The sequence below is a fragment of the Ornithodoros turicata genome, unplaced genomic scaffold (genome assembly GCF_037126465.1).
Source record: "Ornithodoros turicata isolate Travis unplaced genomic scaffold, ASM3712646v1 Chromosome42, whole genome shotgun sequence".
In the NCBI taxonomy this organism is placed as follows: Eukaryota; Metazoa; Arthropoda; class Arachnida; order Ixodida; family Argasidae; genus Ornithodoros; species Ornithodoros turicata.
In genome coordinates, this window is record NW_026999372.1 from 527,315 (window position 1) to 594,653 (window position 67,339).

Genomic DNA, 67,339 nt, shown 5'->3' on the forward strand with positions numbered 1-67,339 from the left:
AATATGCAGGCCACATAAAAAAAAAAAAAACTCCCTTCCTCACAGGGCGCGGTAGCTCGCATCACAAATCATCAACAAACATACAGGTTGATATTCTGCTGGATAACCAGCCACGACGGGATATCGGGAAACAAGTGTGCTGACAGCGCAGCAGCCAAAGCAATGGACAACGACATCACACCGTTTGATATTCCTGCCCAGGACCTGATTCGGCTCCTGCGAAACTGTGTGAACTCCGAGCGGCAGGAGTTTTGCTATACACAGGAAAACAATAAGCTCCACCTTGTCGAAAGGAACATTGAATGGCACGGGTATCCTCTTAAAAAGCGGAATGCAGGAGATCCTGCGATGCAGACTGAGAATAGGGCAGACCTATGTCGCTCACAGGTTATTACTTGGAGGAGGTGAGCCTCTTAAGTGCACACACTGTGGTGAGCAGCCCTCTGTTGTCCATGTTCTCATCACATGTCCTGTTTTTGAAAGCCAATGTCAGTGTTATTTTAGCAGGATTTAGAAGCACTTCATACCCCCTCACCAAGCCCTCTTTCTGGGTGATGAGCCACTCGCTCAGTTCAAGACTGTTTTTAACTTCCTCCAGGACATTCGCTTCACTGATAAGTTGTAAATTTTGTACTTATTAGTATTTCATTTTACAGGATTCACAATGTTTTGTTCTTAATGTCATTATGTTACTTTTACTTTCCCGTGTGCCCAAACTTGATCAGCCCGAACCTTGTTTCAATCAGGCCTGATCAAGAGAAATCCGAGGTCGGCCTCTTCCAGTAGGTTCCGGGATGGATCAGCCATTATCCTGCCTGAACAAAACGGGAATTTCCTGGATCCCAAAACACATAGGTTTTGATCAGGCTAGTACAAGCTATAGTAAGGTTCAGTTCGCCCACCGAACGCGAACCTGGCATTAGTCGATGTGGATCAGGTTAACTCCAGGAGCGCCGGGCCCGGGTCGGGGTTTGAGCCTTTTTCTGTTCTTTTTCTTTTTTGTTTAACTCGTGTGGTACCCTTTAAAGGACTTCTGCAGAGGGAGAGGATTTTGTAATGTTGAGTCGATAATGCTTGCGTGACCTCAAAATTCATAGCATTAAATTTAATTTTACTCTCATATTGATTTATCGATATGCCCACTGTTTTTGGCGTTCTATGGCTTTTGTCACTTTTTCGCCAAAAGCCCCAATCAATCAATCAGTGCATTTGTTTAGTTACTCATGTTCTGATTAGACAGAGTTTATTTTGGCTCCCTTCTCATGTCATATCACTACAATGAGCTCAATTGCAGACAATAACCTCTTTAGGGCAAGGAGCCATCTACCGAGAGAAACATATCGTGCGAATCGAAAAATAAATATGAAAAACTGACGAGGCACCACCGTTCCGTGATTTAGTGAACTGTCGTTTCACCATAGACGATGATAAAGAACGACGCTTTTGCGGTATCTTGCGATCACCACACAACCGTTTTGGTACCAGCATAATGACCCCGAAAGTACTTATCATTATGCTTTTGGTGTGCATGATAGGAGCCTCTAACTGCAAATCTTTCGGGGTGCGAGAAGGCCCATCATGGCCCCGGCATAGGGTTGTGTATAAGTGGGTTCCGCTTGAGCGCAGTATGTCACTACTGTCACTCTCTGCGGTATTGCTCATCTTATGTAAGATGTGTTTGCATGATGCGTGGTCGCATGTCTTACCCCGGGGACCAATTATTTGTGTGTGATTTTCACATACAAATTGGTGGTGGTGGTGGTGGCGGTGGTGGTGGAGGCGGGAGGGAAAAACCACCACTTCAGTTACTAGATTTTCTGCTGTATTAACACATTATTTAGTTTTATTGCAGGGAACCAGTACTTCAGAAATGTATCGTTATATTAGTCATGTACTTTGATGTTATGAAGGTTCTTAAATGTACCTGCAGTATCACTTTTGAAAGATGCACCTGATGTCAATCTGACGGTGCACTCTGCTGGGAGTAAGCTTTTTTAAATATTATTTTAAGATGCCCTTTGAAAATGGTCGATATCACCCCTCGGTAGCACAAACAGATCATACGAGTACCGATATGCTCTTTTTCTAGAAGGATTTTTCCAGTGAACTGCGAGAGGTGATGTACCCCTACAAGAGCACCTCATGTACAGGTTGTCCAGAACACGCGTTATTGAATTAATAGTAATAATAATACGTCATAATATTATTATTATTATTTCATTCACTTCGTTCAAATGATTATATTGATGCATTTATATGATTGATGATATGATTATGATGATATATATGATTGATGGTATAATATGATGATATATATGATTATGTTGATGTATATTTGGGCCATGATCAGATTTATACTGTAAAGGTCGTTAAGACACTTGGTGTATATTTTCCCTAAGCCCTATCCTGGGAATGCCACATGTCCCATGTAAACGCAAAAATATCAAGGTCGATAGGACTTTTGAACCGTCTGCGTCATGTCTTGCCTTTGAGGGTGAAATTACTTGTATACAATTCACTAATTTCTTCTGTCTTTCGCTATTGCATTTTAGTCTGGGGTACTGGAAGAGAGAGATAACTAGTTTACTGACCCTACAGAAACGGGCGGTTCGTATAATAGCCGATATTCCTTACGATACACACACACAGCCTTTGTTTACCACTTTCAAGATAATGCAGATAACCAGTATGTACAACTATCATATGTTCAAGTCCTTTCTAGTTGCCACACGACAAAATAATAATGATTTGTTATCCGTGTTCACTTTACGACACTTGTCACAACGTAGTCGTCACTGTGACAAATGGATAATACCCAGGTTTAGGACTAACCACTGACATCAGTCTCTGTCTTACACCCTTCCGTACGGTTTGAACAGTTTTCACACCCAGGAGATATACATCAGTAACCTCTCCTTTTCTTCCTTAAGATCGTTGTTTATTTAATTTCATATTTCGGGATAGCAGTTCAATCTATTGTTATTTTATACACAATGCCATTGTAGTATTCTGTCATGGTTGTGTTAGTTTTAAAGGTCTATTATGTCAAATAGCGTTCCATATTTCGCACTACATAGCTGATTTTTGTACATTTGCTGCATGCCGTAGCGACGATCATGTTAAAGGAGTAATACCGTTGTCATGCAGCCTCGTACTTCTTTTTGGCTTCCCCCTGATTGTGTTTTTTTCTGTGGAAGCTGGCAATAAAGCATCATTCATCGTTATCGTTAACTGACCGCTTGAGACAAGTAGACTCTCCACCTGCTGTCAATGTGGTGCTCTTGAGGATCTGGAGCACATCCTTCTTCATTGCCCCCACTACCAACCTTCCCGAACCGTACTCTCCGAGTCTGTTAATCAGCTGGACTAGCCCCTTCTCCCTATCAAAATTGCTTGGTCCCATGCCCAATCCAGCCCAGCAACGATCTGCGCTCAAAGCTCTTTTGACATTTCTGGACACCATCGGACATCGATCGTTATTGTGGAGGGCTCATTATTTTATTCCCCACATCCCCACCAGCAATGGGGTAGAGTATCGCCTCTGGCGATGAACCTCCCCACTTTCCATTTCAAAATAAAGTTGCTGTTGCTGACCTGTTTCGTACCAATTTTGCCTCTACACTCTTAAAAATAAGGTTGATAAAAACGCAGTAAACTGCTCCTTTTACAACCTTCACAACTGTGTACTACCTTTGTATTGCAGTTACTAGCTTTTTACAACCCTATGCGTGCTTCCAAGTAGTAACTGCTGCAGCCATTAGTGGACGTAGTAAAACGGTGACGACTACAACCTATGTGTAGTATTTCATGAAGAAGCTTAGACTTTGATTGTTAATTAGTCATGCCGTAAATTTTAATCCTCATAGCAGTTATGACACAACTTGTGAAAAACAAATGTGACTAAATGAAGGTCGCATGTGCTTTTTATGCACAAAGGAAGGAGACCAGCTGTGTCTCTGCTTTATTTTACCACCACACGAGAAATGAAATTTTCATATTTGTAACATCGAACAAGATAAATTACGTTTGCGTTTTACTATTATGGCTGCAATACAACAAACAAACAACATAGTGATCCCCTTGATGATAAGGAAGTCACTTCAACCAAGCTTTGCACACATATATCTTGATGAACGAAAAAGCTATTTAGCGTGCACTATAATAATATTTTGCTAAAAGGCACAGGTATATATTTACATTCATTAATTTAAAATTCAAAAGACTGTAGAAAGATTGTTATTTTCAATCACTTAAAGGACAGATACCTGACTTTCTCATCTTTCTTACCAGTGCTGCAGCAATTTACACCGGGCAACATCATTCCCGGCTTCATCATGATCTCGCAGTCGATAAGCAAGCTCGCGTCATCGCACGACTTTCTCGCAAAACTTTTTCGTATATTTCGGGAGAGCGCGTGTGTCTACGAATTTGTCACTGAATAAGCTGTTGCTCTTACAATTCGTTACTTCCAAGTCATGCGCATCGCCTACGTTAATATCCTGTTTCAAGGACGATCCAATCCAAGCTATTCTACTGTTTGCGCGTTCTTGTGTAGTGCTACCGTTTGTGTACCACAGTGCTGTAGTACTTCGCTCCACGTGTAGTGCTGCCGTTTTACTTTCTCGACGTTTATCATTTATATAAGGTCCCCCGCATTGCACTTCCGAAGCACCGAAATGAGTGACGAGGGTCACACTCTCCGAGGTGGTGGTGTGCAGTGTCCTGTGGCTTACGGGAGTAGGAACAAAGTTGTCACTGTCGCCGAAAAGCGTGGGGAAGATGACGTGTCGAATGCGCTGAAGCTGACAGACATCAAAGAGGGCAGTCGGCAACGCACGACTAGAGGTGAGCATGGTATTTTCCGCATTATAGACTCTAAGTATATCCGTTGTATCGTGACGAGTCATTTCTTGTCACATTATCTGTATCAGCTGTGGTTTGTCCTTATTCCGGCTACTTGCAATTTCGGACTGCATTATTATGACGCTGCATTTTTTTTTCATATAATGCAGGGTGCCTACCCGTGCTTGCTGTACCATGGGGAGAAGATACATGAAGCTGGAAGCATCAAGGTCCCATTTGAAGACTTCGAAATGAAGTTCTCGACATCGTCAGCGGCGTGATAGCATTGATAGAAGTGTATTGGGTATCTGATGTGCAATACTCCCCAGACAGACAATAAAAGGACGTTAGGGGTGCTTGAGTACCATTTTGAACTCAAGCACACAACTTTAGGTGCCATAGCACAAAAAGAATTGTAACTGCCTCTCTAAAAATAAACTATGAGTCCATACATTCCTGAGCAGTGTATTGGCTAGTTTTCGGTTGTAAGTTTACTCTTGAGGGTAGTAACACCATAAGGCCAAGGTAGTAACAGCACAACGTGCAGGTAGTAACAAAACGACAACATGGGTGGTAACACTACAACATGCGTTGGTAACCTACAACCTAGGTAGCAACAGTCAGACCCAACCCAACCCTCTTCATTGCTTTAAGTGCAACTGCTTTGGACACGCTGCAGGCGCATGTACAGGCCGCCCTTGCTGCGCACGTTGTGGGCAGGAGGGATACGAAACCAAGGAATGTGATCGGGCCAAACATTGTGTCAATTGTTCTGAGAACCACCCCTCTTATTCTCGGTCTTGTCCGAAATGGAAAGCCGAAAAAAAGGTTCTACATCTTAAAGTGGCACTTAATATAAGTTACATTGAGGCAATAAAAAGGGTATCACCATTTTTGTTGGGAAACAAATCTTATGCAGGACAAGGCTAAGGAGAATCCAAGAATGATAACACGCCCAACACAAACACAGGTACAATCCACCAAAACGCAAACTGACATCACACCCACTGCCTTACCAACTACATCCATGACGCCACCAGAAGCCGTGGTGTCACAACTGTCATCGTCCTCCGTGGAGAAAATCTTCTTCTAAACGTTCTTGTGACGATGAGTCGAGCTCGGAAACCTCATTCGTCAGCACGAGCTCACAATCACAGAAAAAGACTGTCAAGAGTTTGTCTGCGAGTGGTTCGCTCCCAGACATCTCTGACAAGGAACTGGCAGAAGTCAGGAAGAAATCCCCTCGACAGAAAATAACTGCGCAAAAAAGTAGGAAAAGAAAGCACAGTCCTCTGCTTTGAGGTATTTAGACTTAATCTTTTTTATATTTCTTTCGTATATTATGGGCCAAACAATACTTCACTGGAACTGTCGGGGTCTTATTGCAAATGTCGATGACATAAAAGGCCTCTTCGAGGAACATAGGGCGGTTTGTTTTTGCTTGCAGGAGACAAATTTACACCCACAAGCATAAACCCCTTTCAAAGATACACCGTGTTCAGATAGGATCGTTTAGGGTGCGCGCGCATCGGGAGGTGTGGCTGTCGTTGTCCCGCAGTCTGTACCTGCAAGGGCCGTACCCCTAGGTGACGAACCTAGAGGCTGTTGCCGCTCAAGTATGTCTCGAACGGGTAATTACTGTCTGCTCTCTGTACTTACCGCCAGCAGAAAACGTAGACCAAGCAGAGCTTGAACAGTTATGTGATCAGCTTCCTCAGCCCTTCATGATTCTCGGGGACCTTAACGCCCATAATCCGCTGTGGGGTAGCTCAAGGCTCGACAGTCGTGGCAAGCTAATTGAAAGGGTTTTACTTTCAAAGCAGCTCTGCCTTCTGAACACTGGTCTCACTGGTCCCAACGTACATAAATTCTGCCACTCAGACATTTTCACCCCTAGAATATTTCTTTGTGCAGCCCCTCTCTGTATTATAATGTCCATAGGGATGTGCAAGCAAACCCTCGCGGTAGCGACCATTATTCCAGTTGTAATTAGATTTCTTTGGCCAACAAGTAGCTTAGGAACACGACCGTCTCGAGGGCACCTTTCCCACGCGGATCGGAGTAATTTTAAGAAAACAGTCGATTTGTCATCTCTGTCCCTTCAGAGGGGGATATTGAAGAAGCAAACAGTGTGGTGACTGATGCGATCATAATGCAGCTGTTCTATCCCTTCCCCAAACGTCTGGGAACCTGCCAAAGCGCTCCAAGCCTTGGTGGAACACCGACTGCAAGGATACGCGGAAGGAGCAAAATCGGGCATGGAGTATCTTTCGCAAATATCCAACCACAACAAACCTAATCCGGTTTAAAAAAGCTAGGGCTAAAGCCCGTTGGACACGGCGTCAAGCCAAAACAGCGTTGTGGAAGGATTTTGTCTCAAGCCTAAATAACAACACACCTTTAAGTTAATTTGGGACAGACTCCGAAAAGTAAAGGGGATTATGCTAGTTTTTCTGTTCCTCTACTACAAGTAAATGGCGTTGTGTGCCAAAACGTGCAAGAACAGGCAGACACCCTTGGAGAATACTTTCAGAGCATATCGAGCTCTTCACATTATAGCGCTGACTTCATTAAAATCAAGGAACAGTCAGAGAAGCAGACCATCCCCCTGGATCTGGCAATGGGTACGCTTACAACTCCTTATTTACAATGACAGAACTGCTTAGGGCCCTATCACGCAGAAAGGTTACTGCACCAGGTCCAGATCGTGTGACATACAGCATGCTAGAAAACCTATCCGATTCCTCGTTAGAATGTGTTTTAGATTTCTTCAACAGCGTATGGCGAGAAGGATCACTTCCTTCTGGTTGGAAAGTAGCGACCATAATCCCGCTGTTGAAGCCAGGAAATGATTCATCAGATCCATCTAGCTATAGGCCCATAGCGCTCACAAGTTGTTTGGGAAAAACTGTTGAACGCATGGTCAACAACCGCCTCATATATTTTTTAGAGGATAATAACTGCTTGGATCGATACCAATGTGGCTTTAGTGCTGCACGGTCGACAAGGGACCAGCTTTTGCGCCCTGAAACAACAATTAGGGAGGCTTCTGTAGAAGTTGGCATTGTGTCAGCGTATTTTTTTTACCTGCAACAAGGCCTATGACACCACATGGCGGTACGGCTTTGTTCGAGACTTGTATGCAATGGGACTTCGCGGTCGCATACTGCGCTGTATTTTGAACTTCCTCGAAGGGAGAACCTTTGAGAGTCTAGGTGGGAACAACACTGTCCTGACCATTTGTACAGTAGAATGGTGTCCCCACAGGGGTCAGTTCTAAGTGTCACGCACTCGAAACGATCGTGAAAATGAACTCAGTAGCAAAAGTAATTCCTCCTTCAATTAAGTACTCCTTGTACGTTGATGACGTGCAGATTTCTTATAGCTTCTTGAAATGTGTCTGCATGCGAGCGCAGGCTCAGCTGGCAATCAACAGGTTAATGAAGTGGTCAAATGAAAATGGCTTTCAGTTTCTCCTGAAAAGACTGTCTGTGCCAACTTTTCGAGGCGTCGTGGAGCTTTCCTGAGCCCGCTTTGAGGTTGCGCAGCCACCCAATTAATGTACTGCACTGAGCACAAATTTCTCGGGCTCATCTTTGACAAAAACTGACATTTCTGCCTCACATGAAACAACTCAAGGATAAGTGCATTAACTCCCTTAGCATTCTAAAGGTACTTTCACATCTGGTCATGGGGAGCAGATCGCGAGTACTGAACAGCATATACCATGTCCACTGTCCTTTTCTAGATTGGACTATTGATGCGCTGTTTATGGGTCGGCTCGACCAACTGCTTTGAAGATACTCGATCCGATAGATCACCAAGCGACTACGCTTAGTCCTTGGTGCATTCAGAACATCTCCAGTGGAGAGTTTGTATATTGAGTCGAACACTTGTCTCTCGCAAGACGGAGTTTTTTTCTTAGCGCCACATACGCGTATGTGCGCCCGAATGTGTGCAGGACACTCAATACAAGCAATATTTTTGGAATAAACCGTCACAATCACTTCCTTTTTGTATTGCGCATCTCTCAGGACGTTAAACGATGCCAACTTTGCTGAATACGATTACAAGGTCATGGAATTTAATCAAAGGCTGCCTCCATGGCAACCACCTCCAAGTTTTAACAAGTCACTAACAAAATTGAAGAAATCTGACACTTCACAGGCTGTTTTGTACAAGATTTCCTTCATCTTAGAGAAAGCTTCAGCAAGCACACAGAGTTTTTACACTGACGGTTCAAAAACAGCACAGGGGTTTCGCGCCGCCATGGTTACGGGTTCACACACGAGCTCACACAGTCTAGAACAAGCATGTCCATTTATACCGCAGAAATGTATGCGATAATTTTAGCACTCAAGTACATATTGCACAATGAAATTACATCATCTGTAGTATATACAGATTCTCTGAGCTAACTGCAAGCTATTTGCAACTTGCACCCAACTAAGGACTTGCTTGTTCACATGCGAGGTGTTTGGCGAGTATGATCCCAGAGAGGTCTTACAACCTGATGTTCTGCTAGGTACCCAGCCATGTCGGGATACCTGGTAAATGAGAGAGCTGATAGTGTTGCCACAAAGTGCACTAACAGAAGATATAACCCCTCCTGAGGCCCCGATCCAGGATATTAGACGGACATTAAGAAACGTCATCAATGATCAGTGGCAGATATTTTGGGACACGCATGATAAAAATATGTTATATAAATAATATAGTTATATATAAAAATAAGCCTTATCTCGGGAGAAACTCATCTCTACTTCCAAACAGTCTGCATGAGTGGTACATTGTCGGCTAACGTGGGTCATTAATTCCTTACTCACGGGTACTTGTTGCGGGGTGAGGACACCCTCGGAGTGTGACCGCTGCGGGGGAGGGAGCGCTTTCTGTTATGCGCATCCTCGACATCTCCATCCTATGAAGATGTTCGTCGACGTCACTTCTATCGATTTTACAGGTATTGTTTACGTTTCACCAGGCCCTTTTGCTGGGTGATGAGGCTGAAGTACTTTTACAGCTGTGTATGAATATTTCAATGACATCCAGTTAATTGGTCTCTTGTGATCTCATACTGGTATTTTAGTCATTTTATCATATGTGGTAACTGTCTCCGGTAGTTCTTAAATAATCATCTCTGATTTTACTTTGCCATCGTACATACCATTGCTTAGTGCTCTGTGGCCTTGGTAGCTTTTGTGCCAATAACCCATTTTATCTATCTCTCTATCTATTAGCACATTTGAGGGCTTTATGTAATTCTGCACACCTGAGCTCCATTTCTCGCTTGTCTGTTTGTTGTTCCTTCCTTGTTTTTTGTTTCTTCTCTTTTTCTATATTGCACGAGTGAGTGTTCTTGGCGTATGCAGGAACTGCAGGTTTTGTTTTAGACTTTATTCAGCTTGAATTGTACTTACTGTACTTAATAGCTACCGTGGTTAATATGTGCGAATTGTGTCTCCCCTGTTATGGCCCGTGAATTAAGGGCCAACAATATTTAGAATTAAATATTTTTTTTTGCAGATGTTCACCAAATTTGAAATAGCCACGTAGAAGCAGTGACTCCGGAAAAGCATAGCAAACGTATCGCAAAGAATGTGTATTTCTAGGCCTACTGTACGGCAGGAAAAGCTCAGTAGCATGAGATCTTCACACGAAATGAAGGATCTAACCTTTACGAACGTCCCAGGAGAATGATTCAAATGACCACCTTCTTGATTCGGTACATTGGGTTTAGCGAAACTGGAAACTGGCGAAGCTGGCGAAATTCCAACAGATTTCTGAAAATTTCAGCACATGCATCGTATAAACCTCCTGATGCCGTACATTCTGGGTGGAAAACGATAAACCCTTTCCAACACTTCACATCAAAGCGCATACGAATAGAAGACCTCAGGAAACAAAGACGGACAACTGCTGCAGCGATCTGCCAGCTTTGGCGACAATCGATACAGCATTGATTTGTTCTGGCTCGTCATGGATTGTCAAAATGGCGGCTCTTCTCCGACAACAACGCCAGGCAAAGTAAGTTCATTATTAGGCAATTCAGCAATGTCTTCAAATGCACAACTGTATGTAATTAGGCGAGGGAAAGGAAAAATAGGTACCATCAGTGCTACATTTCGTTAATTGGCAATGTTGTGACATAAGTTTTTCCTCGGCCAATCATGCGAAGAGCTGATATTTCGCACTTTACGCGTGGGCAGCTTATCCAGGCAAGCTGAAAGAGGTATTTTACCCTCAAAGCGCACACAGTACAGTGGTGAGTGGGGTACAGAGTGTGGTACAGTGGGATACAAAATGTTCCTTCTCACAAAAAATGGTGGTGGCCAATTCAGTAACGCTTGGGGGTCAGGTACCATGAGAAGAGGATCAGCACCGATGTAGACTGACACTTGGGATTCATACAAACATGTGTGGCAGTTTGCAAAGGATGGCGCGTCTTACATGCGCGACAATGCGCGTACATGCGCGACACATTCTCTGCAATTCCTTTTTTGGTGGAAATCTGAAAGGGCCAGGTTTCCTGCTATTTTACCAAGGCCCCCATTTGACGGCTTGCCTTACAGAGCTCATGGCTTTGTTGAAAGCACACTGCTGTGTACTGAAATGTGTCCCATCATATTTATTACGTAAATGGGGCCTGATGCGATATGCAGGGTAAACTGCTATAGGAGAGCCACTGGACCGGGTTGTCAGGGTTCTGGTACGTCCTCCTGTCTCTGAGGACACCTAAAAGAGGGACAATAACCAGGGAGTTACTTTTCAGTTTTTGTCCATTAATCTTTCATCAAACCGACTCATCGAATCATTGGCAAATAAACGACTAAATTAAGAGAGAGTAATGCAATACTTCTATGATCTCGCAGCTTTTGACAGAAAAGATTTTCAACGATTGAAATCGCACGCTGATTGGCGCTACCAGAAGCAAATGGCCCTCAACTTCTCAGTGTCATGCCGACTTCCCCGCATATGGGCCATCCAGCTGAGAAATCACTCCATTAGGGCACATACATAATAGCCCGGTATTTTAACGCGTCAAAGCGTTTGCGACCAGGGAAGAACGTTTCTCGTCCCTTGACGGACGGCAGATCGCGGGCGCAGAAATGCATGAACGAACTCCACGCAATTATCTAAGAGTGCTGCTTTCGAATCCGCGGGCTTCAGTATAAGCGCGAAGTGTGTTAGAAAACATAAATGAGGAGAGCAGCGTGCCTGCCTCGCCTGAGAAAATACCTTAATGCTGCAAGGACGAGCTCAAGTGGTTGATCATGTCCTCCAGGAGATGCATGAAATTGGTCCATCATGTGAGGCCATCTTTGTAAGAGTCCATCTTTGTTTGCTACGCACGAAATCACACAGTAACACCTCGCACAAGTACGGTCTAAATCGCGCAGCCTGTTGGGGTAGGCCAAGCGACGCACAGTCATTCAGAGGGTCTCATCCGCAAGGATACCCATCATCTGGGCTATATCCACGAAGTCGGGGCAACCAGCAGGGCGCTCCGAAATCTTCGCACGTGATCTTTCAAATGCGAAATGAGTACAAAACACTTCATAGTTCATTTCATCAACGTTCAACAAAACCACGACGGAAATCCGGTCTCGTGGTTGTGAAACCTGCTTTCCCACAACCTCGGGGCTTGCCCGTCCGTTCCGTGCGCGAAAGAACAAGCAGCACAACCAGAAATTCAAACGAACATACCAGGTTTATTCAGTGAAAGGCAGGTCAATGCTCCAAGCACCTACGCAACAACAACGAAAAAGCCACCCCATTCTTTCCGCACCGCTTTTTAACCCATAGGGAACGCCCCCATAGTCCCGACCGGTTCCTACCGGTGTCGCTATCTTCCGCCTGTCGGTGGAACCACAGCGATGTGGTTGCCACACTTTCCCCCACCTTTAGAGGGACAGCGGGTCCTCCATTAGAGTGTCCTCGGGGGATACGGGCGCCTGCACTTCGGGTGGGAGCGTTGCCGGAGGTGGTGGCAGTGACTCCGCTAGTAGTTCTGTGCTGAGTGCCGCCGAGACGTCCTGGGAGGAACGCACAGCTTCGATGCGGGCTTGATGTAGGGAGCCCCGTCGATGAGCTACTCTGTGTAACTCCGGGACCTGGCAGAGGGGGCAGAGGATCCTTCGTTCCTCCGTTGAAAGCGGCTGAAATGATCGGAGGGGTGCCGCTCGGCGAGCGTGAGGCCGTGGAAAGGAGCTGGCGTCTGTGTCAGGTCGTCTTCCCCTCCGGGGACCGAGGCTGACATGTCCATCGTGTGCGGAAAGCCCACGGCACGGGCTGGCCGTTTGACACCACCGTCCAAGTCGCGACGGGAGTGGTGCTGTGGGGACCTGCTCTTGGGCCCGGTCTGGGGGGTCCGGGCGGCTTCTGCGGAACGGGAGCGGGGTGTGGAGCGAGCGGGACGCTGGTTGAGTCCCGTTTCTCTGGTTCGACGCATCTGAATGCGAGGAGAGAAAAGGGAACACTGTAAGAGGGTACCCCAGCTGCGAGCGCCGGAAGGGCACCCCTAGACAAACAGCGGAATACTGTGCAACAGAAATCACACTAATCAAGCACTAAATCACAGGCACTATGTTTAGCTATGGAAATAGTGGCAGCTACATGCGCTGCCTCGGGGACGCAAGTCGTAGCGGCTGGACGCAGGTCCGGGAACGGGATCCGGGTCCAGGTCTTGGAGGGAGGCAGGTTGCAAATTGGGCTCCTCTCCGTCCGGGTCTCGGAGGTGGTAAGACCTCAGGTCCGAGAATGTGAACTGGCCCAGTCTCTTCGCCGGTGTCGCAGCGACGAAGCATGTAAGTGAGGCCGAAGGAGCACGCACTTACCTCGAAGGGACCCATCCCACCTATCTGCGAAGCCTCTTGACGCATCACTTAGCGGCTGAGTCCGTCGAAGGACGAGGTTGTAGCCGGACGCTGGACGAGGACAACGACGACAACGATGGCCACGCGCGTGGAGCACCCGCCTTCTCAGTTCCACGGCGCGGCCATGGAGACCAAGGCCACCGTCATCGCCTCTCCGTGGCATACATCATCGCGGTCGTGGCTCATGTAGAGGAAGACCACCGTCCTCTACAAGGTCACCGACGCTGTAGGTGAGGTTCCGTCGTCCACGGTTGTACTGGCGGGCCTGGTCCAACCTTTGCGACGTCCAGGTTCCCCCGAGCCCGGACTCCGGAGGTCCTCAGCAAAACCTTGAATAAGGAGGCGGGTAGCACCATCCCGGAGTCCCAGAGCATTCTCCACTGGAAAAGGGCCTCTCGTCCCAAGTTCGGGAACGCTGGGGTGAAGCTGTAGACCTAGGTATGTATGTATGTGTGTATGTTTGTGTGTGTGTGTGTGTGTATGTGTGTGTGTGTGTATGTATGTATGTATGTATGTATGTATGTATGTATGTATGTATGTATGTATGTGTATGTGTATGTATGTATGTATGGAGTCGTGCCCTCCGTCAGACGTTCCGGTGTCCGCAGAGTCTTGCGCAGCTATCCACTGCGACAGCCGCTGACAAAGGCCGTCCGCTTTCTGAGCGTCTAGGAGCTGCTCTCTGCTCACGACCGTGCCACAGGACTAAGATACGTCTCGTGCCACCTGTGCTGCTGCAGAAGTTGAGAAGGCGCCTCGGTGCCTTCTGCCCCCTCCGGTAGAGGCGCGCGGGACAGCGCGTTTGCTAGTACGTTCGTTGAGCCCCGTCTGTACTCCACGTCGAAGGAGTAGCCTTGTACCGTCAGGGCCCACCTGGCAAGTCGTCCAGACGGGTTATGGAGGCGCTGCAGCCAAGAAAGTGCCTGGTGGTCAGTCTGGACAGTGAAGATACCGCCATCCAGGTAAAGGTCGAACTTCCTAAAAGCGAAGATGATGGCCAAGCACTCCATTTCCGTGAAGGAGTAATTCCGTTCTGTCGGATTCAGCGTGCGACTTGCAAAAGCCACTGGACAAAAAGTAGCCTCATGCTCCTGCAAGAGAACTGCGCCAACACCATGATCGCTTACATCTGTTTGCACAACAAATGGTTTGTTCAGGTCGGGCAGATAAAACCTAGCCGTATCAGCGATTGCTTGTGATAGAGCTCGAAATGATCGTTCCTCATCTTCTCCCCAATTCCAGCGCGTGTCCTTGCGCAACAACTGGTTAAGCGATTGCGCTAGCTCTGCGCAATTGGGAATGAATTGTTTGTAAAAGCAAAACATACCTAGGAAGCGCTGCAAAGCTTTGACGTTACCGGAAACTCCGTGATCGCCTTAAGCTTGTCGTAGTTAGGACGAATGGTACCTCCGTCCACCACGAAGCTGAGAAGGCTGATCCTAGACGAAGCCAGCTGCACCTTGCGGGTGTTGATCGTTATACCCGCTTCATTAATCATTGCAAGGACGATTGACAGGTGTTCCAAGTGTTCCTGAAAATTTCTAGAAAACACTACGACATCATCCATGTATGCCACTGCGAACTTGTACTTAGCATCTCCCAACACTCTATTCATCAACCCCTGGAAACTGGCGGGTGAATTAGACCGACCGAAAGGCATCCGTATAAATTCAAATAAACCCTTATGACACGTAAAGGCTAAAGGGACATCCTCCGGGACAACCTGGATTTGCAAAACTCCTCTACTACAATCAAGCGTTGAAAACACAGTTGCGTTGCCCAGGGAATACAAGATTGACTCAATGGACGGGAAGGGGTAAAGGCTGGTTCACACTGTCACGTTTACCCTTGCGTCTACGGGTTACGGGCGCTTACGGTGGGGGTTGCCATGACGACGAAGAGACGGCGCCCGCAAGATCGTTTCCGCAAGGAGTTGAAGCAACTTCAACTTTTCTTCCGCAAGCTCCGTAACCGTAAGCGGACTGGCCAATAGGATGGCAGAAAGGTTCGGATGCCGCGCAAACGTTTTGTCTCGCGCGTCTCCTTTCGAAGATGGCGGAAACATTGGATGTCTTAGAAGCTCTTATTACGCTAGTTGAGAAGTTTCCCTGGCTATACAATAGCAAAAGAAGCGACTACAGGGGTGCCACCAAAAAAGAAAACTCATGGATGACAATTAGCATAGCAGTGGGTCTGTCAGGTGATATGTTTACTCAATGAATCTGTCCGAAGTAGCGAGTTGTACGTTGCACTGTCGACGATGGCGTTAAGTTAAGAACAGTTAACAGTTAAGAACATCGTCAAGGAATGTCTGATTGTCTTCCAAAGCAGCTGGCACCGGGGTGCTCGACGCTGGACGCGATGCTAATTTGTGGCTCTATTTCACTTTTCTTCCGAAGGATGGCGCTCTAGGAGGCCGCTCCTCATTGGAGGAACGGAGCGCCGAAACGTAGTAATGTGAACGATGGAGGAACCTAGCCGGCAACGAGATGGGTACTACGTAAGCGCAACCTGTAGCCCGTAAGCGCGAACGTGGCAGTGTGAACCAGCCTTTAGAGTCGCTTACAGTTACTGCGTGAAGTCGACGGTAGTTGACGCATAACCTAGCCGTACCATCTCGTTTCGGAGCCAGAACAACAGGAAATGCACAAGGGTACTGGGACCTTTGAACTGCACCGGTTTGGAACATTTCGTTAAGAGCAGCGTCTAATAAAGCACGCTTATGCACACTCAGTGGTCTGGGATTACAACTCCAGGGTCTAGCGTTACCGGTGTCTATGCTATGCTGTAACACAGACGACTTACCCGGTTTTTCGGTAAAGATTTCGTCAAACTGCCGCAGTACTTGTTCAAGCTGACTGCGTTGCTCCTCGGGACCATGGAGTGACCCCAGAACAGTCGGCAGCCCAGACGTTTCAACGGACGCTGCCACAGCCTGCTGTGCTGTGCAGTGGTCCCGTGCTGCGGCGAAGCGGAGAAATCCCGACGAGCCGTGGTTCACGTATCCTCCATTGGGCAGGTCCAGCACGAACTTCTGCCGGATGATGAAATCTCTGCCCAGGATAATAGGAACTGCAAGGCCAGGAAGGTGCACGAAGCGCTGCTTTCGTCGTCCTCCCATCCAGACGTACCCAGAGCACAACTGCAGCCTCTGCTGGAACGGCGTCATTGGACGCAAGACGAAGAGTGACATCTGTGGATTGCAATTCCACATGCCGTAATACGCAATGTTCGTAAACACTGTCCCCGATGAGGGAAAGCGTAGCTACCGTGTCGATAAGGGCGATGTAATCTTTACTCAAAATTCGAACGGCGATGTTTGGTTCCTTATCCTCGATGTAATCTCGCACAGAAAAAGCAAGTGGAGCCAAAGCATCTCTTTGCGTTACCTTACCGCTTGCAAAGCTATTTTTTGAGTGATCAAGGCCAGGGATATTATTCGTTTGCCCGCTTTCTTCGCAACTTGCCGACGTCGTTGAGCGAGCATTCATGAACGCCGGCTGCGACCGTTTCCCGATGGCACATTACCAGTGTTCGGTCTTTGTCGCGGGCATTCCCGACGAAAATGGTCAGGGCTGCGGCAATCCCAACAGCCGTTGGGCGCTCGTGGCTGTGGGGGCGCAGGATGATGCCGCTCCCGCTGCCGTGGGGTTTCGCTAGCCAAAGGCCAGGTTGACCGCGGCTTCGGGGCGGGACGGGTCTGTCAAAGCTCGTTCCTGCGGGGATCGTCCTCTGGTCATAGAGGAAGGGATCTAGGGCTCGGTGGGATGACTCCGCATTGTACGAATACGGGTGTTGTCACCCAAAGCTCTTGCATGCAGGCGTTCGACCGAGGCGGCTCCTCCCGACCACGCGCAGCGTGGTTTCAACGCTAGCTCCGGGGGCGGAGGGAGCCGGTATTCAAACACTGCCAGGAGGTCGCCTTGAATTGAACGAGCCTCCTGTGCCAACCCCTCAAGGGTTTTAAAGCGGATGGGCTCTTAAGTAGGGCCAGAAGCGCGGGTGGCACTGACGGATAGCCCTTCCGAACGGGCCCGCTTCTGTCCAACGACCTGGGATCTGCTACGGAGGTCGTACCTGTGTAGCGGCGCTGAACGCTGCGTCCGCTCCGGGACACAGGTACCGCTGGGGAGCTGTAAAAACTCAAAGAAAAAAAAAACACACGCAAACACACACACACAAAGCGACATAAAAAACTACTAGAAACTAACCTAAAACTAGTACAAACTACGCCTGCCGCGTGTTCCCCGCCACGGGACGGACGACCTCGAACCCCATACGTTAGGCGCCAGTTGTGCAAACCTCAGTTCCCACAACCTCGGGGCGTCAGCCCGTCCGTTCGATCGGGTTCGATCGTAGTGTTCCGTATATGCGCTGCATGATGCGCACTGCTTCATTTTTCAATACCGACTCAACGAATTGTATCCCACAACAGTTCTGGCGAATATTCCACTGACAAAGTTTATCTTCCCATCCTTCGGACAGCGACGACCAGTCGGCTTTGAAACGCGCACTTTGTTTTTAACCAAGACTGCTCCATGGCGTGGCACGCGCGTGTACGCGCATCTTCGACTAAAAACACCGATGCACGAGCTGAAACGTCGTTCAGTGCTTAGCGCGGGACCAAGAAAGATTGTGGTATAATTCTGACTGTCGCTTCGAAACGGAATCAAAGTTCTGGACGGTGATAACAAGTACCAAATTAACATAGCGCGTAACGTCATTTCAAGTCAACTTGCTTTCGCATTTTAGTGTCCCTTTAATATACAAGGGGGATATACAAGGTCGTAAGATATACCGATAGACTGCGTTAGCGCTTGAATGAAAAGGAGGCACGCGTACAGCACGTGATACACCGTGCCGTGAAAAAGCAAATAAAACAGCAGATACGTATGCCGTTTTCTCCTTTATTGATTGCTCAAAAACACTGTGGTTACAGTGTTCGCATTGGCGAACCGGATTCTGGCTGTGAAGTATTTTGATTCGGAAGTCTGAACTTGATTGACGATGTTGACATTTTCTTTGGTCTACGTAGGTGGTTGCTGCTTCCAGACAAATGTAGATACTGACAACGTAATATCCGATGACTGTTCCACATGTACTGCAGTTGCTCAGTCGGCAAGGTGTCCATCGTATCGTGTTTGAACTCCCCAACAACTTGGCTGCTTATACGCATGCTTGCTGCTTATTTCGCTCGACGATGTTCCCTGTTCTATGTACGAGTTTTGCAGAAGAAAGTCTCCTGGGCACATTCTTTTTATTTGCCATCAGTTCCACGACATGTTCCGCGAGAATATATTTGTCAACATTGCTAGTCAAACTGCGAAGTGTGTTGTCAACATTTCACTTACCAGGGCCGCCGCAATGTTTCTCGAAGTCTGTCGCAATATGGGACCAGCTGGAATTCTTGCAGAGGAACTTCTCCTGGATACATTCTTTGGCCTCGAAATCCGCTCCACGACATGTTCCCCGAGAATATCTTTTTCAACATTCCTAGTCAAACTGCGAAGTGTGTTGTCAACATTTTACTTACCACAGGGCCGCCTCAATGTTTCTAGAGTCTGCCGCAATGTGAGTCGAACTAAAGTTCTTGCAGAGGAAGTTTTCCTTGATACATTCTTTGGCCTCGACATTTCTTCCACGACATGTTCTGCGTTTCTGCATTCATTTCTGTGCACCGCCATGTCTTCTGAAGAACTGACAAAATCGATAGCGTTCTTTTGGTCTTCATGTTCTATGTCTCAATCTCCAACGGCTTCGACGAGAAGAATATTCTATGAGCCTTCAAAACGTAGATGACAACTTCGATGACTTCGAAGAGAACGATTTTCAATTTTCTCTGTCCCACGGTCCAATCCGGCTCCGCAGAATCCACTTCTATAATATCTGCGCTAGCGGCAAGACGTTCCATTGTCTGCTCCAACGTGGATGGCGAAGATGCGACTTTGGATGCCAGACCACGCGGAGCTTGTGTAGATGGCCTCGGATTCCAGTGTTGCAATATGTGGAAAGACAATATGCTGCTGGCCACATAGACGTATACGAGTGACTGATCAGTACTAGCGTAGATGTGCAAATATTTTGCTCCATTTGATGGTAGATAGGTAGGTGATGACATTTTTCCATTTGATGGCGGCATTCAGAGCCTCGTTGGCCGGGTTCGCCGTGACTTTTGAAACCGTTACCAGCTCTCGCTACGGGGAGGTTTTTGCACTACAGCGGTTTGCGGGCGCCCGAAGATGACAGAGGAGAGGAAAGCGAGAAGACGATGCATCGTCGAGCAAGGGTCTCGGCGAGACAAGTTGAAGGGGTGAATTGATAAGTGAAATCTAAAACGGCATCTCCTTCTAATCTTCAATGGTGAATGGTGGTTGCGCGTTTCACCTTCAGGTAGGCAACAGTTCAACCGAATTATCAGAACGCAATTACAAGCAATGAGTGTTATTTCTTGGTTTGGATGGTTGGTTAGGGCAGAGGGGATGTTTAGGTTAAAGGTAGGCTTCAGACTTTTCGGATTTATCCGATAGACTCCGATAAACTCCCTCCGCGCTGATATGTGCTGATATGTATTGGTGATGCGCAAAGTTCTTTGCAAGCAAAAAAAGAAAAGCATTACGTTTTTCTGTGACGGTAAGTGAGGGCGGATATATCGACTTCACCGTCGCTCTTTGTTTCCATCGCACGGTAAAATACTCAGGCCTATAGCAGGCGCTCAAACTACTTTAGTGCGTCATCAGTGGTTCGAGGGAATCATGTGGTGATTAGGCTTTAATATTCAATTGAAACGTGCTCACTAAAGTCAATAATTAAAAACTTGATTAAAATATATATGTTAATTAGTTCCCCAAATGAGCAAAAAAATTGGTTTCCTAGTCGCAGCCCAGTGCGAGTAATCCAATGCCAAAAGTAGAACCGCCCTTATGAAAATTTGTCACATATAAAAGGGGACACCCTGTATAATGAACACTAACAGGTGGCAGCGTTGGCGTCAAACCATCTCAACACAACACGTCCTGGGCGTGATGGCCATTCTAGACAATCTAACGTGCGCACTCGCTGCCTCCAAAGTTCCGACGAGACTCCAACAGTAGATTCTGGATGCGGGACATGCGTACCTGAGACTTCTTGTGTGCGTGGATAATGTCGTCGATTGCACTCCTAGGGAACAAACTGCTAGCCTGATGTTATATGCGCTGGAAGGCAGATCAGAGGTCTAGACGGGACTGGGGAGAATTCCTTCCCGATTGGGAACAAGTGCCCTGAGCGATTTGCATGAAAACGAGGAAGAGAAAACGGCCCAAGAAGAATAAGCGATGTTTTCCGAAGTAAAATAATATATGTACAGTAAGACTAAATTACAGTGTTGAAGGTCTAATCTATTGTGTACAGAGTAGTGGTGCCATTGGAGTTTATGAAGCCTATGTATCAGCTAATATGGATTCAGCAACGGCGGTGGCAAATACCTGGCTACACACTTGCAGTTTACTGCCTTTCTTGTTGCGTTTGCGTCGAAGGGGGCCAGGTCCTGAAGCAGCAGGTGAGGTTCCTCGCTTGGGCAAGGAACGTACCAAGTCCATTTTGGAATCCTGACTGTGACCTGGGGTCGAGCGAGAATGGGTGTACTACCTAGAAGCACAGCCGAGCGCCGCCAGGGCCACGAGCAGTAGAAGCAACCCGCGCGACTGAGGACACAGTGTCTTGGAGGGCAGCGTTTGAGAGAACAAATGTCCTCTTTCGGCTTGACGACAGCGGTCTCCATTGCAGTGCTAATTATGTTCTCAAGTCCATCATGGGCAAGCCTAGAAGCCTGAATCCTAGCTAAAAAACTGAGAATCGCTACGAGAACAATGTCCGGAATCCCTGATATCCAAGATTTATTTCTTTATCACGACCCAAGCGCCGGCGAACCCATCTCCGACTTACAGTGCTCGGTGACGTCTCCAAAGCGAAAGCAGCGCTTGAACAAGTCAACTCGAAAAAATCTCCGGCCACTACTTTATCCCCGAAAGGCACCTGTGAACTCATTGGACAAACTGTCTAACTCAGTAGCTACACGATGTCGTTACTCGCGAGAAAACGGCTCGCCGAACCGGGTAACTTCCTCACATTGTGGCGTAACGCCGGATGAAAGCTAAAGTAACATTAGAACTTAAGAAAGAGGACCGGAAGCATTGGCGCAAGTTTTGTCAACACCTTTCACAGTTTGACCCGCCACAAAGATGTTGAGGACAATTCGAGCTCTGAAGGATGCGCCCCCCACAAAAGAACTGTCTCGCCGCATTGGCTATCGTTAAGGGTGTAGAAGAAACCACGCTAGCGACATAATTATCCGTCGTCCTAACGACACCAGCGGCTGCCTCAACGTCTGCAGTATACAACAGTTTCGTCCGGAGCCCGCAGACAGAAATCCACCATGACTGGAGGATATCGACCGCGACTTTACTCTAATTGAGCTGAAGACTGCGTTGAAATTGTGAATGTGCGATCGTCCCCAGGACCAGACAAAATCACCTACGCAGTACTGCGTAACCCTGACGAGCCGTCACTCCAAGCTCTCCTTCATGTCTATAATACGTCTTGGCGACAGGAATTCGCACCGTCTACTTGGAAAGAGGCTTTAGTTGTTCCAATCCAGAAACCAGGCAGACCCCCAAATGCCCTATCCTCCTTTCGCCCCATAATCCTGACAAACTGTATGGGAAAACTGATGGAGAGAATTGTTTTGCATCGCCTTGACTGGTGGCTCAAAAAACAAGGTGCGTTCCCTCAGGAAATGGCTGGATTTCGCCGCCACCGAAGTTCTATGGATCCCTTTCTCGATCTGATCTCTACAGTCCAACATGCTCATCGGCGGATCGTTGTATCGGTCTTCCTGGACATTAAAGGTCAGCTATGCCGATATCCCAAGTAGTCGAAACGGTTGTGATATTCTGAAAGCCCACATCCAGCTCTCCCCAAAATGCACCTTCATTCTCTCAGTTCGGTACAGTACCATGTCAAAAAAATAGATAATTCATTCCAAAACACACATGGGCGCAGCCATTTTTATGACGTAGATGCACCCGAACGGGCATTGTGACGTGTACGCGCCTTCGTACTTGTCAGTGGATTTCAGCTACGGCTTCTCGCGGCTTCACGTATCTGTGCTTGAAGATGGCGGACATCCGGGTTCCACCGTTCCGCGATAAGTAAACTTTGCAGCAGCTGCGAACTCATTCGCGAACCAACCTCTGTGCGATGTTGTGACTGGAATTCGTCGTTTGTGTTTAGTGAGCACGTACAATTTGTATCAAGTCGCGTCTGCGTTAGCCCCTTTACAGCACTTGCCCATTGTAGAGACTGACGTTTCGACAGCGGTGTTAGCATGAAAATGCCGACAGCGTTTTATTCCTGCAGGAAAAAATTGTGCTATGTATTTGAGAAACCGCATACTACTATGGGACAAGTTTTACGTACGATTTATCAATGTGCAACAGCGTCGACGATGGTATGTAACGACGAGAGACGTAAAACGAAATACAAATCACATTTTAAACTTTTTGTGGGATTCAGTGTATTTTCCAGAAGCTTTCTTTGAATCACACACTCCCATGTCACGCTGCGTTGTGTGGCACGCTACAAACTACTGCATTTTATGTCTAACATCTGGATATTGTTTGTAATGAGCACCGTCGCACAAAAACATGCACACGAAAGCTCCAGTATACATGTGGTTGCACACTATGCAGACGCAAAAGAAGTACCAGAGCACATATTGCCACTTAGAAATGGTATTTTTAGAAATGTGGTGTCTGAAGAGTTAGGGCATAGCATAGATCCTAGAAGTCAGGTGCACCTTATCCTTCTGTAGAGTGCTCTTTCAATTCACAACTCAGCCCATGGGGTGTAAAAGTGTTACAGGCAATTATGTGACTTGTCGTCCTGGGTGACATCACTGGCCAGCCTCGGAATTAATTCCGTGCTCCGGAATTATTGTACAAATCACTTTGTATGTAGGACATTATAAGAAATATGTAAGTTGCAACCTTGTCTGCAGCATTCTCGATTGCCTCTTACCTTTACAGTTAGAGACACGTTACCAAACCATTTGCAAAGGGCACTCTTACAGGGGCCTTGTAACTTGAGCTTTTAATTTATTTTTATGTGTTTATTTAGTTTTATGAGTTTTTAGTGTAAAATTTATAAAAATATAAGTATACAATATGTAATATTAAATTTATATCAAATAAAAAATAACATTTATAAAAAGTATTTATCAGAAATACATAAAAAGGCTTCATGAAAGCAATCCGTTAGCATACCCATTGCACATGAAGCACAATTATATATGCTTGGACATCAAATAATTAATCTTGTGAATCATATGTGTGGCTGCATACGAAATTTTTTATGCGCATGCTCTACCTTCCTATTCCTACATGTGCACACGAATAACAGTGAATATATGTGAAGTGGCAAAAAGCAACGCTAGACTCTACCATCATTCTGCCCCTTTAGCTTTTCCACATTTATGTCTGGTGAACAGGGAATATCTCACTAGAAAAGAAGACATTTGTGCATTGTTTGGCAAGCAAATAAATATATTTATTTACATTTTCCATCAATCAACAATGTTGTGACCTGGTGCAAATATTAATGTCAACAAGGAAAGTACTTACATCTTGTGCGATAATGTCAGGAACACAAAAGAGCTACGTTTGAAACCACTCTTACGTATTCGTGTGAAGCTACGCAATCCTGTCCTGCAAATAATTTAAACCATATGTTTCATCTGCCAGCGTGATGATGCCCTGAAAAGCAATTCACACTTGGCGAGAACGACCGGTTCTGAAATCTATCCCTGACATGTGTAGCCATCAGGGAGGAAACCCACGGGCTGCGGTGGAAAAGACAAACACACACGGGCTATGTTCTCACTGTGTATCAGCTGCTCTGGCTACTAAGAAGAACATGTTCCAAATTAATATAACATGGCTTGACGTGATACGCCGGCGAAAGCTAACCAATAAAATTTGTAGTTAAATGTACAATACGTAAACACTTGCCATAACATGACAGTTTCCTTCCTGCATTCATGCGCTACCATTCCCACATAAACAATGTACTGAATTTTTTTTATAGCATTACACGTCCTTTGACAGAACTTGAACAAGATTATATAGCACACGATAAAAGTAGAGTGAACATAATGTGCAGAAAATATGGCTAGGAAGCAAGCGATCTGGTGAAGATGATGCATATGTAAAACCCCGAGACTAGGGAACACAAAGGGACGTGTTTGTGTCTGTCCCTTCGTGTTCCCTAGTCTTGGGGTTTTACATCATGCATAATGTGCAGCTTTCCATTCACGCTTAATGGCCGTAGCAGTAATGCATGAAGGCCACTGCTAAGTTATGTTGAGAAACACCACTTTATGTTTGCCATGTCTAAATGAAACGCACCTGACCTGATCCAAATTAGCCGTTCCGAGTCTGGAACACACAAAGACAAACACGCAACACACGCCACAACATTAACAGATAGGCAAATGAGCTGCGGCGAGCTACACCTTGGGACAAAGTCAACAAGTAATTCACCAAAAGTCAATGAACGCCTGAAATGTAACATCTCTGACTGGTAGCAGGACGGTCCACGTTCAATTCCTGGTGCTAGCACTGACTGGCTTTTTCATGAATTATTTGTTGAAGTTTCGATGTGCTTGAGAACCATTCGTCAACCATTGTATCCTCATGAGGTGATGAGGGTTTGTCATCCCAAAGAGACTCCCTTTCTGCCATGTGTCCTTATGGATGCTCATCACTGCAGGAAAAAAAAAAGAAAAAGAAAAAGCACTTAATGACAAGAAATGGATAGTCGTATTTACTGTATAATGATTGTGCACAACAGAAAGAAAACTTTCGCACAGAAGGCTGTACTTCTTGAGGTCTAACATCAAGCTACAAAATTCCAGAATAATATAAGACATGTTGTAAGGTAGAGAATAAGTAGAGTTATTGAGTTGTCGAGTTGAGTTGAGGGGGGAGTTGTACCCCCTTTTATTTTATTATATATGATTGTATAATTATTTTTATGTCTGTACCAACCCAACATGTTTTATTTATTCTGGGATTTTGTAACTTCATGTTAGACATTAACAAGAGCAGCCTTGTGCACGAAAGTCTCGTCTCTTCTTTCTGTTGTGAATCTCTATCGCAGCATACCTGCACATTGCTGTTCTACGTACTGTGACTTTGCAGTAAGAGTATGGACTTTGGGTAAAAAGATTACACAGCACTGCTCAGGTATTTTTGCCTATCGAACGGTATGTACGTATGCAGTACGCACACAGTATTTGTGCACCGGACCCACTAAAAATGTAGTGAATGTGGCATTGCCCACGGTAATGCACCAAGTTGAACACAATTATTGTAGAATCCAAGTATTTTAGCCTACATGTCAAGCCAGTAGCGCATCCAGTTTGAAGTTGTGACAAATAAATAGTTTCCATTTTTCTTAGCTCTCAGAACATCGACAGTGAATTAATAAGAGTATACAATGTTAACATGAATTCTGGGCTATTCTTCAATTAAAGATTCACAGATAGTAAAGGCACCTTCCTCAATGGACGTTGATGACACCGAAAATTCTAAAACGTTATCAGAGGCGACATCAGCTTCGGTGTGTCAAAGGATTGTATGTCCAACAGTAATCCAGCTAACAGTAACAAAAATGTGCAAAAGACAAATTAACTGAACTAATGTAATGTACCTTCTATATCAGACAGTGAAGCTCGTAACACCCCATCCACATGCAGGAACCAGTGTCCAGACAGCAAAAGTGCTTGAACTGGGAGATAGCAGCTAATCGGAATGGCGACCTTTGTTTTCCACCCTGAAAACACAGGTTGTAACTTTGAGGGCAGATTTAAAAGTGGTGTCAAGATGTCTGCATGTGAGTGCACATGAAAAGTTGGACATAGGTGAATCGGTGAATACTGAAGTTATAACATCACATTGTCATACCTGTTGGTGGAGTTAGACTGCAACTAACGTGTCAGCAATTTCTTTATGCACCAGATGCAAGCCAGATCGTGCTTCATTTCCGCCTTCAGCGTGCACGTGTGATAATTCAGAAGTTAGATTATCAATACTATTGTGTTGTTAATCGTGGTTATATCAGAGTAAGCGCAGTAGGACAGCTGCACAATCGATTAATTAAGCTTGCTATTTTTTATATCTGACCCTCGACTTACCTTTTTTGCTCTCGTTGTTTGCCTTGATCCTCCGTGGCACGTTCAAAATGTTGTGCGTCGGGCACCTCAGATTTTCATCAGACGATTTCGTGCCGAGATTCCAAATTGCCTCTGGAGTCGCGCGTAACCTATGATAACATTCGTGGACGAAATCCTTGCAGTGGAAATTAGCAGGCACCACTATCAGCCAAGAGCTTCGCACTGCTTGGTCTTTTGGCAGCTTATAATAGGTAACACTTGAATGCTCCGATGAATTGTTCTAACAGCGTAGCACCGTCGCATCTTCGACAACTTCGCCGTGGCATATCACGTATCATATCGCTCCATCCCATAAAAGGCAAGGTCAGAACAAGGAAGTGCACTTTCCAAACGACGCCGTGCCAAAAAAAAAAAAAAATCTACATGCTTTGTTTCCGGCTTAGCAACAACGTAACAGCTGTTCGCTTATGTACGATGCACAGAGGACGAAACGAAAGAAGCCAAGCGGCCAAGCCAAGAGTCCATGCCAAGCCAAAGACAGATAAACCGAGAGCAGTGACGTCGGTGCGCCCGTGCGCAGGGTTTGCCGACAGTCTGACGGCCGGGCGTGGGAACTAAAAAAACTGTTTTCTGAAAAACTACGAACAGTTGGAGCAAGATATTTCGCACATATTCAGTGTTCTGTAATGAACACACAGCGCGAGTATCGCTCAGTTCTGCGGCACTTCAAAATCGGCATATCTGACCTTTAAGCGCGCCTATGATACCGTCTCGCACATCTGTGTGCTCCACGGGTTGCGGCCTTTTGGAGTCTCTTGGGAACTGAAGAAAATCTAGAACACATTCTTCTCCATTGCCCACACTACCAACCTTCCCGAACTGTACTCTCCGGATCCCTTAACGAGCTACACTCTCGCCCCCACTCTCACGTAAAATTGATTTGTCTCTGCTCTGCCCTCAAACCTCTCCAACGCTCACCAACGCTATGCCCTCAAAGCTCTCTTCACCTTTCTGGATACATAGCACTTGGATTCATATTGTGAAGGGGCTCATTTTTTTCATTCCCCACATCACCACTAGCAATGGGGTAGAGTATCGCCCCAGGCTCCCCCATTCACCATCTTGTAATAAAGTTGTTGTTGCTGTTCCTAAAGTGCAACCTTCACAACAAGCAACCACACTGGATTGGAGGAGGCATATCCGCTGTCATCAATGCTTATTTATAGCTTGTCGCTAATGCGTTTGCAATGAAGCACTTTGTTAGGCGACTTCATTGCCAACACTTCGACGTGTTCCACACTCTAAAAACTGGACTTGATCGCATAGCACGCTCTGTGGCAACCACAGCCATAGATGATAGGGCTATCGCTTCTGATTCGGGGAGAGAGGGAGGCATACGCCCTTTTTGTGTCAATTATCGTATATCCAAGTTGACACAAAAAGGCGTACGACTCCTCTCCTTTCGAATAAGAACCGATAACTGCTCTATGGCAAGCCGTGGCAGTGGTTGGCGCGGAGCGTGCTATGCAGTAAAGTTCAGTTTGTTATACTGCAAGTCAGCCAACACGCTCTGCAACTAACTTCTCACATAGTATTACCTGATTTGTTTACCCCTGGATATGATGCCCTCTGGCCACATCCTTCCTCGCCGCGCGACTTACCTCAAGTGGGTGATGGCGCGTCGTGTTCACAACGCTTCAAATAGATAACTCCAGAATATGAACGTTCCTTTGCACAATAAAGTTGCCCGTACCTAAGGCTTGTCGTTACCTTCGGTGGTCCAAGTCCAGTGTCTCTGTGCTAGGTAAGGTTTCCATTTTCTAAATTTGTAGCAGCCCAGCTTAAAACAGCGTTGACTTCTCGTCACCCGTGTTCAGAGTGGGAGTTATTTAATTAACTCATTTACCGTTTTATTCATTTTACCATTCTATTACTCTACAGTGTATACACTCTGCAGTCGTCGCAGACTGTACCTAGGTACTCAAATTATCAACACTCGATTTAGTAATCTCTCCATGTGCGGTTTGCATGTATGGTCCGGCCGATGCGGACAAAGAGAGAAAAAAGTCATTTCGAGCTTTATTACCAGGTGCTTTTATTGTCGCTCGTCACCCTGCAAGATACAAGTTACATGCTTTAGTTTGGATGTGTCGTACAATACATGGTTGTAATACAAGAACACAGATGCAATATAAAAACACTGGTCATCGTTTTTCTAACACACTCAAGAATACAAGATACAAAAGCTCGCAAATAAATATAGTTTCCGTTAAAGCGATGGCCCTGAAGACAGGAGACTTTGCTGGTCTTTTCAAAACACTGACTGCGAACTTGGACGAATTGAAAATGGCCTCGTTCTTAAGAGGGTGCCCTTTCATAAACTGCCATTCTTTGATCTAGGAGTAGTAGTGGCTGGACGTTGCGGGTACTTGTTGAGTTGGTTACGGCGAGGGCTTGCCTTGGGCCGCTGAGCACGTCCCCCGCGTTTCCTTCTCTTCGAGGACACGGAGAAGAAGGAAAGATTCAAGAGGTTCTCCCTCCCTCCCTCTAGACGGCCCCTTGCACATGCTATCACTCAAAATTTCAGTCGTCCATTATCTGTTTTACCTCATCCAACAATACGCAACTAATGCAACCTGGTAACGATGGAGGAATATCCTGAGACAAGCAACGATGAAGCACGACGACACAACACAAGTTCTCTAAGCACATTGTAGACTCACCTCTACTCTGCTGTTGTCCTAGTGAAAGAAAAGAACAACGACCGAAAGGTTTGACGAGAGTTTGACTCTCGTTTGACGCGAGTGCATGAGTTTGACGAGATAACAAGCGGAGGAAACTGTGTGCCTTTATTGTACATCCTGACTCTCTTGTCAGTTTCTTGGCTTAAGGGGTCTCGGAATGGAATTAAAACACTTTGCTTTTCCTATGGACTTGTGTTGCGTCGTCTTCTTGTATGTTCCTTGTCCAAGGCTCGCTCAGTGAGGAATGTATGGTGCGTACGGTACTTCCAAAACCAGGCGGACGAGTAAAGTGCCAGACTTCTATCGTCTCTTCTGAAGAGGACAAATACAGCAGAATGTGTGGTGCAGAGCGCGCAATTACAGGCTATTAAAAAAATAAACGTTAACTAGTGGATTGTGGAACTAGTGGATTTGGATCGTGTCGTGTTTCAGCCCATTCCTCTTTCGCGCACCTTGCACCTAGATTTATGAATCCCTCGATCTACGAACGATTTTTCGAGGAACCAAGGGTGTTCATAAGTCGAGGGTTGACTGTGTTCGTTGTTGTGTTCGTACATGTCAAACGGACTTATAAACGCTGTGTGCTGCTTGCACTCCTCAGTAAGGGAGATCTGCCAATGTCCTTTAATCAGATCGATGAAAGGGAACATCCTGCAACGACCGGTTTCATCCCGTGATCCCAATCAAACTCCATTCATCATCTCAAAATAAAGTTGTTGTTTGAACCCAGCCTGAGATGTATCCATGGCAGGGTTTATAGCATTCGAGTTTGCTTCTCGAAATACTGACGGCTTTTCATCTTAGACGGACTGTGTGTTTGTGCCGTTTCATGCACTCCGGTTTCCGGTAGCGCACTTGGCATGAGCGTTAAAACCTCGTGGCCAGTAGTTCACTATGTCAGTTCACTGTATCGGCATATGGAGATGGGTTACGCTCCTGTACGTGCTTGTTTTTGTTTAATTTCCTTTTCGTTTCTTGGAAACCCTCATGTAATCTGTGCCCTCATGTAATGCCCGCGTGGGGCTTTGAGGTAATGACATAAATAATTATTAGGGGAGTTTGAAGCGGCTCATATTAACGATTACCAAAGCCCAATCGACCAATCAAGCAAAGCAATCACAGATTTGCGACCTAACAAGTTTTACAATGCGTGATGTTTAGTTTTTTTTAGGATTATTGAGACATTTTTGATAGTAAGCGATGGCTATAATTGAACCCCTGCATGTCATAAGTGGCCTTATCCCATTTTTTACTATTTTAGCTGGATTGTCACCCAGTTGCACACCAACCTGCCAAAGAAAATTCAGGACTGCATTGCAATTTATTGACCCGCTACAGCAGGGTAAGAAACGGGAAATGCATGCTTGCCAATGGGACGGACACTGAGATCACGCCACTTTTCTAGGTTTGGGATTTTTCGACATGCTCCCTCATTGCATACAGAAGTTCAGTTTTTCTGTCTCACTTGTTCTGTATATTCTAAATGTGTTTTGGAACACGAATAATGTTGCCTCGTGCTAGGTGCACGTGACATATTTTCCATGCTACGTTGAAAGCACTGAATATACTGCCTTGTGACGTGGCCCAAAGTCTTGGACACATGAGATTGGTTGGGAAGCCTATGATGGGTGTTACACCTGCGTGGAGCTTGCGAGCACAGCTTTTCTTTTTTTTTTTGCCGCAGATCACATGTATTTATAAAATCATCACAGGCCGTTGTAAAATATGTACAATATGTTATACAATAAATATGTCGGTATTCATTTGACTAGTTTTAGTATTTTTTACCTCCTCCCTGATTACTGTCAGCATAGCGCGTATCTAGCGTTTGGCAAGTATGGATACGGTAGCACAAACTCTCGTTCGCTCCTTGTAGTTTCCTTTTTACTTTCTACGTTCTACGTGATGGTGGGCTTAATGTGTGTAAAAGCACCTCCATACGTTCATGGAAGTATAACGCCCCTTATTAGCATAAATGCATGTCGAAACAGAGTGGGGTTTCACACCAATCAGGAACAGTGCAAACGCATGCCGCCACACATTAATTTCCCAGATTAACCTCACCAATCCCAAGTAGCACAACGTACTGAAAGTCGCGTGTAATGGGGGTGGACGGGTAGGTGGAATGCCTTGAACAGACTCGTGACACTAAAGAGCATTGATAAGGCACGTACCGTCCACCCCCATTGCACTCGACTTTCACTACATTGTGCTGCTTGGAAAGTCTTCCCTGAGTCGGCTCGTGTGAAACATAGCAAGAGATAGCCGGATTATATATCGGTAGAATTTGCGGTATACATTGACAGAGAGCAAAATAACGTCGTTTTGGAATGTATGCAGCACATTATTCTTTCTTTGAATGTTGCTTCAAGGTCAAGGTAAAAAGGGGTTGCCGCCTTTTCTTTTCACACACGCACACACACACTATATCTTTTTCTTGTCCGTACACCGTACGTTATCATAGTTGTTTCACGGTGTCAGCAGGGCGGAATAACAAAAGAAGTAGCACGAGTAGAAGCGAGGTGACCACCAACAATTTTTTATGCAGACTGTTCTCTAACGAATGATGCATAATGTAAAACTCCGAGACTAGGGAACACGAAAGGACAGACACAACACAGTCTGTAGTCTCGGGGTTCTACATTATGCATCATCTTCACCAGCTCATCGCTTGCTTCATGGCCTTTCTTGTTTCTTTTTTTTTTTCGTTGAATAAAATGAGTTCCTGGGAAATAACCATGAACGTACGTAACCTCCAGGGCGAGGGCTCTGCTCCGCACACCTTTGAAAAGTATTTGTCCTAGTGAAAAGAGCGCATCTCAGAACGAGAGGAGGTCGTGACGAATGCTACTCTCCTCATGTGACCAGTGACGTACACACGACACAGCTCACGCATATATAAACGTCGCGTGAGCTCCGAGGAAAAAACGAAGAAACAAGGCACGGAGCCTCGAATACGTCACGTCTGCGGTTTCTTTATCTGATCGTTTTTTTTATTTTCTTTTTTCTTCTTTTTTTTTGTAAATTCGATTGCACACCTGTCACGCACCGCAGAAAGAATATTTTGCGCGGTCACTCCTGGTATGCAACTTGAGAGATGAGGCAGAATTTCGAGCGACGTTAAACATGTCACCTCATTGCTAAAAGGAAATCTAGTCCGCGTCAACTGCATGTGCCTCATAATACAGGTGTCATTGGATCGCCGAACTGTTCTACTTGGGGAACTGTGGAGAACACGGAGCACGTGCTGATCACCTGCCGACGCTTCGACTGTAGTCGGCGAACACTGATAAACACCCTCGCGGAACTTGACAACCGACCACCTAGTGTTGAGAAAGTACTGCGGAGCTGGCCAAGGCAACAACAGCAACCTGCGCTGTGTGCACTGACGACCTACCTCAAGGACGTGCGTGCTGATATAATCTTTTAATTCATTCAGTGCTTCCACACATCGTGTCCTGGAACAGCTGGTCGCATCAGTGCGACCTACGTTTCCATTTTTTCTTTCTATTTCTCTTCTATTCTATCTGCATATGCCTTGGAGAAAAGGAGACGCGATAGCGAGCCAAGAGAAATAGTTCAGCGCCGTGAAGCAGCATAGTGTCACGTGGCCAGTCTTAACAGCCAATACGGAAGCAGAGTGAGCATAATGGGTTACATTATCTCGTTGAAGAGCGAGCGTGACCTCTCTATGTCCAGCCATCATATTTGCGGGACAGTAATATTGTGACAACTGAGATTTCGTTCCCTTTTTAAGTTGAACACGACTCTAGGTTACGGTTGTTGTGGGTGGCGACCCCTTCTTTAGGCCCTGTGCTTCCACATGGGGACTCTTTGTTGTGTCTAGTGAGGAGAAAAAGAATGTCCTCACCTTCATGGCGTCTTCTGTCAACACTGGTATGGTATTGCTCCAATAAGGCACACAGCTCGCGCGGCTGTAATAAACAAGTGACTCGGGATTTATTCCACCACACACGGGAAAAGCGCTAATAATTCCCCAAAATACGCCTACATTTCGAGGCGCTGCGAAAGAATGCACTTAAAATATTTCCTCACAATCCAACTAGTAAAAACTGAACTGCGGGGATGTTAGTATTACAATGATATGGGGTCAGCGTTTCTTGGGCGGCATCGTATTCAACGTGAGAGATGTGGGAGGGAATAATTTCTAGAAGCATCGTCCCTGGTCAGCAGGTGGAATCTGTAAGGGTAAAAGAAAACGGGGAAAAACGCCAGTGTGTCGGCGAGTTTAACCTAGGTCATGAACCTGGGCTGCGCACTGTGGGCAAATGCCTGGGTATTCGCTGATTGTGAACTTGAAGTTGTGGATTAGGTATCATTTACGCTCTTCTCTGCTGCGGTAGGAAGGGAAACTTGATTGTAAGATGAATAGACTAAAGTCTTTAAAAGAACGGCCAGGTTCAAAAGTATCAGGAGAGGTGGAGATTTGGTTTGTTTGTTATGTACGATTTATGGTTATTAAAAACAATTTTGAAAGTACTTTCAGTTTGTCAGTGCATTGTGCTTTACAGAGATTACATTGAATATAGTTCAAAGGCAGGGAACACTCGTGTATTTCACTAAAATGCACACCCGCACTACAACATTTAAAACAATGTGGAAATTGACATTTCGAAACCAGTCCGCTTTCATTACCTGAATGAAGTGTCAGGACTGAGTTACATACTTATCTACAATGGCCAGTAACAATCCGAGATTACAACAACAGACATTACGTTCTAATAAATATACTGCGTTAGGTGTATCATCATTAACTTTAAACAAAAAGTTTGAATCTGTGATGTGGCCAGTGCCTATGTATCTGCAAATTTGGCACCTGCGCCCCTGTGTTTATTGACTTTATACCGTTACCCAAGTGCCCCCGAATATTTCAAGTACGGCGGTAAGCTACGCGACATGGTTCAGCGAATATTTCTTCTGGACGCTCCGACCAAGTTCAAATTGAGTGCTGCCGTTGTAGCATCTTAAAATTGGGCATAGCGTTGCCCAAACGCATGAGGAGTTTTTGCTACGTTGGGCCGTCGTGATTGTCGAGGAGCAAGGCACCTTGGCTGACCTCTCTTAACATTTAAAAAGAAGAGGCAAGCCCCAACGGCCACGAACAATAGTTCAAGACGAGCAGATCTCGACGACGGAAGCGGCGCCCACAAGTGAAAAGTCCGAAATTAGCCTCACATGACGTCCATCCGGTTGCATAATAGATGACGTCACGGACTTAGATATCTCTAGCGGAACGGCTTCGGCAGAAGATCAAAAGGTTGTTGCAGATACGTTAAAAAGTAATTTAGTGTAAGCATCCCACAAGCAAAACAAACATAGAAGTGTGCAACGGACTGACGAAAAAGTCAAGTGCTTCGTGTATTCGGGTCAATAGCGGGAACGGCAATCACAACATATGCTTGCGCATTGCTATAGTATCTTGTTCGTTATAATGTGTTATAGCTCAAAAAACCAGTGAAACATTTCACTCGTAATAAACGTTTTTATCGTGTTATACGCGGTTTCTTTTCGCGAGAGTACGGAACTGCTTTCTCTGCCTGCCGCTTTGGGCATTTCTCGACGGCGCGCTTGCCGCTCACAAAAGCTGGGCGTTCTGCCGCTACAAAAACTCCCCACATAGTTGCGCCTTAAACGAGCTGAGAAAGCACTACAATTTTTTCCAGCCAATCTATTAACCTCCCTATTACAATGTACCATGTCAAGTCATTCATTCAACAGATGTATAGATATCGCAGAATTTCGTTTTAGAAATCGCGATGGTGCCCAACGGTGTCAATGACCAGAATGATCCTTAGAAATCACAAGGAGAGAGGTCAGACAACAAGAACAAAAACAATAAATGAAGCACAGCTGATGATGAGATGGGCTAGAAGAAAAATTAAGAGAGCGCAAAAGGCGCCTTTCTCCTCAATGGCACGCCAGATCCCGGCCCTAGCGTACTTGAGCTGAAAAAGCTAAAGTACTTCTATAGCCAAGTACGCGATGCAAGCCAATCCATGATGAGAACACAAGGTATCAACTGTTTCACGTGCTTCAAAATACACTTTTCTATTTCATTGACATGTTACAGTACGACTGGTGTGACTGCAATACGTCTGTACCTCTTCAGAAATGAACCTTACATCACATAAAGAACGTAATCCATATTTGGCATATGACACAAGCAAATTATCACTTTCGAGTTGAAATTAATGGCCACATCGACGGCGACTCATCTAACGTGATATATATATATATATATATAGCAATGTAATCTCCGTGAAGCACAGTACATTGGCCAAACTACAGCTAATCTTCAGATTCGTTTTAATAGGCATAAATCCAACGTAGCGAAGGCACTTGAGTGAACGCCTGATATTCCTTTAAAGACACTTTGGTGTTAGGTTTCTCTACCCAGCATACAACAGCGTGAGTCATACCTAATCCACAAATTTCAGTCCGCCATCAACATCAGTCGCTGGCATTTTGTCCACAGTGCGCAGCCGGGGTTCATGACCTATAGGTTAAGCTCGTCGACTCACTTCCGTTCTTTTTTCTTGACAGATTCCTCCTGATAACTAAGGACAAAGTTCCTGACATGACAAGCACCCTACCGCGTGCACAATTCTTATACTATCCCTTTCTATTGCTTGCATGTGGGGGCCCATATTATTGTTTAACAGAGTTGTGTCAACGACGACGCTGTCGTCTGCTTCCTAATCGCTTCCTTCCTGCTCCGAGAGTTCGGGCTCCCAGTCTTGTCGTCTTTTTATTTCTCATATCATTGTTCAAGCGTTGTTCGTTATCCACAGCCTTCTTGCTTCATTAGAGAGATTTAGTACATCGTACGCAAAGGTGGTAGCGTGCGTAACAGATAGCGTTGGTGGTTCTGTGCACTGCGTGAAGGTTTCTCGCTATTATGGGCATGCACAGAACCATCAACGCCATTCCTTACGTGCGCAAGGGCCATAGTGTACGAATTACTAAAACTCTTTATTGGAAGGGAGTTGCCTCAGGACAGAAGCCGCCGATATTTCGAACAGAGACTGTTCTTCTTCTGGGCACCGTCCTCATCATTGGCATGGTATTTAAAGGGTTAGGTGTTTAACCCTTTAAATACCATGCCAATGATGAGGACGGTGCCCAGAAGAACAGTCTCTGTTCGAAATATCGGCGGCTTCTGTCCTGAGGCAACTCCCTTCCTACATTCTACCGGTTCGCTGGATTTCTACCCATCTACTAAAACTCTTTATTGTTCCGTTGGGGACGGTGATCGGTCAGTGGATCAGTTTCTTTAGCGTTTGACCACACATATACTTTTCGTGGGTGTATTACAGCTTATTACTCCATGTTCTCAACTCTCAACATTCAACGTTCAGTATCTCAACGCCTTTGAGGACAGTTAAAATGTGCCCTGAAATCTGAGCACAATATGTTGAAGGTCGCTGGTGAACAACGACTTAGGTAGCACACAACATCCTTCTTCCAAGGGCGGTCACAATGGGGCAAATGAAAAAAAAATAGAGAAAGACAAACAAAAAAAGAAATGAAATATTCTGCGTATTGCACAGTTGGAGGGCACCAAATGCGGGAAACAAATTCGCATTTTTCGCGGTTAATTCGAGAATAGAATAAGTGCATTTTCTCGCAGTACTTACCACGTCCAGGAGACGCTTCACGTGCCTTGAGCTTTATATAATCTGCATGGAATATTGTGATCAGTTTATGTTGGACTTTGTGTTGGGAAGAGTATATACTAACGGTCACTCACAGCATAATCTAAAGAACTAACAACAACAACAAGAAGAAATGGTGACGATGAGATGTGGTGTTTCACCGCGGTGGTGAGGTACCCTACCCCACTGCACAGGAACATTATGTGAAGCTGATGAAGGAATGATGAAAACACAAGAAAGATCTAAAGCGTCTGAAGCAATCCAGTGGACGACGGGAAGTCCATGAACAGGTGAAGAACCGGACGATGGAGCCCAGGATCTTCATAAAGAGCTAAGTTATAGCTAGGCCTTCCGGGTTCTTCGGATTGAGAGAGAGAAAAAAAACATGCTCCTGTCTTTAGCGTCGGAGGGGTCAGCATAACCTGTGGACTCGTTAACCGCCTTTATGCCCACGAGCGGGTTACCCACCACCACCACGAAAGGATCACATGACCCTCTGCAGCAGCCTATGTTACATTTATTTTTGTATGATATATGCCGGTATAACTCCATAGGTCGCTCGCACATGACGACATTTCGACCCTTTTTCGAGTTTTCTTAGGGGATGTTCAGCGGTGTTTCTTTCTGTTTTTGTGTGAATTGCAGTTCGCGTCCTCCTCAAACTGTACAGGGAAACACAGAGCGCATGTAGATCGTCTTCTTGGAGGGACAGCTGTTTTCGCAGCGCAGAAAGATAGTGCGCGAGCAAAAGTTGCGTTGCAAATACATCGAGGAATATCCGATTTCAAGATGTTCACATCACCAAACGTTCGCTCTAGCAATACAGATGTCTGCAAGGTCTGTTGTGTTCTCAACATGAGTGTAACGAGGACATTCTTTCAATGTGAAGACTCCTAGGTTTTAAATCTAGAGGTCGAAGGATGTCTTCTCAGGTTCATCATCATAGACATACAGGCCGTCCCGGCAGCCAGCTGGCGGACATGGTGACGGTGTGCTGACTCTTGTGGTTACCCAGCATATCAGCATTAGCTACGGGCACTAATCTGATGTGGTGAGACTAATGTGATAATCGTCTTCATAGCAGGAGACACATATCTGTGCTGATGTGGAACTTAAGCGTTTTAGTGGATCATAATCTATCGCATTGCTGGGCTATGATAAGACGCGGACAATGTCCGACACAGTAAAAATGTGATTGGCGTAAGCAGAGGGTGAAGTCAATAGACTGAGGTACTTCCATTAAAGGTTGTCCAGCATATTAATATTTTTTAACAACAATGAATGCGTTCTGGGATAATAAAGTGACGTTCTTACACAGATTCTACGGACGCAACCATAAGGAACGTCCAGTCCAAGGTGATCAATTACGCGTGATGTAAATATACAAGATGTGAGTAGGAACAATATGGTCTAGTACATCCTATAGGACAGTCCCGATGCGCATCGCGAAAACGCAAGATTGTGCGGTATGACTGTTTTCCACTTTTTTTTTTATTATATAACTCTGCTGGATAACTTCTTAAGCTACTGCTCACTCACTACACTCTTAGAAATGAGCTTCACCACATAGCACGCTCCTAGCCAACCATCATCCCAAATGACAACGTTCTCGCCCCTGATTCGTTGAAAACGGGAGGCCTGAGCCCATTTTGTGCAATATGCACAGCACAGAATAGGCTCAGCCTCCCGTTTTCAACAAATCAGGGGGAGAACGTTGTCATTTGGGATGATGGTTGGCTAGGAGCCTGCTATGTGGTGAAGGTCATTTCTAAGAATGTATGCGCTTATGCTGTAGATCTAAAACCACTTGGGTATTTTATCGATTATTATTATTATCCAATGACGGTCCTAGACCCTAGTGAGGTGGATCCCAAACCGTGACATTTTGTCCGCAGTGCGCAGCCGAGCTTAATTACCCATATGCCAAGCTTGCCCACCCACTTCCGTGAATTTCTCTTTACAGATTCCTCCTGATGACTCTGGACAAAAGCTCCTGGCATGACATGCGCCCTACCGCGTGCACAATTATTATACTATATCTCCCTGGTGTTTATATGTGAGTGCCCATACTACCGTTTGACAGAGTTCTCTCAAGAACCGACGCTGTCGTAATCGCTTGCCCTATCTGCTCTGAGAGTTCGGGCTCCCAATCTTGTCGTCTTTTTATTTCTCATATCGCTCTCGACAACCTCCTGACTTTTTCACCAGTGTAGCCCTTACAGGGGGTGCCGTTGCGATTTCAGCTTTAGACAAATATCGGTTATGGTACGTTAAGCTATAATAACCTCATGACCCCCAGTTTTTTCCAACACCCCCTCCGTGCTTGGGATACTGGATAAAGCACTGACCTTGCGACAGCGGCATAGGGCATTAGACATTCAAATAGGCAAGGGCTCCGACATTCTTCGGCGTGTATCTCGTACCGTATTGTGTACTCGTACCTTGTACCGCATAATTTACAGCTTGCGTGTATGAAAACGTCTCGCAAAAGTAGGATGGTGTGGCATATTCCATTGCTAGTAGATATGCGTACAAATTTTATTGCTTTTTCGAAATGCGTCCGAAGATCCTGCCCCACCGTATAGTTTTTTTATGTAATAAACGGGCGTTACACGCGAACTGCTATATGCGTCACAAAGTAGCTGAACCACACAGAGGCACCCTAAAGCAGGAGAGGGTAAACACTCTTAGCACGCTCAACAGGCAAGCTACGGACATCGCACGTTATTTGTTGCACAAACGGGAGTTGCCAAAAACGAAAATTTGATCCATGTGTGTTGCACTGCTCTTTTAAGAGATTAATGCACATAATTTTTGACTGTTCCCAGCGGCGTAGCCCGAGGGGGATTTAGTGGGATTTAACCTCCTTGAAACTGTACCTTTGTTAGCGAATTTTTGTGAGGAAAATGGGGAAGCAATGCTTCTCCCCATGGAAACTTCCTATAGTTCCCCTCTCGAAATATTTGTCTGTCTACGCTACTGTCTGTTCCTACAGAAAATAAGAATCCACTAGGAGCTTGTTCAGCCTTCTGATAATGAAAACGGGTAGTTTTACGGCGGGAGGCAACTTTGACTATGGGTGTTTCACGCCTGAGAGTGATCGGCTACGGCAAGCACCTCCATAATCATCGTCACCACCACCACTTGATAATGGTGATGCCATGGTGATCGTTGCCTGGATCAATTTCTTTACCGTTCGACCACGGATTCTTTTCGTGGGTTTATTACAGTTGATTACTCCATATTCTCAACTTTCAATCTTCAGTAACTCAACTTCTTTGAGGACAATTAACGTGCCCTGAAATCCGAGCGCAATATGTTGAAAGTCGCTGGTGGACAACGGCTTAGGTAACACACAAACTCCTGCTCGCAAGGGCTGACACAATGGGGTAAATAAAAAAAAAGGAGAAAGACAAAAAAAAAGACACGAGAATTGTAAGTATTGCACAATTGGAGGGCACCAAATGTGGGAACCGAATAAGTGAATTCTATAGCAACACTTACCCACTCCAAGATATGCTTCACGTGCCTTGAGCCCTGCATGGAATATTGTCATCAGTTTATATTGGACTTTGTGCTGAGAAGAGTATATACTACTCACGGCCACTCACAGAGTAATCTGAGGAACTAAGTTATAGCTAGGCCCCGGGTTCTTCGGAATGATAAAAAAACATACTCCTCTTTTTTTCGCCCAAGGTCTCAGCAAGAAGAGTTATATCCTGAGGACTCGTTCACCGCCTTTATATCGGCGAGGAGGTTACTCTCCCCCAACGACAAACGATCTCTTGACCCTCAGCAGCAGCCTATGTTACATTTATTTTTGTCCGAGGTATGCCGGTATAACTCTGTAGGTCACTTTATTCCACATGACGACATTTCGCCCCTCTTTTGAGTTTTCTTATGGGATGTCTAGCGGTTTTTCTTTCTGTTTTTCTGTGAATCGCATTTAGCGTCCTCCTCAAACTGTACAGGGAAACACAGAGGGCATGTAGATCGTCTTATTGGAGGGACAGCTGTTTTCGCAACGCAGAAAGATAGTGCGCGAGCAAAAGTTGCGTCGCAAGTACATCGAGGAATATCCGATTTCAACGTCACGATTTCACGTTTCAGATTTCACGTTCGCACGAGTGATATAGATGTCTGCAAGCCCTGTCGCATAACAGTAAGGGCTTCTGTAAGGCAGCTTCTGATGCCTTTCGCGAGTATATCGTTTTACCCAGCAGTGGCTTTTTCTTCAAATTTCATATATCTAACCAGGCTGTGTAAGGATCAACAACGAAAAACTCGGAATTTCGTAAAGTCCCCAACCCTGTCACAAGCGTAACAGGCTTCGGTGAAACATCCCAAGCACCACAATGTACTAAAGGTCGAGTACAATAAAGTAAGACGGGTAGGTGGGCCTTGATCAGATTCGCGAAACTAAAGAACATTGATAATGAGAGAACTGATGTTCTGGGGCTGGAACGCAGAAAGTACAAATACATACAAAGCCTCAAATTGCCTAAGAAGTTAACGAAGAAAGATGAAAGACACTGAAAAGTTTAGCCAGCTGTAGGACACAAATGCACATAAGTATTAGCTTAGCTCAGTCGATTAGAGCCCTGGACCAGTAATCCAGAAGATGTGGGTTCGAGTCCTGTAGCTGGCTAACCTTTTCAGTGACTTTCATCTTTCAATATTGATAAGACACATACCGACCACACCTATTGCACTCGGCTTTCAGTGCATTGTGCTGCTTGGGATACCGCTGTCATTCGCTTCATTCGAGTTAATGAACATGGGGAACGTCGTCGAATTCATTTTAACGTCGGCTGTCATGGTGGAACAACTCAAAGAGGAAGAGACGTACCTCAGGCTTGAAGAAAAGGCATCGTCTCTTGATCCAGATTTATTTCATGGTCTCCTCATCTAGATTATCATTTACCATCGTCATCCTTACCTTTATGCACATAGAGACACTGACCACTAACGAGAGACCGACTTCCATGGAAGAAGGAAAGAGAGGAGAAGCCGAGATTGGGGGCCAGTCCAGCGCCCCATGTGAGACCCCAACGCATATCTTCGGAATATACTTGGATAATTGTGGACTAGCGCGTCCAAGTGGCCCCCAAAGTGTCGTGTGCAAAGCGACCCAAAGCAAAGCTACAGCTCCTCACGTCACTTGCTCCACACTTCTCTTTTCTGAAGAAGAGCCTTTTCGTGTTTCCTCCATGCCAATTTCAGTCAGCGATCACAGCACAACCTCCGCTTAGTCAACGCCACAAAGCTGCATGTAACCTAAGACCTTTCGTTATGTGTTCTCAACATGAGTGTAACCAGCACGTACCACCCTTCCTTCAATGTGAAGACTCCTAGGTTTTAAATGTAAAGGTGGAAGGATCTCTTCTCAGGTTCATCATGATACACGTACAGGACGTCCCCATAACCGGCTGACGGACATGATGACAGTATGCTGACCCTTGTTGTTACCCAGCATATCAGCGTTGGCTACTGACACTACTCTGATGTGGTGACACTAATGTGATAATCGTCTTCATAGCGGGAGACACATGTCTGTGCTGGTGCATAACTTGAGCGTTTTACTGGATCGTAGTCTATCGCATTGCGTGGGCTATTATAAGACGCGTACAAGGTCACCAAAGATGTGATTGGTGTAAGCCGAGTCAATAGACTGAGGTACTTGCATTAAAGGTGGTCCAGCATATTAATATTATTCAATAACAATGGATGCATTATCGGAGTGTAAAATGACGTTCTTATCCGGATTCTATGGACGCAATCATAAGGAAGGCCCACTCCAAGGTGATCAATTACGCACGATGTAAATATACAAGACGTGAGTTGGAACAACATGTTCTAGTACCTCCTTGGACAGTCTCGAGCCACATCGATAAAACATGAGACAGTGCGATATGACAGTTTTTCTTTTTATATATATAGATAAGTCTGCTGTATAACTTCTTATGTGCTGACTAACTACGCTCTTATGTTGTAGATCACAAACCACTTGGATATTTAATCGATTATTACTATTATCACCCAATGATGGTCTTTCATTAAAAGCTGTCCAGCATATTACTAATATTGATCGACGATCGATAAGTATAAAATTATGTTGTTACCGGGATCAGCACTTCTATATATCCTCCCAGGCCAGGCATCAGCTGCTGCCACTGCAATAGAAATATTACAACATCGTAAACATTTGGACATGTTTCGGAAACGTTGCCATGGGTACTCACATCCAATGACGAAGAGTAACAGGAGAAGGACCTTCATGATTGGTTGATGCTCTTCACTGTGTCGGCTACAGCGCTGTATTAGAAAGATGGACATGCTAGATATTACCAGAATTTTAGAATACGCCTGGCCAGTGCGAAGTAGGTTGTAGGTAGTTAGTAGTTAGTACGTTGGGTTTAGGTTGTTCACCCACCTTTCTCTCTTGGTACGACAAGACTCAATCACAACTATGTATACCGAGGACAACAAAACGTGATTTCAGCAACACTGAGAGTATGTTTTTTAGGTTTCTTCGCTAACCTTGGATGCAAGCAGGCTACAGACGTGGTGTCCATTTATTTATTTATACCTGTATCGCATTGGTCAGGGCTAAAGGCTAGGCCAGCATAGAAAAACTTATTATAGCTGCTCACTCGAGGTTGTGGTAAAACTGTGAACCTCTTTGGAATGATACGTGTGTTATTGGTAGACTGCAGCAAGCAAAAAGGAAACGTCAGATGAGGGAAGCTTTAGTCATTTAGTCGTCAGGGCATCGCGAACAGTGAGGAATCATTCCTGGTTTATCTACCCTTGAAGCTGCCCTTGGTTATTGAGTTACTTCCCCTTTTCCCAAGGTGTGTACTGCATACAATATATGTGCTGTGTTGAGTAAAAGTCATTTGTTGACTTGAGCTGCTTGCTGTTCGTCTTTTGTCACTCTATGTAAGCCCAAGCTTAGGTCCATTAAATCTGAAAGTTCTGCGGCCCTGAAACAACCCAGAATCCCAGCGTTTTGCCATTAGCGCTCTACTAAGATTCCTGCGGATACGGACTGGGTTTGTCTTATTTGACCCCTAATCTTTCACTACGGCACCACCAGAATCCCACGGGCGCATGTGTCTGAGTGGCTCTTGCCTCCAGCAGCCATCACCCTCTCCAGATGAATGGGGATTGGCAAGTCCTCATAATTGCGTCATAAACTGCAGACTGGGAAGTACTTGGCTTCGAACCTCGGTTCCGGCTGTCCTGCCCGGGGTTTTCCAGCGTTTTCCTCAGACTCTTTCACATATATGTCGGCACAGTTCCCTTAGAAGTCGGCTCAGGACTTCGTCCAACTCTGCAAGGCGGACAACGGCGAGCTCTTTGACCATCACCTCATAGGAGCGTCATAGCAACCTCTTCGCGTATTTTGACCAAACATATATCTCCCCCAATCTCGACATCATCTTAAGTCAATTTCGTCTACCAGCTACCCTGCCTCTATCCATGCCGTTTTTTATCTGTCGCACTTTGAAGATTGTCAGAAACATGTGTATTGCTTGACCTTATTATTGCTTGACCATTATATGACCTTCACATCCGTCACACGTGCACGTCTTAGAAGCGTCCTTGGCTTAGGAATGTTCGGTGCCCGAGGACTCCGTACCACGCCCGATTAATTTCTAGGTTTCCGGCCCCGAGGCCGACAAAGTTGTAGCCTACCCGGTCCGTCCCAGTGAAGCGGACTGTAAAAGTTGACCGTGGGTCGCAGAAAGTGGGTTAGACAGGTTCGAGCTCAATCTCGGCCCGGCGATGTAAGTGCCCGGCCCGCAAAGAGAACGCACGTATATGTAACAAATTTTACTTAGGACGCTGATGCAACTTATGTACCCAGGGTATGTACCCAAAGTGTTCAGTTCGGCGCTGCAACTGGAGACAGTAGTCTAGCCTTCACGTACGAATCCCGCGCAGATGTAGGCGTCTCGTGATTCCTGTTCCTTGCAAGCCTGGATCATACAGCAAGCGTGTATGCACTCTGCCACGCGGATCAGCCTTTGTTAAAGTTGCCGCATCACTATCGAGTACCAATCGCGCATTCTCGATGCGATGACAAGAATGACGGGAGACAGGGAAATTCGGTAATGACACAGATACAAGCCGAGTAGGAACCCCCTAATTGCAGCCCTTTCATTCTGGAGTGCTCAAAAGGAAGACAAATTAAACGAGTTACCCAGTTGTGAAACCTTTTATTAGGTTCTTTCAGGAAGTTCAAGGTGGAGAGCCCCAAAGATGCGGAGTCGACGCACCGTGGTACCGCGAATTTAAGGTCCCGCGAAGAACTGCCTGATCACGGCCTCTCACAAATTCGCGAATTATTGAGCCCGCGAATTTAACTACTTATACAGTATTTAGGAAAGGCCAGCCTGACCGAAGGTCGGCTTGCTACTCCTAAATCAAAATATATCACACATATGAAGTAAAACCAAATATAAGACGGCTCCTCTCCCGTTCTCCCAGGGTGCTGCGTTTAACTTTATCCAACTCTACAAGTCCATTCATGTCCAAAAGTCCCCTTGAACACGGCTTGTAACTAGCAAATCAGCTGGTCAGTCGCCACTGACCCGCACAACCAGGATGCACATTGCTTTTGGGGAGCTCTTCATTTTTCTTCTGCACCGTACTTAAATAATTGCCGGCACTGAGCGCAGTAACATGCTTCACCACAGAGGCTGCGCTTCACTATCAAGCACGCACAGATTTGCCTAAAGATTATTTGGCACCTATCTCAGAAGCCCCTGTCAACGCTCTTAACACACTTCAATATTGCGGCTAATTCTGTTCACTGATTTTGCCTGTCAAATAATGTGTAGGACGGCAACAAAATGCCCACGAATAAATTGCCGTGGTCGATCAAAAACTGCAGATTGATTTCACATTGGTTGTGGATGCGTTTGGCGAAAAGCGGCATGATGCTCCATGAGCGGAAATCGTCCCCCATATCATCGTCATCATGTATCTCTCTCTCTCTCTCTCTGGCGTAATGCGCGACATTTGTGCTCTATGGTTAACGCTCTAATTCGTCGTCTCCTTTTAATACCACCGGCTTCCCACGTGATTCTCCTCCTGCTGCGCAATTGGCTGAGAGCGCGGCGTCTCGTTCCCGTAATGTATCAACTCTGCATCTTCCCCAGGGCGTCAGTCGTGACGTTGCCCACATACGTGAGGCCGACAACGGCAAGCCCTTTCACCATCACCACCACCACCACCTGCATCCAAGTCAAACGACAGCCAACCATCCCAAACGCGCAACGAATTATTTATTTGCCCTCTGGGCCGTGGGAAGTATGGTGGGGAGTGCCCAACACTTAATAGTATAATGTTTATATGACCAGCATACAAAATATTTAGGAGTCCACAAAAACAAATTGTACTGATAAGGTGGAGGTAAATACAAAGAAAATGAAACATTTTGGTTGATTAGATGAACAATGCGATCACAAGTGTACAACATGGAGTTTGAAAAATGACTATGCAGATGAACGGTCGCATAAACATTTCTTAAACTGCTTGGCATCGGTAATGTCGGTAGCGGTACCGGGAAAGCGGTTCCACTCAGGCGATATACAAGGTGTCTCAGTTAAATCCCCGGGCTAAATAATTCGCGAACAGGTGCACCAATCGAAGAACTTTCTTTTTTACAAGTATCTCTCCGATGCCATCTACAAGCTGCGCACCGTGTGAATCAGTGGGAGGCGCTCATTGTTTAAATAACAATTCCAATGAGTTTTGTCAAAAGCGTAGCTTTTAAAGCAGGGCACCACTGGCATTAAAATTGGTATACCCCTTCTGGGAGCTTCAGTGGACACCTTTTAGAGAAAAATCTGCCACCGAAGCGGGTCATTTTTTGCAGTAATTAATTGGTTTCGGTTTCCATATTTTTGTCGCGGCTGGTCGCGGTGAAGCGCAAAAGGACGCACTTCCACTCCCTTATCGACCAATGAAACGCGTGTTCTTGAGCTTACTTCGCAATGGGGAGTGCTTTAAGTAAGTACGTTCCAGTACCTTTGAGATACTCGCTTATCTGAAGCGATCGATGGCTTCAAAGTGACGTGCGCCGTGACTGATGTCAATTCTGCATGTACAACGGAGTATCGCCACTGCTTAACGGCCAGTATAGTTCTTTTTTTTTTCGATGTTTAATCGGAGTTTTCGGCACCTACGCGAAAAAAGGCACTAACGGCGGCATTTGTAGGCACTATCAAAATGATAGAAAAGATTTCTCATCACCCAGTTTGTGCTCCAGTATGTAAAATGCATTATTAAAATCACACGGAAACATTGGGCATTTGCCGAGTAATCCGGGCTGTACTTACATGGCAATGACACTGGCCGTGCGGTTGTAATTACTGAATATGAATCGGGCTGCCCCGTTTTGTACTGGTTCTGCTGAGTTGGTGATAGGGCTTGATCAATAAGTTACATGGAAGCTGCACATGCCACACCTCTTACATCTCCTGCTCTTTCACGTCAGGTAATGATGTTGCGAGATAATTATGTGTGCTACTTAAGGTACTCATTACCAGTCAAAAATGTTTTTCTTAGCACCAAACCCCAGCGCGTTATCCTATCCAGCGATATACACCATAACACATTGCAGTTATGCTCCTATATTTGATCCATATCTGCAAAGCATTACGCGCAATTTAAAATTATCCCCGCATTTTCTTACAAGATGAACGAAATTACTCCGCGTTGCACCAGCAGGGAGACCGCTAATTTTTTTAGATGGCCATATCCTTAGCCAAATCGATAGCCAACTAACACATGTAGACAAGGGGCAGAATAGTACTTACTACTTGCAGAAGACAGCACAAGGTTAGCAGACGACTGTTGTGTCTGTCAGCCTGGCTGTCGTTTATAAACCCTCGGTACATCCAGGAGGAAGTTTGCGAACGCTGAGCTGATTGGTTAGAGAAGGCCAGCTCCTACCATATCCGTACTGATAAGCTGGTGAACACTACGCCGGTTTACGTAACATCGAGAGAAACCTCGGTTGGATGGATACACCAGACAAAATGTGGACGTAAGCTTCAAAATATCACACGTAGCGCATTTTATTGGCTAATTGTATACATTTTTCAGAGCTCACATATAAAGTACCGACCGTTATTCCCGGTATACCAGATATACTTCAAATTGTAGATCATTTTATAACACTCATTCCTGTACTTCCCCGCACGTGTTGCTGAAAACACTAAAGATCAATGCTCGCTCATGAAAGAGGAAAAAAAAAACTTCGGGAGGGGTTCTGTGGGGACTTTACATGGAAGAGGAGGATTTCCCCTCGTTTCCCGCTCCCAAAAAATATACCAAATGCACCATTTCGGAGGGGGACACCCCGAACCCCCCAGTGTCTTCCTTTCCCCAATGATTCTATGCCCAACCTATAAGTGTTATATCTGTCTAAATAGGATTCTAGTATTTTGTCTCGATGCTGTTCATCCGTATTTTGCACCAGTGTGAGAATAGGGTTAGCATTGTAACTAGATGCACTTTCTCGCTTTTTTTTTTTTTTTGAAAATATCCTTCCCAATGACTGCCAGTCTCTGCTCACAAGCTTACCAGCTTAGGCGTGCCACTAGTTTTGTTCCATGCACTTACGGAAATAAAATTTCATTATTTTTATTATTGTTTGCCCACAAGCCTGACAAAGCATCCGTAAAATTGTATGAAATAGTGCTATGCATGTAATCCAACATATATGTTGTACAAGCCTCTAACAGAAATACAACGAATGGGAATATAGAGAATTAGAAAATAGAGTTCCAAATACTGCATACAGTATTAAAGATACCTAAGCGTTATCCGTTGGAAATGCCGATAATGCTCCATGGACAATATGGCAATGTAGACGTCTCGAAAGACCCTGTCTCTCTAACCGAAACCTGCCTGACGGTGTCCTTATATCACTCAAATGCATGATGGACAAGGAAGTTGCCAGCGGTCACTCCCCCACGCGGCAGCGCTGTCACAATAGGCCTAATTTGCTTAGACGTGTGCTTTCTATCTTTGACGACTATCGTTTTCTAGGATTTGGGTGGTCGCTGCTCTGTTTTTCTCAGGAGTAGAATTGAGAAAAGAAAAGTATTAAGGCTCAAACAGAATTGATCACTCTTTTAAAATGAAAGCCCTTACAAAAAAAAATTATAATAACGTGTCTACTGCTATAAAATTTCTATAGAAGGTGCTGATAAAAACTCCAGAAAGATCCTAACTGCTTGCTAAAGAATTTTTAAATGACATTCTATGCACAATTGGCCGTCCACTTCCTATAGAAAGTCTATTCAACTACCAAACAGATATCCTGTACAAAATGTACTGATTTACTTTAGATAGTGTATATGTACTTGAAGTAAGTGTGTGTTCGAAGTAGCAAAAACAAAATACTTAAGAATTTGTTCCCGTCCGATGGAATATCCATTAGAGCCAATAAACTACAGGTTTTCAGTAGAAATAAGCTTTCTTCCTCCCCTTTCTTTTTCTCAACCTCTGCCACCACACATTTCATCTTCTCCTGCTGCTTTTCTTTTTGTTGGTTTCCCGGAGTCCCAGTAAAGGACAATCTGGTATAAAAAGCAAATGGTTCCACGACGCAAAGTCCAAAAAGTGCACGTAGAAATACAGTGACATCTTCTTCCTAATAGGAAACGGATACTGTATTGTGCTTGCAGACTTCTGCAGACATGCGTATACTAAGTTGTGTTTATAAATGTGTCTGCAGACCTTGTATAGAATACTTCTGCATTTAATGTGTAGAAAGTAGAAAGATCCACTGGGTAGAAAAATTATAGCTTGTCAGTAGGAGTTGTACGCAGCTTCAATAGATTAAGTGGCTGGAAACTAGCAGCGGATATATACTAGATACACTCTATAAAATGAAGTTAGGAATACTATAGAGGGGGAAAGCGTACTTTTTTAAGGGAAGAAGGGGAGAAACACATTCATTAAGAAGAGGAGCATCGAAGACAGGGGACACGGTACAACTTATGTTGCTGAGGCAGCATTTCCCCGAAGAAGTTGTCGGAGGGTCTCTACGAGTTTCTCCGGAACAAGGGGGGGGGGGGGGGGGACTACAAGGAAAAAATAGAAGCACACTGCGAAAGGCCGCGTGAACCTGGCAACACTGCGAAGACAATTGACAACGTAATTAAGAAAACACAGAAGAAAGTATTTTAGACAAAATGATCCTAGTACGGTACTAAATACCGTTAAAAGCTTATAAAATACTGAACCTTAAATACGATACTTCTGCAAGTGTTCTTGAGTGCAACCAAGCGAAATAATCACGGCTTACGAAAATGCCAATCATTGTCTCTGCTATAGGATTCATAAATTTAGTGGCTACTTGTTGTCTATGCTCAAAGACGTGTTAATAGTAAGAACACTATTTTTTTTCTCACCTCATAACATAATACGATGCTCCTGACTTAAAATCTAATGTGAAGGGAAGCGGACCCCGATAGACTGTTCCAACAGAGAACGATCTTGTGTTCAAAATATACCGAGACACTTTCTTCTACATTCCCTTATCGGTTCGTTGGATTTTGTAGCTTAAAATCTCGTCGTTCTTTGTTGATGAGTTTTATTTCTAATTTCTGAACCACTGCTCCGCCGTCTGCAGAACATAAAGGTAACCTGTATATTTCTCAAGAACGAAAAACCAAAAGGGCTACCAGGCACACGTACACACAGAGAAAAAGTGGGGAACTGGTGTACCGAAGAGGGGAGCAAAGAAATGCGGTGTGACGTTTCGAGCGAAGGCTCTTCTTCAGACTAGAAGGACGGAAGGACACATTCCGTCCTTCTAGTACACCTCGGCAATTCATGAGTTACGTTCCGTGTCAGGGTGAATGTGTAATCTGGGCATAAAATGTTCGGCAATTTGCTCCAGTCGTATAAAAACCTTACGGCTTCGAGTTCTTCGCTCGCGTCACCGTCATCAAAGATTGAGCGATAGCTAAATTGAGCAATCAAAGCTGCGTTGATCCACACGAAGATACCGTAAAGAGCCTATTATCAGAACCCTCTGTGCCCAGTGCTCATCTTTCCAGAATAAATAATTTCACAATTCAATTGGTCCAATTCATGGCGGGGCAAAAAATGCAGGGCGGCTTTGGTAATAACAGTTCCCCATAGAACACATAGTTTGAGACAGTTCACACAGCACTGGGCACAACGCAACTAAAACTGACAGGACGAATAAATACAACGTTATGCATTCCAGCTGTCCAATCAGGGGCCTTCGTGCTTGTCTCGCCTTTGAGCGTGACCGGGCTAGCTGCCGTCAACTTCTACGCGTTTTCCGCATGACGCCCAGATATTTGTATTGTTAGCTAACTAAAGCAACGTTTGTTTGAAGAAGGAAAGCTGTTCAGACGCAGTATTGATTTCAAAAGGCCTATGTACACAAAGTCCGCTGCGTTGGTACCACTCCGGGCAACATCTCAACGCGAAAATCGTCTTTTATTCCGATGCTTGTTCTCTGTTCCAAAGAAAGGGTTATGTAAGTAACGAGATCAAACAAAGAAGCAAACTGTGAATACCCATCGATACAAAAGCGCGCGAAAACTGGAGTAAACTTGACCGCGCGCGCGTTCAAGTCTCAGGAGAGGGCGAGCCTACCGGCGCGTGCCAGAGGTGGAGGTGAGAAGATGTGCGTTTTTCGCGGACTTCGTGGCGAGCAATGTGTCATTCTTTCAGAGAATAGTGTTGTCGTTACTTTCTGTAACTTTCTTCGAGTTCAGTGCCACGAGGAATCTTGCTAGGGCTTTGAGAAAGTGTTGGTGGTACCTGTCGTTGTCCCTGTTTGCTACGAGATTCATTTGTGTTTCTGCGGCCAGTATTCACGATGAAAAGGTATTGTGGACCACGAACAAAGGTAACGGATATATCCACTCCCCGTTAAGACAATAATTTTTGTTCACTACAGATCTTCTGCCACAAAATTACACGTTTTAGTACGGATAAAATAACGGAATTACTTGAGAACTGGTTCACATTAACTTATTGCCGCAGAAGTATTGTGGTTTCATTGGGGGTGTAATGCTGATAGGCGGCTGTCCCTTGCTTTGGGATCTTGTGTGTTTGTGTGTTTGAGTCAATATATGATGCCACGCGTCCAGATGTCAATTTGGGTGACGTGAAACTGTTCTAAAACCTCTTCGAATCAATTCATTCTTCGCTAATGCCTTGCACCGTTTATTTTTACCACTTTTTAGAAAACGTTCTGGTTTTGGTTGTCTCTATGTGAACGCGTGAGTACTCCGTGAACATCTGGAATTCATACGGGGAGTTTACTGCATGCAGGGCGTTTCAGTAACTGTGGGAAAAGAAATGAGATGAAGGTGCGCTACGGAAAATCCTGTGTTTTTCTGCATTTCTGTGATTAGCAGGTATGTTTCAATACAGCCAGTATGTTTCAACCAGCACACCCTTTTCGTTTTATTTCCGCTATGCGGTCAACGACATTTATTCGTAGAGAGCTAATGCCATGTACTATAATTAATTTGATAACATCTTACTTGAAATACATTTAATTTCTTGAATGTAACTACGAAATTTGCAAAGGTGAGGTAATGATGTTTGCCAGAAAGGGGAAACTGTTCCCTTTATTTTTGACATGATTACTACTATATCCCTTTGCCTTAATGTTAATTACCTTCACACAACTGCCATGCTTGCATAGCAAAGCCGTAATTTAGATAGGAGACGTAAACGTTTTTCAAACTTCAAGGTTCAGTGTCGACGGTATTCACTTTGAAGTTGCGTACCTCCCATCGTGAGAACGCACGTCAACATAAGAACGATGCGCACAACCAATGTCTCGTTGTTTGTGCTTTCTCGCACCCAGACTCGGATTTTTCTTTCTGTAGGTATGATACTAATAGGTCCTTTCTAAGCACTCTATCAAGCAACTGAAACAGACATCGTCATGAGGCCCACCGATATTTCGGGCGTTTCGCAGAAAATGTAATTTTCGAAAAGCGCGGGAGTTGTGATCACGCAGCCGCCGCCGGCGATACCAGCGTAACGCCGAATTGCGCCGATTCACACCGCCGCCGACGACGAATAACGGGCCCAACGCCGCCGCCGACAAAAATAGCATCGTGCACATCTATATGGAAAACTGCCGAAGGGGCCGCTCCTTGTGTGAAGGGGCCGGTATTTTCATCATTCACGAATTAATTGCTCGCACAAAATGTTGTATTCGGTACCAAGGGAGCGGTTTGTGTTCGGTATGATGCTCACCTAATTTTTTTCGAATCCTTCCGAAGCCTTTCTTTAAGCGGTAATAGGTAAACGACTATTCTCTGATCTCCCGCCTGTTATATATTCGTTTGCGCAGAGTCAGGAGGACAGCCTACGGAACTTCCACCTAGTCCTGAAAACAAAAGAACACAACAATCCCTTTCAGTGGAGCGTCGTTTCAGTGTTGTGTTTTCGGTTTTCCGTGCTTTCTGAACTGCTTTGAATTTCAGCGAAAGTGTCGGGCATAGTACCGGGTTACTTCTTGTTATATAACGGTAGCGGTACATCGTTAGGTTACTCGACAGTATCGATATCGGTATTTCGCTTTTTTGTTACTCAAGTAACGAGCATCAGTAACTCTATACCGTTCTTTTTTATCGGGTACAACAATGCCTCTCGCATGCAAGGCCTGATATTCCTGTTAATGAAGGCGGCCGCTGACACTGAGCTCAGACACAGTGTTGATTTTTCTCTTACTGATTGTAACATACCGCACTCGTTATTGCGACCCTGCATCGCAACCTCTAATTGGGCACCATGTCCCCGCTACGACTTCAGAAGCAGGAAGCAGAGTAGCCGTCCAACGTTCCGGCTGTATCGATAAGCTCTCAACCCAACTTATGAGAATGAGCAGTCCTAAAATAGGCGTCCACTTCCGTGAAATAACGAGCAACGTTCAAGCGTATTCGATATCAAAACTGCGGATGTCTGGCCACGTTCTGTGCATCCTGTTTAACAGGGCGAGCTGCCTTAGTTTCGCATAGCCTTCGTCGGGTTACTTGATAGATTCGTGGCTTTAAGTGGCGAGACTACCGTGAACGCGAGAAGAGGCAGATAAATTTGCAGTAAAGACTCCCGAAATTAAATGTGGTATAGACTCGATTGCTCCTGCACTAGTACACATTTATAAGTTATCCCTCCAAACAGGAACTTTGTCCGCAGAATTGAAATAAGCTAAGGTCTCAGTTATTTATAAAAGTGGGGATAAAAACCATCTATCAAATTATAGACCAATACCAATTCTTCCTGTATATTCAAAATACCTCGACAGGCTTATTCACACCCGACTGCAGAAATTTTTAGACAAACATCGAATAATGACTGACTAGCAGTTCGATTTTCAAGAAAATAATTCTACAGAGAGTATTCTATTGAGACTAAAGCATATTATAATACATGGTTTCAAAAGAAAAAGTACCTAACGTCAGCCATCTTAGTAGACTAGCGTAAAACATTTAACTGCTTAAACCATGAAATACTGACGAAGATTAGAATGCTATGGAATTCGGGAAGCTGCACTATACCTAATGCAATCTTATTTATCATTAAGTGAGCAAGCTGTCGTTGTAGTTAATATTATACCTGATTTTGCCTCTGTCAAGTCAACTATGCTCCAGGGCAGTATTTTAGGACATTTATTTCTCAAGTTAGACATAAATGACGTGGTAAATATTTATGCAATAGCTTCTAGCACAGTAAAATTTAACTTTCTGATATATCCGGACGACACTACGCTACTTTTGTCCGAGTAATCAGTTATAGAATTTGAAAGACTGGCAAACCACACTTTAGAAAAAGTCAAAATGTGGTCAGATTGTAATTGAGTTAATATTAAGAAAACGAAAACAATGTTGTTTTGTCTTTGAAATGTGTCTATTGAGAATGATGCTAAACTTTATTATGACGGCCAAGAACTTGAGGGCGTATCTTCTTTTAGGACATTGGCGTCATATTTCTGGAACATTAACGTGAAATTTGCAGTGTAATTCTTTTGTCAAAAGTTAGCAATGGTGACTGGAATGTTATACAGACATCGTTATCTGCGGCCAGAAAACGTAAAGTTGCAAATATATAATTCACTGTTTGTTTCTAAATATAGTTATTGTTTTATGGTGTGGGGTACTACCAGTGCCAGGAACATCACTGTACTATCTGTCCTGCAAAGAAGAGCCTCGAAAATTATTGCTGGCTCGCGTTCTCTTGTGCATTCCAGATAGTTTTTAAAGTGCTATAACACTATGCCAATTTCACAGTTTTTTTTAAATTATAAATTGACGCTAACGTATTCTCTAAGTATTCGTAATAATGGTGCCGAATTCTTGCATTTGTGTAATCTTCGGAAACGTTCCTGTTCCTATCAACTTCGAGATGTGCAATTTGATGTACCGATATCTAGTACTAACTACAAGAAACAGTCAATGCAGTACATGTCGGCGTCTTTGTTTAATCAGTTTATAGGTACGTTTGTAGAAACTTCCTTGTTTTCTATAAGGGAATGTTCCTATTTCTTTATATCAAGGGATTAAGTAAATTTCTATTGTGCATGTGCTTCTTCTGTGTAATTTCTCCGTAATAGTGTTGTATGATGTATTCTTGGGAGCAGACTCTTCGTCGAGCCTTCTGGTTTTTTACTCACTTCCATCCGAAAGGAAAGGAAGGAAAGTAGAAATTATGTTGAAATTGAAATATACCTATCAAAGATTCCAGCAGGCCAGAAGCTGATGGACCAGTAGACACCTAATTTGGGACCTGGACCAGCAGAAATGCTGCTGGAGCAGTGGACCAGCAGAAATCCTGCTGGAGCAATGGACCAGCAGAAATGCTACTGGAGCTGTGGACCAGCAGAAATCCTGCAGGAGCTATGAATCAGTAGAAATCCTGCTGGTACAGTGGGCCAGCAGAAATCGTGCTGGAGCAGAAGACCTGCCTGCCTGAGCTACACTACAGAACCAGAGTCGCCACTCTTTGTCCACAGGAGCGCGGACTGTACGTGCCAATGGCGTACAGAAAAGTAGTTGGTAGCTAAAAGTATGAGAATCGAATTACTGAGCATTCAAAGATTATAGATACCTTTATTTCTCATCAGTTACATACAATCACTTCTGCAGTCTTCCGATGTCCGAAATTTAGTTGCGAAAGGTAGTGTAGGACGTCATACAACGTTCAATGGATAATGCAGTCGCATGGGTGAAGTGTATGCACCACCTGTTTCGGAATAAATACAAGTCAGTAAGGAGGTCTGCAACGCACTTCAGCTTAACTTACTTGATCTCTTTCAACATCCCCACGACGTATCTGTTCATTTTCCCACGTCGTGTGTGTGGTGACTCGAGAGATTAATTTCGGTGAACAACACAGATGATTATCTGTGTTGTTCACCGAAATTAATCTCTCAAAATCGTCTGCAATTGGTAGTTTCCACATTAGTAACACTGTCACTGGAGCATCGCACGTGATATTTTCCCCCTGATGCTAGGTGATGATAAGAGGTTAACCAGCAGCGAAACCAGCACACTGAGATAACACATAAAGGATAAGATAATATGGATCAATATGGTAATAACCATACTGAGCAGATACAGTTATTGGAACCCACATGCTAGGAAGATTACGAAGCAAAAGGTTCACGAAACACAGCACTACAGGCACACAAGTAACCTTCAATTCACGAAGTCCAACGGCTTCCGGAGGTATCTTCCATGGTGCACACACAAGCAGATATCACTAGGAAGGCACAATAAACAGTCACGGCACCGGGACAGCAAAACCACGACGAAAGACGATTTCCGAGCGAGAGCCCTAAACATTCGTCCGAACGCGTCCAAGGGGTGTACCCTGTTACCCACTCTTAATAATAAAACTTTTGAAATCCACGCTAATAAATCCACCCTTCAAATTCCAATCCTTTGAAATTCAAGCTGTCAAAATGAATCACAATTGGTCTATGGAGTCCAGGGTCAAGCATGGTTTAACGTGAGAAAATCAGTGTTTAAGAAGGTCACACTCCAGAATAACGAGTCTTTATGCAATTCTGTGTCGTATTCAGCTTATGTATCCCTCAATTATTCGCTAATTTAATTAAGTTAGAGGCGTCAATAACTACGCGTACGAATACTAGGAAAACAACACTTCAGCGGTTCGGCCGTTCGGCTACCACGAGGCGACATTGGCGACGAGGCTATTTGAGAAAATGGAGTAACCACGGAGCCGTATAGTGTTGCGGGATGTGCTGCATAAAAAGGATAATCACTGTAAGCTCTAATAAAGCATATGTTTCTTCTGCCGATTTCGTCAGGTATTTTTCAGACGTGTAACGACTTGGTGTGCTAACACGCGCGTGCAACACATGAAGGAATTCATGGGTGAAGTGACATTGATGCAGTCGTAGATGTTTTGGACAGGAAATCGGGTAGCGAAAAATGTCCTGGATGAGCAACATATAAAACGTACCGCAAAACTGCTGTGTCGACCATTTGTCACGAAGGTAATCATGTTAACATCATGAAAACGTCTCTTGCTTTCGTCGGCCTCAGCCTACGAAGAACCGCTAATGTTCTGTTTGATAAGAGCCGCGAAAAGTGGTTCAGCAAGGTAAAACTTTGCCGTAAAACTGGAACACCGTCACATGAGGGAGGTGTTTAATTAAATCACAGTGAAAGATAGCAAAGGACTGTTAGTGGTCATGTAAACAGCTGATGTCGTTCACCAACACATCAATGGATTGTATAAATAGTCTTCCTGTCAATGGACAACTGACATATTTTCCTCCCGTCTATACTGAGCAATTTGACCCAGAGCTTGGTTTTTGGATGCCACAAAACACTTCTCGCCAAGTAGGTGCACTGTGACTCATGGACTGTGACTAAATGGGGCATTTACAGCTCAGTGTCATTACCCTCTGGGGCAAGTTGACTCTTTCAGTTACTATCACTGCAGTGCTGTAGAAGACCCAGAGTATATTCTGTGTCACTGCCCACACTACCAAGCTTTCCAAACTGCCATTTTCAGATAAAATTGCTTGGCTTATGGCTAAATCGAGACCACGAATGCCTGCTCTCAAAGCTCTTTTGGCAATTTTGGACTCCACGGGACATTATTTCCTTCCTCACACCACAAGCAGCTATGGGGTAGAGTATCGCCCCAGGCAATGAAACTCCCTGTCCATCTCAAAGTAAAGTTGATGAACATCTGCAACTTCTGCGAGGTGGTTTAAACCACTCGTATAACTACATGTTACATAAAAAAATACAGAAACCGACACTGAAGATTTTTGTTTAAGTTTAATTTGTAGAAGCTTTCGCTTGGAGGTCCACGCTTCCTCAGGTCCTACCTGAGGAAGCGTGGACCTCCATGGGAAAGCTTCTACAAATTAAACCCAAACAAAAATCTTCAGTGTCGGTTTCTGTATGTTGTTTATGTGATCTACAGGATTTGACTCCCCTCTTCGCATACACTTCAACTACATGTTATGTGTAACCTAGGAATGCTGGTATGTGGGTTGAGTGATTAGTTTGCCACAGTACCACAAATAGGAACACAAATGACTGATAAATCTGCTGCAGAATCTGGGCCAAGAGGATGAGCACTTGGAATCATCACAGTTTTTAGTACCATGCAGAGGAAGATATAGTAGAGTACCCTCAAATTTTGTACTACTTTTTCTGAATAACTTGTAATTATGCTGCAGCTACATAGGCAGAGGTTCAAATGCTACTCACAATTGCCAACACTTCATGCTAGCACTCAATTCTTTTAACAACTTTGGTTAGTGATGTGTTCAATGTTTCGGTTACTTCCATAGGCACGGTTTCACCAACTCTGGTTAACTGAACCAATATCAAGGGTTGCCAATTCTTGAACTTACATACACTTCTTTTTTTCCATCGGTGATGTGGTGAATACTTCAGTGATAACTCCTTTAGTGAAGCAGGTAGGTTAATGACCGTTAATCTTAGTTGAGATGCTGAAAAGGTTGGTGAAACTGGGTCATTATGTAGCCTTTGTGTTCTGGTGCTGTGCAATGGTTTTTCGAGGGATTCAAACTACAAAAAAGGTTAATAATAAAAAAAAATCTTGGGATACCTACCTACATACATGTCCCGGACAGCACGTAAGAAACTCAACAGAATATAAATGTCATCATGACATTGGTAGACAGACTGATACCCAAAACAAATCGGAAGGGGAGGGCTGGGATCCACGAATGGGCACTTGTTCGCTGCCTCCTCTTGAAATAAAAGTAGGACCGAAAGTCGCGTGCTCTCTTAGAGACCACCGTAATCCCTTCAAGACCGTGCCTTTTTGATGTGAACTCGTCCCCCTAGCTTTGAGCGTATCTCAGCTGTACCAAATTTGTGGCTCTGTTGAACAGTGCGATGTCATTTGTTTTTGTGATGAACAGTATGATGTCATTTATACCGTTTGTAAGGCACTTTGTACGAGGGCTTTGTATGCCAGCAGCGTACTGTCTGCGAAAGATAGTTTTCGTGTCCACTAAATATCAGAAGAGAGGTGCACACCTAAATACCGGAAACCCTCAACTCAATTAATTGTAGGATCAAAATTACATGGGAATATATTGAGGTTTGTCTTGTTCACAAAAGATATCATTGCACAATCTGCAAAGTTCATCGGTAATTGCCATGGCCTGCATCAATCATAAACACTGCAAACCACTCACTGAGCATAGTCAGTACGCGGTACGCAAAGTGAAAAGCGTCATTGCCCATTGTGAACATGGCCATGCAACAGTGCTTGCTGCTTCGCATATCTCACTAGTATATTTCATCACTTTGTTATGAGATCGACTAATGCTTTGCCAATTCAACACGAACATGCTTTGTAACAACTACTTGGAACTTTGGAACAACTTTGCAAAGCATATGTACTCGTATGCACTTACTTTCATCGTTTCAGGAGTATATCTCCCGTAACATATCTCAGCAGATGCAGCATGTCATGTAGGTAACACAATTTTGGCACAGTATTTTCTTCATATGTCCAACAAGCAGAGATATCAAATCGTTGTGCCAAAATGGTGTGCCACGTGTCCCTGTAAAGACGAGTCGCTTAGATGGAATAGGTATAGCATCTTGATGTTGAATGCAAGAAGTTAATGTTTGACAACATATATGTCATGGGTTAAATAGGGCAGCATATCGTACACCATCAGAAGAATGACAACACTTCAGTGCTTTACCTTTACCTGTTATTCCAATGTTTACTTTCCCTTCTATTGGAATTAGTTGTTTTAGAATCATTTTTGTATTATTGAACTTTAATTTGGCAGTCCTTTCACATGTCTTGTGATAGACAGGTTAGCAATGTAAGCAGTGTTTATGTGCCTCTCACAACCTGCATCTTTATGCAAAAATACTCCAAAAGCCGGGAGATGACATAACTAGACAAAAAGTAGAGAACTACGGCCTAACATAACAAAATGACAAGGTTTACGCAGGCGTTTCATCCGTCATGCGACCGACATCATCAGCGCCAAACTGAATGAGAGATTGCACAACCGGTCGCTATTGTTTCCTAAGCTATTCACCTAAGTTGACCTAAGCTATTGTTCGGGGAGGGGCCACGGTTTTTATTACAAACCGAGGGGTCACCGCGACTCTAGAAGCTTCCTGTGTCCCCATATTTGTTCTCTATTGTTATGTTAAGTTGGAGTTCTCTACCTTTTTGTCTGCATTTTTTTTGTCTGAGGCTGTTTTTGTGACAAGAGGGCAAGGGTGCCGGCAACATGGCATATGTTCACAAAAATGCAGAACCAGAGAGAGAGAGACACACACACACACACACACAAATTTATAGCATAACACAGTCCCAATCATTTTGTCATGTCCTTTTTGCTATGTCGTCTGTTCTACATTTGTTTTTCGTTTTTTTTATCGTGTGTAGTTTGTGGATTTTAAGCCCAAGAGCAGTTGCTGTAGAGGATGCTGACAACATGTGAAGCGTACATTTTCTCATTCTCACATTATGCTGTAAGCAGTGTTAAGTCTCAAAAGGAATTTAATGAGAGAGAACTTGTCACCAAGGTTAATGTGGGGACATTGCAAAGGGAAAATAATTCTAAACCATAATGGATACCTATCCTATTTAATGGTACAATACCAGATGAAAGTCATCCACATAATATTAAAGAAGTAACCGTGCAAATTATCAGTCAAACAGTGAAGCTGACTGCAGTACACTACAATGTGTCACATGTAACAATATCAGTGCTTCCAAAACTGACACATAAACCTTAGGGAGGCCGCAATAGTCAAAGCGGGGGTTACACCACTTGGCGAAAGAAAAAAAAGCAGGTGAAGTTTGATGTTTGACAACATATATGTCATGGGTTAAATAAAGCAGTATATCATACACATAAGAAGAATGCCAACACTTCAGTGCTTTACCGTTACCTGTTATTCCAATGTTTACTCTCCCTTCTATTGAAATTATGTATTTCACAATCACTTTTGTATTATTGAATTATAATTTGGCAATCCTTTCACATGTCTTGTGATAGACAGGTTAGCAATGTAAGCAGTGTTGATGTGCCTCTCACAAGCTGCATCTTTATGCAAGAATACTCAAAAAGCCGGGAGACGACACAACTAGACAAAAAAGTAGAGAACTGCGACTTAACAAAATAACAAGGTTTACTCAGACGTTTCATTCGTCATGAGACGGATGTCATCACTGCCAAACTGAATGAGAGATTGCACAACCGGTCGCTATAAGATGGGAGTATTGTTCGGGGAGGGGCCACGGTTTTTGTTACAAACTGAGGGGTCACCGCGTATGTGCCAAGACTCTAGAAGCTTCCTGTGTCCCCATGTTTGTTCTCTCTTGTTATTTTAACTTGTTGCGGTAAGTACTCTACTTTTTTGTCAGCATTTTTATGTCTGAGGCTGTTTTTGTGACAAGGGCAAGGGTGCCGGCAACATGGCACATGTTCACAAAAATACAGAACCAGAGAGAGACACACACAAAGAATTTACAGCATGACACAGTCCCAATCTTTTTGTCATGTCCTTTTTGCTGTGTCCTCTGTTCTACATTTTTTTTCGTGTGCAGTTTCTTGATTTTAAGCGAAGAGCAGTGGCTGTAGAGGATGCTGAGAACATGTGAAGCATACATTTTCTCATTCTCACATTATGCTGTAAGCAGTGTGAAATACAACTCAAAAGGAATTTAATGAGAGACAACTTGTCACCAGGATTAGTGTGGGTACATCGCAAAGGAAAAATAATTCTAAACCATAATGGATTCCTATCCTATTTAATGGTACATAATCAGATAAAAGTTATTCAAATAATATTAAAGAAGTAACCGTGCAAATCATCAGTCAAACAGTGAAGCTGGCTCCAGTACACTACAATGTGTCACATGTAACAATATCAGTGCTTCCAAAACTGACACATAAACCTTAGGGAGGCCGCAATAGTCAAAGCGGGGGCTACACCACTTGGCGAAACGAAAAAGCAGATGAAGTGAACGCAATATGCGGCAAAACTAAGGAAACTATCTCGCTACAACTGCACTATATTGAAATTGTTTTTAAAAAAGTCAGTTCAGAAGGTCAGTTCAGCGCACAAACACTCGGGAACCGAGCTAACGTGCTTTCCATCTGGTTCGTCGCATTATTTCTCACTGTATCGTGACGAGACCCCCTAACCTACAGCATACGTCACTTGCGCACAGTAGTATAACATTTATATTATTGTATATGTGTCACGGCGCACACATGCGATGAGGAAAGATATCAGCTGTCTCACACACAGCCATCCCGAAAACTATGCCCATCTGGTAGTCTTCGCCCCATGGTAGTCTTCGTTGATGCACCCACGAATCCACAGGAAGACCGCCGAGGCTTTCCCACTCGGATTAAGTATCTGTACCTTGAACTGTAAACAGTTTGGTGTACACTCCAGAGGGAACAGCTGATTGCCGATTTCAAGGGCGCGGCCATGCGAGCCGGCAAGGACAGTTCAACAGAGGAGCAATTTGAACGCGAATGTGGCGCTAGTGGTAGGCGCAACAATTTCGCACTTCAAACGACGTAAAACACCAAAAAGTGAGCAGCGAGGATGCTTGCGTGCTCATTTGTCATTATTTGGGCCTGTAATCCACATCAGGGTTCAGAAAGGCTGTTAAATGCCGATGGCCGACAAAAGAAAAACGTGTTTGCAATGTTTTTTTGTCCCGTTACGGTTCAAGCGAATATACCTTTTTCTGCTTCCTTCCTCTCTTTTCTTTCTTTCTGTTTTTTTTCTTTATCGTTTTTTACTGTTATCGGTTCGTTCCGGAGCCCTAGCTTGGAAAGCTGTTTAGTTTCGGTATAAATCGGAATGTGGGTGCAATGAGGACCACCCCCGAATTTTCCCTCCGAGGACCTCTTTGTATATGCCGCACTTCTCAATCTCTAACTCCATGTCCTGCAGTGCTCTCCTTCAGGTTAGGTTGGGGCTCGCTCCCCCTTGCCGACTTCCGAGTTAACGCGAGCGAGGTATCTCATAGTGGAAAACCTGAAACGGTGTACTACGAACAAATGTCACATCTGTGGATAATAATTTGAAGCATACAGATGAAGGATTCATCTCATATCTATACCGATAAAGAAAAACAGCTTCATAAAAAAAACATATTAGTGACTTATGGAAATCAGAATGCCAAAAAACCTTGCAGATAAGGTTTTCCTCCACTCGCATACGCGTAAGTGCGAAACTAATGTACACGTAGTCCTAGTTGTCTTATCTAAAAAAAAATCTCTATTCAAAATGGCTACTACAACGAAGTATGCCTTTGTGGCGCCCCGTTTATTTTGTGTGTGTGTGTGTGTTTCAGCTTGGACACATTCTTATAAAAAAGTCACGAGAGCACGTCATTTTCACAGTTGAGTTCTACGGGTGCATATCTTTTCCAAGAAAGACTATAATGACTAATAAGGATGACTAATCAATTAAATTCATTAATTAACTCTAATAATGACGTCTTGAGCAAAAGCCAGATACAGATATGGGAGACTGTCCTAGTTAAAATCCACACCACGTTTAAAAATTTTGAAACACATAGGTGTATTAAAATATCCATCCCTGAATTTTGACATGCAAATGGGCCAAAACCGAAACCGTGGCAACCGCGTTTGGGGTGGTGGTCTTCACGGTATGGGATACTTCTGTATGTCAACTGCGCTCGCAACTATATTGTCTTGGCTCGGAAACCGTATGTTTCTGGACATAGAGAGGGAAAAATGAATCACAAAACATGAATATACTTCAAGTACTCTTCTCCTTAGGGAAGCGAGGAAGCGAGAGATTTATAGACTCTACGTTGCACTGGTTTCAGCGCGCTGAGCGGTTGAGCTGGAATTGGAATTAGAATTGGAAATGAATCAAAAATAATAATACATAATACTAAAAAGAAGAAGAATGAAAAAGCGTTATCTGAGCTGATCGATATGAGCAGCTCGGTTCACTCTGGAAATTGTTGCACCGACGACTGGCGCCACTTTCGAACTTACCTAAGATTGCTCCTCTGTTGAACTGTCCTTCTCGGCTCGCATGGCCGCGCCCATGAAATCAGCAATCAGCTGTTCTCGTTTTGTGGAATGTGCACCAAAACTGGTTGTAGTTCAAGCTACAGGTACTTAATACGAGTGGGAGAGCTTCGGCAGTCTTCCTGTGGATTCGTGGATGCATCAACAAAGATGGGCATAGCCTTCAGGATGGCTGTGTGTGTGACAGCCGGTGTCTTTCTCCTCTGTTACGTCGCGAGACAACTGAGATCACCGTCTGTGCGCGCTCAGGAAGCTTCAACACTGCCCTGATACATATAGAGTAATATATATCTTCAATATACGCTGATACATATACGGTCAATAAATTGGGACTTGCTCCACTGCAATCTTTCCCGGAGTTCACGAGAGACACTGTTTGTGGGTTTATGCCTTACATTTAATCTATCGCATGTCGTTCCACATCCTACCCGAATAACCCATGCCACACAGTCAACCCTTGACCTTGTTTTAACCTCCCATCCTGAGTACATCACTTCTTTGCATGTCACTGATGGTCTCAGTGACCACAAGACATTTTTCTTCGATTTCTCTTCAAGTCGTCCAAATGTTCGTAAATTCAACGATAAAACAATATACGACTACGCTCGAGCTAACTTCCAAGCCATCAACGAGGGTCTTGAAGCTCTGTATGGAAATTCCTTTCATGGCACCTCGCCTCACGCCATTGAGGATAACTGGTCCCTCTTTCGTGACAACATAAACAACCTTACTGAGTACTATGTTCCAAAGATGGAGTGAAATCTTATGATCACAATCCTTGGTTCACTAAAGGTCTTAAAATCTTGCTAACCAAGAAAAAGCTTTTATTCAGGAAGGCAAAGCTTCTTGGCGACGACGTATCATGGGCTAAATTTCACTACTGTGAACGGCAATACAGGCCCTCGATCAAGGAAGTGAAACATAAGTTCTTTGCCATCGACCTCCCGCCTCTTTTGGCGAATAAGCCAAAACAATTTTGGAAAATTTTATCTCCGCCAAAATCCCATCTTATCAGTGTAACTGGCACCCGCCGACAACGACTGCGCCAACGCTTTCGCTTCCTTCTTCTCATCCGTTTTCAACACCGATAACGGGTACACCCAAACTCCATTATCAGTAATCGCCTCCTCACCTGTGGTCCCCATTCATATCAGCACTCTTGGCGTTTGTAAAATCATTGAGTTACTTAAGCTGTCGTCAAGTGCTGGACCGGGCTCTATTAACCCGAAGGTCCTATACAGCACGAGATCTATTTCCAGCAAGATTCTATGTTGCATATTTACTCAGTCACTCTAAGATTCTGCTTTACTGCAGGACTGGAAGACGGCGAATAGTCTCCCTATTCACAAATCAGGCAGCTGCCACATCGTTAATAACTACAGCCCCATTTCACTCACTTCTATAGTATGTAAAATTCTCGAACACATAATCTTCTCCAACGTAGTTAAGTACCTTGAAGAACAATGCTTCTTCTATCCCTTGCAGCACGGGTTTCGAAAGCTCTTTTGGTGTGAAACTCAAGTAGCCAGTTTTGTTCACGACATCTTTCTCCACGCGGACAATAATCATCAGACTGTCGCCGCTTTCTTAGACTTTCGCAAGGCCTTCGATATGGTGCCGCACTCTAAGCTTCTATACAAACTCTATCTGTTTAACCTCGACCCGTATGTCGTCCGTTGGATAGCTCAATTTCTGACTAATCGTACATTCTTTGTTACTTGCAACAGCCACCTATCCCCAAATGTACCTGTGCTTTCTGGTGCCCCTCAGGGTTCAGTCCTCGGCCCTCTCCTTTTCCTTCTCTATATAAATGACCTTCGTTCAGGCATACCTTCCACGATTCGTCTCTTTGCTGACGATTGTGTAGTGTACAGGCAAATCATCTCTCCTTCTGACCAACTAACCTTACAAAGCGACCTTTCACTAATACGGTGTTGGTGGAATGAGTGGCAAATGCCTCTGAACATTACAAAGTGTCGCATTTTGTCGTTTTCCTGTCTTCCTCCCTTCCCCTACACTCTAAGTGATATCACATTAACCCGAGCAGATTCTTAGAAATATCTTGGAATCCACCTTTCCTCCAACCTGACTTGGAACGAGCACATCAACCACATAATAACTAACGCTTCTCGCTCCCAAGGCTTTGTTAGACGCAACCTCAGGTTGGTGCCCTCCATCGTAACCTCCTAACCTTCACCGCTGTTGTACGAAGCAAACTGGAATATGCATCACCTATTTGGGACCCTCCCCAAAAGTATCTCTGCGACGCCATAGAAGTCATCCAGAATCGGGCTGCTTCATTTCCAACGACTACTAATTCGATACCTCTGTAACCGCATTAACATCAAATCTTAATCTCGACTGACTCGAACATC

At 44.6% G+C, this 67,339-nt stretch overlaps 1 protein-coding gene across 2 annotated transcripts; it reads right to left on the reverse strand.

Moving 5' to 3' along the window:
• Window positions 1–28,991: 28,991 nt before the first annotated feature.
• Window positions 28,992–48,297, reverse strand: LOC135374068 (uncharacterized). 2 transcript variants are annotated; one of them, XM_064607067.1, is made up of 7 exons: window positions 48,178–48,297; window positions 43,588–43,660; window positions 43,468–43,518; window positions 40,850–40,882; window positions 37,328–37,369; window positions 33,541–33,604; window positions 28,992–29,038 (listed from the first exon to the last, which is right to left on the reverse strand). In XM_064607067.1, the coding sequence occupies exons 1-6, from the start codon at window positions 48,256–48,258 to the stop codon at window positions 33,558–33,560; spliced, it is 327 nt and encodes a 108-aa protein (XP_064463137.1). In that variant the 5' UTR covers window positions 48,259–48,297; the 3' UTR covers window positions 28,992–29,038; window positions 33,541–33,557. The 2 variants fall into 2 exon arrangements, with proteins under 2 accessions (XP_064463137.1, XP_064463138.1); XM_064607068.1 differs by lacking the exon at window positions 40,850–40,882.
• Window positions 48,298–67,339: the final 19,042 nt, after the last annotated feature.

Excerpts from the sequence above, each read along its gene's own strand:
- LOC135374068 (XM_064607067.1), bottom strand. The coding sequence starts at position 48,258 with ATGTACCGAGGGTTTATAAACGACAGCCAGGCTGACAGACACAACAGT. Across the intron at positions 43,661-48,177 it reads TGTGCTGTCTTCTGCAAGTA|CGCTGTAGCCGACACAGTGA; the intron begins GTAAGTACTATT and ends TTTCTAATACAG. Across the intron at positions 43,519-43,587 it reads GTTACTCTTCGTCATTGGAT|TGGCAGCAGCTGATGCCTGG; the intron begins GTGAGTACCCAT and ends TTTCTATTGCAG.